The sequence below is a fragment of the Oncorhynchus mykiss genome, chromosome 16 (genome assembly GCF_057628025.1).
Source record: "Oncorhynchus mykiss isolate SJ-2025 chromosome 16, ASM5762802v1, whole genome shotgun sequence".
NCBI classification, from domain to species: Eukaryota; Metazoa; Chordata; class Actinopteri; order Salmoniformes; family Salmonidae; genus Oncorhynchus; species Oncorhynchus mykiss.
This window is the reverse complement of record NC_143037.1, coordinates 13,524,621-13,584,341: the sequence shown is the minus strand read 5'-3', so window position 1 is coordinate 13,584,341 and position 59,721 is coordinate 13,524,621. Positions and strand designations below refer to the sequence as shown.

Sequence of the window (59,721 nt, the reverse complement as noted above, 5' to 3'; positions counted from 1 at the left end):
GTTTCAGCTGAATACTGTATAAAAATCTGTTAAAGGGAAATCTCAAAATCTCCAGCACCACCCCAACATCAACACACGTGAAAATGTTTCATGTCGGTGCGTTGTTTGTGTTTCGTGTTTATTTATTAAAACACTCACTCCCTGTACTTGCTTCCTGACTCTCAGTGTACATCGTTACAGTAACTCCCCACCTAAGGAAAGCATCAGGGAGTGTTTTTTGTTTTTTTGTGTCACTTTAAATGAGGTCGGGTCCGGGAGCCGCTACAGGCTCTCATGCCTCAGCCGGATCGCCAGGCTCTCCTGCCTCAGCCGGCTCATCGGGCTTTCATGCCTCAGCCGGATCGCCAGGCTCCCCTGCCTCAGCCAGCTCGTCGGGCTTTCATGCCTCTGCCGGATCGCCAGGCTCCCCTGCATCGGGGAGGGGGTACTGTCACGTATACTCCCTCTCTGGCCTCTAGGTCATCAGGCTGTTAATTATCCCGCACACCTGTCACCATCGTCAAGCGCCTCATGACACTCACCTGGACTCCATCACCTCCTTGATTATCTTCCCTATATCTGTCACCCTCCTTGGTTCTTTCCTCGGGTGTTGTTGACTCTGCTTCATGCCGGTGCATTGTTTGTGTTTGGTGTTTGTTTTGTTTATACAGTTGAAGTCGGAAGTTTACATACACTTAGGTTGGAGTCATTAAAACTTGTTTTTCAACCAATCCACACATTTTTGACAAGTCGGTTAGGACATCTACTTTGTGCATGACAAATGTAATTTGTCCCCAAATTGTTGACAGACAGATTATTTCACTTATAATTCACTGTATCACAATTCCAGTGAGTCAGAAGTTCACATACACTAAGTTGACTGTGCCTTTAAACAGCTTGCAAAATTCCAGAAAATTATGTCATGGCTTTCGTAGGCTAATTGACATCATTTGAGTCAATTGGAGGTGTACCTGTGGATGCAATTTACAAATGCCTGAAGGTACCACGTTCATCTGTACAAACAATAGTAAGCAAGTATAAACACCATGGGACCACGCAGCCGTCATACCGCTCAGGAAGGAGACACATTCTGTCTCCTAGAGATGAAAGTACTTTTGTGCGAAAAGTGCAAATCACTCCCAGAACAACAGCAAAGGACCTTGTGAAGATGCTGGAGGAAACAGGTACAAAAGTATCTATATCCACAGTAAAACGAGTCTTATATCAACATAACCTGAAAGGCCGCTCAGCAGTGAAGAAGCCACTGCTTCAAAAGCCAGACTACTTTTTTGCAACTGCACATGGTGACAAAGATTGTACTTTTTGGAGAAATGTCCTCTGGTCAAGCCACACAAATGAAACTATTTGGCCATAATGACCATTGTTATGTTTGGAGGAAAAAGCAGAAGAACACCATCCCAACCGTGAAGCACAGGGGTGGCAGCATTTTGTTGTGGGTGCTTTGCTGAACGAGGGACTGGTGCACTTCACAAAATAGATGGCATCATGAGGGAGAGAAATTATGGAAGATCACGTGACCGTCCCTCTGCTCTCGTGCTCTCGTGGATCCCGAGTTGGGAAGTACCGGCCACCGCTGAGCTGGTGCCCTCCTTGACCGCAATAGAGACAGAGCCCTAGCTGTCTCCATATGCGTCTCTCTGCCGCGGGCAGGCGTGTGACCCCTACCTCCATGGGTTCAGGCTCTGATCCAAAGTGTTCACTGAGGGAGGGAGAGAAGCGATGAGAGTGCCGACGCTCCCGAAGAAGGTTATCCAGATGGAGTGCGTCCAAGGAGAGGTTGTCGTCTCGACAGGCCAGTTCTGTATGAACCTCCTTGCGCAGTCCTCTTCTGAATAGTGTACTAAGCGCCAAATCATTCCATCTGATGCTGTAACTGTCCGGAAGGTGAGCGCATACTAGGCAGCCGTCTGGTCCTCCTGCCATAGTTGGAGTAGGCACTCACCCCCCTCTCTGCTCTCCGGTGGGTGATCGAAGATACCTCTGAACCGAGCCATGAACCTTTCATACGAATCCAGCTCCTCCTCTTTCCCAGGCGGCCGTGGCCAATTCCAACACCCGGAGTTGACGTGACAGTAGGTAAGATGGGTTGGACATTAGATGACAGAAGGCTGTTCAATACTGAGCCATGCTGATTGACAAGTGGTGTGGAATGGTACAGGGCAATTACACGGTAACAAATTGATGCTGATGCTCAGATTTTTTACGTTAAAATGTATGTCAAACAAACCAATGATTACAAATTGTTAAAAGTAGTCCTTGTGCATATAGTTGTATGTTTTGTTTCACTTTGAAGTCATTGGTTTTTGTTTGACATACATTTTAAAGTATCACTTTCTCAGCATCACTCTGTGACCGTGGAATTGCCCTACAGCTCGACTCAGTCCAGTCTCATATTGCGTGTATTAACTTTTTTGGCTAAATGATTATCCATAGTTGCCTCTCTTGATACAGCCACAGCAGTCTTAAAATGGACTGCAACATGAAGATGTTAAAACAATTGAACTCTGTCTGTGACATTAACTGACTATCTTATTTCCCTCTCTCTCTCACTCCAGTTGTTCTCAGAAGACAGGTCAGTGTGTGTAGAGAGAACACATTTGACCAGGTAGTCAGGCTTCTACTTCATCGGCCTGGACCAGTACACCAAAGAGGCAGAGGACGCCAAGTTTGGACCAGTGAGTCACCAACTCATCTTATGCCTTACACAACTCAGCGCATATGTATCGCTCCACCTTCCTCAAACTCCAGCGTCATACTTTTGTTGACCTTTTTTCCTTTTTATTGTACAAGGATTTTAAGTTGGGACTTTGACTCCATACTAAATCTAATTCCATCTCCTGTATTGTTCTGCCCCCTCTATAGATTATGCTGATACCCCACTGTAAGAACCTGGAGATCTTTACTGGTTCTGAGGGAGGTGACGTGGCCACAAAATGTGCCTGAGACACCTTCTGGCGCCCGGGTCACCTACCGTCACCGAGGACACCTTCCGGCACCCAGGACAACTTCCAGCAACTGGGACACCTTCCAGTGCTACTGTTGACTAGAGCTAGGGGTTCCCAAACTTTGTCACTTGGGGCCCCCTTCCAGCATTGGGGAACATCCCGTGGCGCGCGCACACGCCACGTCTATTTCTATCGGCACAAGCACTGTTCATGACACTTGGCACAAAAACTGTTCACACCCTGCTTGTTGTTGGAGATAATTTTGCTGGTTTCATGCTTATTTTCTTGCAATTCTATTATACATTTTGCCATTTATGTGATATTTGAATGACTATGATATTACAATGATATCTATGGGCTAAAAAAACTAAATTGTTTGGGAACCACTGGTCTAGAGAACAGCCAGAGGGTGGTCAAGACATCTGCTGCAACTTCATCTTTAGTGTGTCAGCTCTGTTGCACCTGGGAGCTAAAGGTATGGCACCACACTCCCAACAGTCATGTATACTTAAACATACTTGTATGCTCATTCATGTATTTATTAAAGTGGCAATAGACAGTTGAAAAAATAACAAAGCGTACTCTGCCCGTTTTGGTAAAAAGCTGAGGGATGTGTCTGGAGAAATGTAATCACTCTCAAAATCATAGACCAAGCTATGGTGTCACACCCTGATCTGTCACCTGTCTTTGTGCTTGTCTCCACCCCTCTCCAGGTGTCGTCCATCTTACTTATTATCCCCTTGGTATTTATACCTGTGTTCTCTGTTTGTCTGTTGCCAGTTCGTTTTGTTTGTGAAACCTACCAGCGTACGTTCCCCTGCTCATGTCAGTTTCTTGCTCCTGTTTTCTAATCCTTCCCGGTTTTGACCATTCTGCCTGCCTTGAGCCTGCCTGCTGTTCTATACCGTGCCACACCTCGCTGGATTATTGACCCCTGCCTGCCCTGAACTTGAGGCTGCCTGCCGTTCTGGACACTTTGCACCCTCTCTGGATAAGGGTGCAAAGTGCTCCTGTATTAGAAATAAACTTTTGTTTCTTTGACACTGTTTGCATCTGGGTCATACCTGAAACGTGGTATATGGATGCAAGGACTGACCATCGCTCCTCCTTAAACCCCATTGGAGGAGACGACCCAAGGTTCCTCGCCTCAGACCTCCTCCAATGGGTTTTGAGAAGGATGTGTGAATTTAAGTATGCTCCCTCTAATTCTCTCTCTATTTTTCTCTCTTTCTTTTTTTCTTTCTCTCAGAGGACCTGAGCCCTAGGGCCATGCCTCAGGACTACCTGGCCTGATGACTCCTTGCTGTCCCCAGCCTACCTGGTCATGCTGCTGCTCCAGTTTCAACTGCGGCTATGGAACCCTGGTTCTGTGTGGGGAACGCGGGTTCTGTGTGGGGAACGACCAATAGGTGTTTGTCTTTATTAACAATGGCAACTCTAGCTATTCTCTCTCATCCTATTAAATGTTCCAGCAAGAAACCATGTTGATATAGCAATGCTTCAAGAAACACAACTGCTCCAAAAGGACTCACATAGAATAGAGAACAATTTGTACAAACTGACTGCTTTTTCATCAGTCCCAAACAAAACTAAAGGTGTAATTATAATGATATATAATAAACTCAATATTACCATCATGAGTAAAGGCAAAGACCAAGAAGGCAATTTAATTAATTGTATCCATAAAGGAAAGAAAATTGCCTTTATTAATGTGTACGCTCCAAATTCATATGATCCTACGTTTTTTGATTCTCTGAACAGCATATTGTTAGAATGACCTGAATTCCATCTGGTTATTGGGACAGACATGAATGCCATTTTGGACATGGGGGAGAAATCTAATAAGAGCAACAACAATCCAACCAAGGCTCTCCAGCATAATATACTCTCTGACTACAACCTCATCCTTGCAAGCACATAATCCTAAAGCAAAAGAGTACACTTTCAGAAATAGACTATTTACATAAGTAATCAGACCCTTTGCTATGAGACTTGAAATTGAGCTCAGGTGCATCCTGTTTCCATTGATCATCCTTGAGATATTTCTACAACTTGAATTGGTCAATTCAATGGATTGGACATGATCTAGAAAGGCACACACCTGTCTGTATAAGGTCAGAGCAAAAACCAACCAACCTTGGTCAAGGAGGTAAACAAGAACCCAATGATCACTCTGACAGAGCTGCAGAGTTCCTCTATGGGGATAGAAGTAACTTCCAGAAGGACAGCCATCTCTGCAGCACTCCACCAATCAGGCCTTTATGGTAGTGTGGCCAGACTGATCCCATTCCTCAGTAAAAGCACATGACAGATTCTCTGATCTGATGAAACCAAGATTGAACTCTTTGGCCTGAATGCCAAGCATCATGTCTGGAGGAAACCTGGCAGCATCCCTACGGTGAAGCATGGTGGTGGCAGCATCATGCTGTGGAGATGTTTTTCAGCAGCAGGAACTGGGAGACTAGTCGGGATCGAGGGAATGATGAACGAAGCAAAGTACAGAGATCCTTGATGAAAACCTGCTCCAGAGCGCTCAGGACCTCAGATTGGGGCAAAACACACAGCCAAGACAATGCAGGAGTGGCTTCGGGATAAGTCTCTGAATCTCAGTGAGTGGCCCAGCCAGAGCCCAGACTTGAACTCGAAAATCTCTGGAGAGGCATGAAAATAGCTGTGCAGCGACGCTCCCCATCCAACCTGACAGAGCTTGAGCGGATCTGCAGAGAAGAATGGTAAAAACTACCAAAATACAAGTGTGCCAAGCTTGTAGCGTCATATCCAAGAAGACTCAAGGCTGTAATCACTGCCAAAGATGCTTCAACATAGTAATGAGTAAAGGGTCTGAATACTTATGTTAATGTGATATTTCTCAAAACCTGTTTTTGCTTTGCCATTATCGGGTATTGTGTGTAGATTGATGAGGGGGAAAAAACGATTTCATCAGTTTTAGAATAAGGCTGTAATGTAACAAAATGTGGAAAATGTCAAGGGGTCTGAATACTTTCCGAATGCACTGTAAATTGTTCTCACAAATCGATTTCATACTATAATCTACAACTCTATTTTCTTAAATCAAGAAAATAGAAATTCGGCATATGAGCCTGTCTGACCACCATGCTTTCTACTGCCAACTTAACATTTCTGAATTTCCCAAAAGGGCCACAAGATGGCATTTCATTCTACATTCTGTGATCAATTTGAATCTTAACTAAATTCATAATGATCGATAACAATTCAGTCGATCACCCCCGGATTCTATGGCATGCCACCAAAGGTTTTATTAAAAACAATGCAACTGCATTTGCATCTGGGTTGAATAAGTCACCATTAAAGAAGCTATCAGATTTGGAAATGGTCTTAGCTGTGTTAAGCATTCTCAACAAACACTATTTTCAGACCAGGTAGCTATTTCTATTTCCAATGTCAAGACAGCACTTAATTCATTGATAAGACAGAGAGCAGAATTTGCCATCCATCTAGTTAAACTCAACCACTACTTCTATGGTAATCGTCCCAGTCGTTTACTGGACAGTAAGCTACGCATTAAGGATCAATTAGCTGATATAGCAACTATTGAATCTGAAACCTCTGATTGTAAATCCACACCAAACCAGACTAAGTCCTTTCTAAAATAATAAAGAACTCTCAACTCTCCTCTCTCAACATAAATGAAGGCAAATCACCAATGCTATTCTTATTATCCATTGAATCCCTGGACCAGGCAATTTGTCAATCAAAGGAAATAACACCCATTTCCCTCAAATCTGCAGATCACTTAATCTCATTATATGCAGATTATATTTTACTACGTCCAGACAATGTATCTCAATCGCTCACAAACGCATTGAAGATCATAGATAAAATCAGCTTCATCTCAAGTTATAAAATGTAACCAAATCAGCCCTATTCTCGCTCAAGACCCCGATAGAGGACTCCACTACTTATGGAATCCTAATCATTCCTCACTTTAAATATTTAGGAGTAGATATATTTCCTTCCTTAGATAAAACCATTTCTAGAAACATTTATGGAACGCTCAAATCAATTCAATCCAACCTCAGTAGATGGAATAATATCCCAGTTGCTTTAACTGGCAGAATATCTACTGTCAAAATAAATACTGTATAGTGCCACAGCTGAATTTCTGTAGTTCAACGCTTCCTTCCCATGGCTCCCCCTTCTGGCTATTGGGGGGAAAAAATCATAATATGGTTTCAAAAAGTATATGGTAAGGTAAAATGTATGCACTCACTACTGTAAGTCACTCTGGATAAGAACGTCTGTTAAATGTAAAAATGTAAACTATCCCAGATAAAATTAACAAATTTACAAAGAGGGAAAAACGTAGGAGGACTCTCTGTACCAAACTTCAAATTGTATTTCCAGGCACTAGCATTTCGCCCCATCCTAAATTTGTTTAGACGTGATTATTTTGCCCCCTGGCCGAGTGTAAAGAGAAATATGGTGTCTCCTATTCCCTGGAAGAGGTGGTCTTCACTTAAACAACGTAAACTATTATTGCTGACACAATTTATATTTGGGACAAAATTGAAAAACAATGTAAATGGGAATCAAAATGGCCGAACCACGCAATGGATTTATACAGAAATGATCTGGGCCCCCAAAAGGACTGATCTCTATAATATAGAAACAACTTTTAGAAAGCTGATATTCTGAGGTAGCCATTAAAAAAAGTATAGTCCACACAGATCTAATTGAATCTGAACAACCCTTTAAGCGGAAAATAATCTGGAAAATTTTGACCTTAGCATCCCATAATCCGAACCATCAATTTATACATTTTAAGTTTGTTCATAGACTCTATTTAACAAAGAGGAAATGTTTTATGATGAAATTGTCCCCAACTGTTTACTGTGTCCCCTAAATCAGGTAGGCACATTCCTTCATACGATGTGGGAGGGCCCTGCAGTTAAATGCTTCTGGGGCAACGTTTCAAAATCATTTTCAAAGTGCATGAATTTAAATATTCAATACTTTGTATCTATTATGTTACTTAACGATGATAGCACCTAGAATCTCTCAATCAGAGAAGATTTTTGCTGGCAGGCAAAAAAAATTGCTCTAAGTTGGCAACCACCTCACCCTCTCCCATTTAACCAGTGGATACAGTTACTATTATAAGTTAGAGCATTAGGGGCAGATCGAAAGTTACTGGGTGGGAGGGGTGGTCCAAAATAGTGGAGGGTTTGAAATTTGATTTGATTCTGTTGTCAAACTTTTTTATTTTTGCTTTGGGGAGGGTTGTGTGTTTTTTTTATTGGTCACAGGAAAGGTAACAGATCGAACTTTACTGGGTGGGAAGAGTGGTCCAAAACAGTGGAGGATTGTCAAACTTTTTTTTTGCTTTAGGGAGGATTTTTTATTTAAAAAAAATGTTAACTATGCAAGACAGTTATGAACAAATTCTTATTTACAATGACGGCCTGCCGGGGAACTCTGGGTTAACTTCCTTGTTCAGGGGCAGAACGACAGGTTTTTAACTCGTCAGCTCTGGGATTTTTTATACATTTTTATTTTGTTTATCCTTTATTTAACTAGTTAAGTCAGTGAAGAACAAATTCTTATTTACAATGACGGCCTACCAAAACGCAAAAGGCCTCCTGCGGGGACGGGGGCCTGGGAAGAAAAAATAATAATAAATACAATATAAATATAGGAAGAGAACACTCATCACAACAAAAGAGACAACACAACACTACATATAGGGAAACCTAAGACAACATCTTAGCAAGGCAGCAACACATGGCAACACAGCATGGTAGCAACACAACATGGTAACAGCACAACAAGGTAGCAGCACAAAACATGGTACAAACATTATTGGGCACAGACAACAGCAGAAAGGGCAAGAAGGTAGAGACAACAATACGTCACTTAAAAGCAGCCACAACTGTCAGTAAGAGTGTCCATGATTGAGTCTTTGAATGAAGAGATTGAGATAAAACTGTCCAGTTTGAGTGTTTGTTGCAGCTCGTTCCAGTCGCTAGCTGCAGCGAACTGAAAAGAGGAACGACCCAGGGATGTGTGTGCTTTGGGGACCTTTAACAGAATGTGACTGGGAGAATGGGTGTTTTATGTGGAGGATGAGGGCTCCAGTAGATATCTTAGATAGGGGGGAGTGAGGCCTAAGAGGATTTTATAAATAAGCATCAACCAGTGGGTCTTGCTACGGGTATACAGAGATGACCCGTTTACACAGGAGTATAGAGTGCAGTGATGTGTCCTATAAGGAGCATGGTAAAGAACATCTAGCCGCTCGAGAGCACCCTTACCTGCCGATCTATAAATTATGTCTCCGTAATCTAGCATGAGTAGGGTGGTCATCTGAATCAGGAATAGTTTGGCAGCTGGGGGGAAAGAGGAGCGATTGCGATAGAGGAAACCAAGTCTAGATTTAACTTTAGACTGCAGCTTTGATATGTGCTGAGAGAAGGACAGTGTACCGTCTAGCCATACTCCCAAGTACTTGTATGAGGTGACTACCGCAAGCTCTAAACCCTCAGAGGTAATAATCACACCTGTGGGGAGAGGGGCATTCTTCTTACCAAACCATATGACCTTTGTTTTGGAGGTGTTCAGAACAAGGTTAAGGGTAGAGAAAGCTTGTTGGACGTTAAGAAAGCTTTGCTGTAGAGCATTTAACCAAAATCTGAGGGGCCAGCTGAGTATAAGACTTCATCACCTGCATATAAGTTGATGAGAGAACTTCCTACTGCCTGAGCTATGTTGTTGATGTAAATTGAGAAGAACATGGGGCCTAGGATCGAGCCTTGGAGTACTCCCTTGGTGACAGGCAGTGGCTGAAACAGCAGATTGTCTGACTTTATACACTGCACTCTTTGAGAGAGGTAGTTAGCAAACCAGGCCAAAGACCCCTCAGAGACACCAATACTCCTTAGCCGGCCCAAAATAATGGAATGGTCTACGATATCAAAAGCTTTGGCCTGGTCAACAAAAGATATCAGCACAATATTACTTAGAATCAAGGGTAATAGGGACATCATTGAGGGCCTTTAAGGTTTCAGTGACACATCCATAACCTGAGCAGAAATCAGAATGCATACCCTAGAGAATACTATAGACAACAAGAAAGCCAGTCAGTTGATTGATTGATTGATGATTTGATCCAGCAACCTTTCGGTTACTGGCCCAACGGTCTAACCACTAGGTTACTTGCCGCCCCAGATTGTGTTTTTTTATTGGGTACAGGGAAATGTAGTGTGTTTCCTCCCTCGTTTACATTCACTCTTTTGCAGGTTTTACTATATCATTTCTTCCATCCTAGCCACATTTCCTTATCTGCTTGCATGCAGTGTTTTAGTACTTCCCTTGTGCACTATGCTTTTCTGTGTACAGATTTTTACTATACCCCAGGTCAAAATAGTCTAAGTATAACTGTCTATCCTGCCCTCTATCCACCCTTCATAGCAACAATAGTGGTAAGTGGAATGTTTGTCCAGATCTGCAATAAACTAGCAATCATACATAAAAGCCTTCAAAATGGTAACAATTTTCAATATGAATCCACAAAAACAAATAGGAATAGCTGATAGGCAGCACAGAGGCCAGGTGCATCATTGCGCATTTAAGAACAGTGAAGACATGAGACACACAGCTTAAAAAGCTCCCTTTTTGATCTTGTTTAGGGACAATACAATTATCCTACCTAGACTAGCCTACAACACCACAATGCAATGAATAATTTGAATAATGGCACAAAAGTCCTGTGATTTGAATTTTTCATTCCGTTTGGATCAGTTATGGGTCTACACTCTGCAGTTTATAAGGTCTAGAAAGGCACAGTAGCAGGCCAGTCTGGCTGGATATTTACTTCTGATACTGAATGCGCTGTCTGTTGCAGATCATCTTTCTCCCAAGTCCTCCAATAATAATGTAGCCAAATATCCTCTAGCAGGCCCACTTATTCAGGAAAGTTTAACATGTGCTCTGCCTCCTCTCCAATCCGGGCGACTGTTCCTCGTGCACCTAGAAACCTAACGCTTCAATATAACTGAAATATTAATAATTTTACTTTTAAAATGTATTACATTTTAAATGTGGCATAAACACAACCAGTCACAATGTTTTAATCTGATTAGGCCACTTTAAAAGTCTCCTGTAGGCATGTGCACGTTCATCCAAAATATAATTCCAGCATCCTCAAAATGGCTTGACATTAACCACGTTTCTATCCAACTTTTTTATGTGAGTAAAGTAGCCTACATGTCAAATAAAACACTTCAGGACATAATGGAAAAGCATGTAGTTTATTAGGCTACAGATGAAAAAAGTTACGATGAATTTCACAGGGTGGTGAAAGTGCACAGTGACATGATGATCGATGCTTGGCTGCCATTTGACAAGTAAAATAATCTCACACTTTTGTCCATAATAATCTTATCATGTAGTAGGCTATATCCGCACTGTATCTGTGAGCTGTATGCTGGAGTGCATGTCCCAAGACCGGAGTTGGCACATTCGCAATACCTACAGTACACAACATTTTTTTTGTGACGAAACCATCAGTAGGAGTTGAAATACAATGGAAACCCATTTATCTTGTATTTTGTTATTGGGTACATGGAAATTTAAACGCAAAAGTAATTTTGATGTATTTTAGCATGTAAATATTGGTGGGGCAAAAAAAAAAAGAATGTGGGATGCATGCCAGCAAAGCCACTACACAACACAACACTAAACAATACATTAATTGCACTATACCACTGCTACACCTGAATATCAGCAGAGCCTTGTCTGGCAGCAAAACAGTTTATTCAGCCTCATTTACTGCCTTTTAAAAAAAATAGCTGATTTGGCTGACTTGCTTAAAAATGTGGTTTCTACTGACAATTGAGATGTACAAACTATGGCATAAGGGGACGACAAGCGGATAAGAGGCTATCCGTAATTTCAATTAAGACATTAATGAGCGAGCTAGGACGGACGTAGTCAATATAACTATTATTTCCACACTTTTGAAATGTATAGCGACAGAATTCGGAACATGGGCCGTTCTTACAGTGTTCTCCTTGTACAACAAGTCAGAATCGTAGGATAAATAAAGGGGGCATATGAGCAGACAATGAAAGCTCTTACAATATTCTATGATTACATTTCTCAAAAACAGGTTGTAGGCTACATGTGCACCACCAAGTCAGAACAGTAGGCGAAATTAAGAGGTGAAAATAGACCAAATGATTACGGTGAGGCACATGGGCTACTAACAGCTTACTACACAACATACACTAATTATTACCTTCTTAGCTACAGTATGCATACTCCCTGGCATAGTACATCATTTATGCAGCAGCATACAAGACATTTTTGGACTCACCTTGTTGTCCTGTGCTCACTTAAACAGGAAGGTGGCGCAGCGATCCTTTGTGGGCAAAGTCTGGCATTCTCTGGACTTATTGCTTTCAAGACAACTGGGAACTCAAAAAAAATGTTTTGAATCATGATGACGTAAGTGATATTCAGGTCGTAGCTTTATAAAGAGGCCCAAGTTTCCGATTTACAATTCTGAGTGGGAAGAAAGCTTAAAAAGTATTTTCCTAGTCGTAGCTCATTTTTCCAGAATCCCCAGTTGTCTTGAACTCACTAATGTCAGATTTTGCAGTTCCGAGTTAGCAGTTGATTTGAGCGCGGCACAAATCATGCTTCATTGACAGCATGGCCAATATTGAATGTTGATAATTTTAAACTAGGAAAAGAGACCAGAGACCCTTAATCTTAGATTTGGGCCCACACAGTCACTCCACTGAATAGCAGGCTAATGATTGCTTTGCAATGCTTGCAGTTAGCCACTGATTCCATCCAAACCACTCATTGTTGAATTTGCGATTTCCAACTTGTTGTGTAATGTTTATGTCTAATGGCCGATGAGCACCAATACGTTTTATCTATAATTTCTCTTCATTATTTATCTTCATATAACAAGAAAAAGGATATGCCAGTTGATTGTCGACTTGATTCACGATGATGATGGCTAGCTAAGATTTTGAAAGTCCAATCAAAGCTACTGTAGATATAACGGGATTTGATGTCATTTTATCTTTTGCCAATGACCTTGAGCCTTCTTGGATGGGCACTTCTAATGTAACTCTATGGCAGCACCCAAGGGGCTTGAATTTTCGAGATCTACCCTTAGACTTGGTGGTGGCGTAGTGTCGCTATGGGTGACAGAACACTGAGCCAATCACGCGCAACGCTCCATATTTTCTGCTGGCTTGCCCCACCACCACAGAAAGTACTGAGCTAGGCTGAAACACCTGCATTTTGGAGGTGCCTTACTCAAGAAAACAAAAAAGAGACCATGTTTGTATGCGGCTTTATTAACTCAATGATATTGTCCCGCCCTGACCGTAGAGAGCTTTTTATGTCTCTATTTTGGTTTGGTCAGGGTGTGATTTGGGTGGGCATTCTATGTCCTTTTTCTATGTTTTGTGTTTCTTTGTTTTGGCCGGGTATGGTTCTCAATCAGAGACAGCTGTCTATCGTTGTCTCTGATTGGGAACCATACTTAGGTAGCTTTTTCCCATATGGGTTTTGTGGGTGGTTATTTTCTGTTTAGTGTTTGCACCTGGGACTGTTTCGGTTTAATTTATTCTCTGGTTATTTTGTATTAGTGTTCAGTTCGATAAACAAACATGAACACTTACCACGCTGTGCTTTGGTCCGACTACTCTTCCTCATCCGACGACGAAAGCCGTTACAGATACACATATATTTTTGACATTGTTTGCAGACTGATATGAGAAACGTGTTAATGCCAAAATAACATGCAAAACAGGCAGGACCCAAAAAATGTGCATCTCAAAATAGAATGACTGGTCGCCACTGAGCACTATGTATTTTATCTGCAACTATCAATATGATGGAAACAGAACTCTGATGGGAAAATGCACCAGGGTTTCCGTTAGCTGTTAATTGCAGGCTTTTGGCTGCTAAAAAAAAGTATGGATAAAATGGTAGAGGGCAAAATTGTCCAGGAGAGGCTGTCTATCATAGCCTACACCCCGAATTTGTGCTTCAGCACCAAATCAAATTTGACATGCGCCGAATACAACAGGTAGACCTTACCGTGAAATGCTTACTTACAATCCCTTACGATTTCTATTTTATTTAACTAGGCAAGTCAGTTAAGAACAAATTCTTATTTACAATGACGGCCTAGGAACAGTGTGTTAACTGCCTTGTTCAGTGGCAAAATGACAGAATTTGACCTTGTCAGCTCGGGGATTCGATCTAGCAACCATTCGGTGACTGGCCCAACGCTCTAACAACTAGGCTACCTGCCACTCCCAACAATGCCAAATATGCAGTTCAAGAAAAAAGTTTTGAAAAAGAAAGTACTTTTTTTTTATATATATAATCTAAAAGTAACACAAAAAAATTACATAACAATAATGAGGCTATATACAGGGGGTACCGGTACCGAGTCAATGTGCGGGGGTACAGGTTAGTCAACGAGGTCATTTGTAAAGTGACTATGTATAGATAATAAACAGCGAGTACCAGCAATGTAAAAACAAAGGGGGTGGATGAATGTAAATAGTCCGGATGGCCATTTGATTAATTGTTCAGCAGTCTTATGGCTTGGGGGTAGAAGCTGTTAAGGAGCCTTTTGGTCCTTGACTTGGCACTCCAGTACTGAATGCCGTGCGGTAGCAGAGAGAACAGTCTATGACTTGGGTGATTGGAGTCTTTGACCATTTTTTGGGCTTCCTCTGACACCACCTAGTACTGTATATAGGTCCTGGATGTCAGGAAGCTTTGCCCCAGTGATGTACTGGGCCAAACGCACTACCCTCTGTAGCGCCTTATGGTCAGATGCCGAGCAGTTGCCATACCAGGCGGTGATGCAATCAGTCAGGAAGCTCTTGATGGTGCAACAGTATAACTTTTTGAGGATCTGGGGACCCATGGCAAATATTTTCAGTCTCCGGAGGGGGAAAAGTGATTTGGGGCCTCTTCACAACTTTCTTGGTGTGTTTGGGTCATGCTAGTTCATTGGTGATGTAGACACCAAGGAACTTGAAACTCTCGACCTGCACCACTTCAGCCTTGTCAATGTTAATGGGGCTCTCACTCCTTGCATGCACCTGCCCACCTGCACCTGCTTCTGAGGAGAGAGAGAGGGGCCTAGGCTACTGTTGATTGCAAAAATGGAGGCCTTTTTCATTGAAACAAATAACACAGCTAAATGATTCTGTGAGCACTAAATCCCAGGCCCCTTTTTAGTGGTGACATAGATACCATTTGACATTTTATTAAATGTCTGTACTACACCAACATTTTATTTTATTTCTAGTAGGTATAATGCATAGATAATAGAATATACAAATATGCCTGGATATACTGTAACCTATGCAATAGTAAAATTGTGTTTTTCTGGTATAGCCTACATTACATGATGTCATGATGAATGTGGCATCTGATAGAGAGAGAGAGAGAGAGGCCTAGGCTAGTGTTGATTACAAAAATGGAGGCCTTTTTCATTGAAGTAAAATTATTGTAGTGAACTAAGATGTGAAGAATGTTGGCGTGGCCAAGTGCAGGCTACTTTGTAACCCGCTATTCAGGTAGGATGCAATTTTGGAACTTAAAGTTGCAATATGTACCTTTTTGGGCGACCTGACCAAATTCACATAGATATGTGAGTTCTAGAGCTGTCGTTATCATTGAAAGCAAGTCTAAGAAGCTGTAGATCTGTTCTATGTAAGCTATTTATATGCTTCCCGTTCTTAAATTTAGTTTTTGCTTCTTTTACTTTTGGTTTTGTACACCAGCTTTAATCAGCTGAAAATGCTATGTTTTTTGTTATGGAAAATATATTTCCCAGCTGTTTAGATGGTACAATAATTCTCTACACTATACTTGCTTGTTTCACGTAAACTGAAATTAGGCAAACTATTAGAATTTTAGCAACCAGGAAATGGTGGAGCGATTTGTGCATAGTGTATCTTTTAAGTGTATTTATTTCATATTTATAATAATATGTTTTATCATTTATGGTATATCATTGTTATTATTGTTAGCCAATTTACTAATCAAAGCCAGTTCTTTAAATATGCAAAACCTGTTTTGTTTAATTCTGTTGAGACATTTTCATTGGCTAAATTAAGTTGGATCTGTCTTCTTAATTTTGTGCTCCATATTTAGTTTAAGTAGGTGTAACGTGTGCGCAGGGAGTCGGTTCTTGTGGTCGGTCCACACGATGAACGGATATTCCGGCCCCTCCAGCCAGTGCCTCCATTCCTCCACCAAGAAGGACGGATGAAATCTGCAGCTAGGAAGTCCACAATGTAGGTTTCCATTGCCTTGGTCCCGATAAAGAGTACAGTCGTCCCCTGGGCGGAGTAGTGCAAGGGAGAAGGTCAATCCTGCAGTCATATGGTCAGTGCGGCAGAAGCGAAGTGTCCCGAGCCTTGTTGAACACCTCCCGGAGATCCTGGTACTTTGCGGGAATGGCAAAGTGGTCCGGGGTAACTTCCGAGCCCCCAGGAAGACGTCCAGGGGCAGGTTGTGCTGACTTCAGGCAATGGGCGTGGCAGAACGGGCTCCAGCCCATGATGGCACCAGTAGATCAGTTAATGGGGGATTGTGTCGCTGGAGCCAGGAGAATCCCAATACCCAATCTAAGGATGGGAATCTAAGGAGTCTTAAGGAGCAGCAACTGGATAGCCTCGCTGTGGTTCCCTGACACACTTAGGATGAGAGGAGTGGTGTTGTGGGTGACCTGGCCTATAGAGTGCCCATCCAGCGCTCTAACGTCCATGGGAATGGAGAGGGGCTGAGTGGGGATATCCAGCTCGGAAGCCAAGGTAGAGTCCAAAAAGCTCTCATTGGCCCCAGAGTTAATGAGGACCAGGAGAGATTGACTGTTTTCCCCACAGCAGAATGGCATGAAACGGAGTGCGAGTAAGGGAAGCAGAAAAGTTCTCCATATGGCCCACCAGAGTACTCGCTCCTATCGGTGAGCCTGGTCTTTTAACGGACAAGAGGACACAAAATGACCATGAGTCCTGCAATACAGGCAACTCTGTATAGCCGTTCCACTGGAGACAACCCAGCTATGCCTAGTTGCATAGGCTTGGGAAACGGTGACTCGGCCGTCGTTGGCGACTCTCGGGGAACCTCGGGTTCTCTCTGCAATGGGGACGTCGGGGACTTCCGAGATGCCTCGGAGGCAAGGTGAAATCCTTGGACGAGCGAGCGAAAACGAATCTCCTCTCCCGTAGTCGCTCCCGTAGTCGCCCATCAATCGTGATGGTCAAGGTGATGAAGGAATCGAGATCCATCGGTAATTCCCGGGCTGCAAGCTCGTCCTTGACCTCATCCGAGACTCCGTGTAGGAACATGTCGAACAGCTCTTCCTGGTTCCAGACACTCTCAGCTGCCAACGTGTGGAAATCCACCGCATGGTCTGCCACACTGTGGGAGTCCTGCCGAAGCTTCCGAGTAGCTTCTGGGCAGCCTCTCTTCTGGAGAATAGGGCATCAAACACCTTCTTGACCTCTCCCATGAACTCCTTCAGACTGACGCATATGGCCGGCTGTTGCTCCCATACAGCTGTAGCCCAGGCGAGCGCCATCCCGGACATCAGCGTGATAAAGTACGCTATCTTAGAGCAGTCTGAGGGAAAGGGGGAGGGCTGAAGCTTGAAGATGAGGGCACACTGAGCTAGAAATGCCCGACAGGTGCCCGGCTCTCCATTGAAGCATTCTGGGGGAGGTAAGCGTGGCTCCCGGGAAGGCAGAGTGACCGGTGAGGCGGCGCTGCCAACAGCCGAGTTACTGAGGAGCTGTGAGGTTACCGTCGTAGTAGGCTGCCCCCCAGCAAACCCGCGGAATTGCTCAAGCAAGATGTCCAATGCCCGGTCATTGCATTCGGCCAAGGTGTGGACCCCTCCATAAAGCCATGCAGCAATTCCTTGTGCCTACCAATGGTGGCTCCTTAGGAGGAGATGGCGTTACGCAGCTGGTCCGTGTTTGCTGGGTCAATCAGGGCAAGTTTGGACTATCACGTTTCAGGTAAGACACAGATGCAGACATCGTCGAAGTAACAACAGTTTATTAATCGAACAGGGGCAGGAAAAAAAATTGGGTCAAGGGCAGGCAGTGGTCGGTAATCCAGATAGGTTAGGGCAAAGGTACTAATGGCAGGCAGGCTCAGAGTCAGGGCAGGCAAAGGTCAGTCATCCAGAAAGGTGGGGCAAATGTACAGGAAGGCATGTCAGGGCAGGCAGAGTGGTCAACACAGGGAAAACTAGGAAACAGGAACAATCGAGAGACAGGAGCAGAGGGAAAAATGCTGGTAGGTTTCACGAAACAAAACGAACTGGCAACAGACAAACAGAGAACACAGGTATAAATATACAGGGGATAATGGGGAAGATGGGAAACACCTGTAGGGGGTGGAGACAATCACAAAGACAGGTGAAACAGATCAGGGTGTAACACTCTAGGCCTAAGCTTCTCTTCATTTATATATATATATACAGTGCCTTGCGAAAGTATTCGGCCCCCTTGAACTTTGCGACCTTTTGCCACATTTCAGGCTTCAAACATAAAGATATAAAACTGTATTTTTTTGTGAAGAATCAACAACAAGTGGGACACAATCATGAAGTGGAACGACATTTATTGGATATTTCAAACTTTTTTAACAAATCAAAAACTGAAAAATTGGGCGTGCAAAATTATTCAGCCCCTTTACTTTCAGTGCAGCAAACTCTCTCCAGAAGTTCAGTGCGGATCTCTGAATGATCCAATGTTGACCTAAATGACTAATGATGATAAATACAATCCACCTGTGTGTAATCAAGTCTCCGTATAAATGCACCTGCACTGTGATAGTCTCAGAGGTCCGTTAAAAGCGCAGAGAGCATCATGAAGAACAAGGAACACACCAGGCAGGTCCGAGATACTGTTGTGAAGAAGTTTAAAGCCGGATTTGGATACAAAAAGATTTCCCAAGCTTTAAACATCCCAAGGAGCACTGTGCAAGCGATAATATTGAAATGGAAGGAGTATCAGACCAGTGCAAATCTACCAAGACCTGGCCGTCCCTCTAAACTTTCAGCTCAAACAAGGAGAAGACTGATCAGAGATGCAGCCAAGAGGCCCATGATCACTCTGGATGAACTGCAGAGATCTACAGCTGAGGTGGGAGACTCTGTCCATAGGACAACAATCAGTCCAAATCTGGCCTTTATGGAAGAGTGGCAAGAAGAAAGCTATTTCTTAAAGATATCCATAAAAAGTGTCGTTTAAAGTTTGCCACAAGCCACCTGGGAGACACACCAAACATGTGGAAGAAGGTGCTCTGGTCAGATGAAACCAAAATTGAACTTTTTGGCAACAATGCAAAACGTTATGTTTGGCGTAAAAGCAACACAGCTGAACACACCATCCCCACTGTCAAACATGGTGGTGGCAGCATCATGGTTTGGGCCTGCTTTTCTTCAGCAGGGACAGGGAAGATGGTTAAAATTGATGGGAAGATGGGATGGAGCCAAATACAGGACCATTCTGGAAGAAAACCTGATGGAGTCTGCAAAAGACCTGAGACTGGGAAGGAGATTTGTCTTCCAACAAGACAATGATCCAAAACATAAAGCAAAATCTACAATGGAATGGTTCAAAAATAAACATATCCAGGTGTTAGAATGGCCAAGTCAAAGTCCAGACCTGAATCCAATCGAGAATCTGTGGAAAGAACGGGAAACTGCTGTTCACAAATGCTCTCCATCCAACCTCACTGAGCTCGAGCTGTTTTGCAAGGAGGAATGGGAAAAAATGTCAGTCTCTCGATGTGCAAAACAGATAGAGACATACCCCAAGCGACTTACAGCTGTAATCGCAGCAAAAGGTGGCGCTACAAAGTATTAACTTAAGGGGGCTGAATAATTTTGCACGCCCAATTTTTCAGTTTTTGATTTGTTAAAAAAGTTTGAAATATTCAATAAATGTCGTTCCACTTCATGATTGTGTCCCACTTGTTGTTGATTCTTCACAAAAAAATACAGTTTTATATCTTTATGTTTGAAGCCTGAAATGTGGCAAAAGGTCGCAAAGTTCAAGGGGGCCGAATACTTTCGCAAGGCACTGTATATTAATATCATACAGTGGACGCCTAAGCCTATAGGCCTATGCATGTAATGCCCTGATGCATTTAGTGCTGAAATCTCTTACAGCTGAACCGTGAGATGGACAGCTATTGTTTAAGGAATGTAAAAACCAATAACAAAATAGGCTATAAAGTTATACATATGTTAGACATCAAACCACAAGGAACAGTGTTTCTGTAATTGGTTAAAGGCTGTTTTTAGGGACATGTAAATGTGACTCCTTTGGCCAATATCCCTTGTTTATTGAGGTCGGATCTGAATGTACAGCTGAAGTCGGACATGTACATACACCCTAGCAAAATACGTTTAAACTCAGTTTTGCACAATTCCTGACATTTAATCCTATAAAAAAAATCCTGTCTTAGGTCAGTTAGGATCACCACTTCATTCTAAGAATGTGAAATGTCAGAATAATAGTAGAGAGAATGATTTATTTCAGCTTTATTTCTTTCATCACATTCCCAGTGGGTCAGAAGTTTACATACACTCAATTAGTATTTGGTAGCATTGCCTTTAAATTGTTTAACTTGGGTCAAACGTTTCAGGTAGCCTTCCACAAGCTTCCCACAATAAGTTGGGTACATTTTGGCCCATTCCTCCTGACAGAGATGGTGTAACTGAGTCAGGTTTGTAGGCCTATTTGCTCGCACACACTTTTTCAGTTCTGCCCACAACTTATCTATGGGATTGAGATCAGGACTTTGTGATGGCCACTCCAATACATTGACTTTGTTGTCCTTAAGCCATTTTGCCACAACTTTGGAAGTATGCTTGAGGTCATTGTCCATTTGGAAGACCCATTTGGGACCAAGCTTTAACTTTCTGACTGATGTCTTGAGTTGCTTCAATATATCCAGATAATTTTCCTACCTAATGATGCCATCTATTTTGTGACGTGCACTAGTCCCTCTTGCAGCAAAGCACCTCCACAGAACCTCCACAACATGCTGCCACCCCCGTGCTTCACGGTTGGGATGGTGTTCTTCGGCTTGCAGGCTTTTCCTCCAAACATAACGATGATGATCTTTGTCTCCATGTGCAGCTGCAAACCATAGTCTGGCTTATCTATGGCGGTTTTGGAGTAGTGTCTTCTTCCTTGCTGAACGGCCTTTCAGGTAATGTCGATATAGGACTCGTTTTACTGTGGATCTAGATAATTTTGTACCTGTTTCCTCCAGCATCTTCACAAGGTCCATTGCTGTTGTTCTGGGATTGATTTGCACTTTTCGCACCAAAGTCCATTCATCTCTAGGAGACAGAACGCGTCTCCTTCCTGAGCGGTATGATGGCTGCGTTGTCCCATGGTGTTTATACTTGCATACTATTGTTTGTACAGATGAATGTGGTACCTTCGGGCTTTGGGAAATTGCTCCCAAGGATGAACCAGACTTGTGGAGGTCTACAATGTTTTTTCTGAGGTCTTGGCTGATTTCTTTTGATTTTCCCATTATGTCAAGCAAAGAGACACTGAGTTTGAAGGTAGGCCTTGAAATACATCCACAAGCACACCGCCAATTGACTCAAATTATGTCAATTAGCCTATCAGAAGCTTTGAAAGCCATGACATAATTTTCTGGAATTTTCCAATCTGTTTAAAGGCACAGTCACCTTAGTGTATGTAAAGTTCTGACCCGCTAGAATTGTGATTCAGTGAATTATAACAATTGTCTGTAAACAATTGATGGAAAAATTACTTGTCATGCACAAAGTAGGTGTCCTGACCTACTTGGCAAAACTATAGTTTGTTAACAATAAATTTTTGGAGTGGTTGAGAAATAGGTTTTAATGACTCCAACCTAAGTGTACGTAAACTTCCGACTTCAACTGTAGATGGATGTCCAGTAAATTTCTCAAAAATCTTTCAATTAAAATCTTCCCGGCCACGTTGTCCGGCAACAGAAACTCTGAAATGCACATATTGTTTTTATGCAGACTTTAGAATATTTGCATATAAATCTGTAGCCAATTGGAAGGAAACCTAGCTGTAGACACCTAAAGACTCTGGCAGGTGCGCTAGTCCAGTGTCACTTTGATTATGCCTGCACATCATGGTTCACCAGCAGCCCCAAACATCTAAATAATAAGCTACAGGCCACCCAAACAAGCTTGTAAAAATTGTACTTAAAAAATTGTACTTAAACTCCCCTCCTCATACTCATCTGGATGTCAAGCATTTTTTTTGTTTGTATCTCTGTAATGTGTCTGTATCTATGTAATTACATATGTCGATATCCATGATTATAAAGTCGATATCCATGTTTATTAACACAGGGTCTCTACAGTTATTGTTATTTATGGTCGTAAACATTCTTTTGAGTTAATTCTATGAGGGGGCGGGTGTGCAAAGGGAGGGTTTTGTGAAAATATGTTTTATTTTGGGAGGGGGGTAGATGGGGAGTGATGGGGGGAATGGGTTGGGGTTATCTTTATATGCCTTTCTATGATTGCTTTTGTACCTCCAACGCTGGTAAAAAAAAAATTCAACTAAAAGCTGGTTACAAAACAAAGATTCCAACTTGAAATTGGATAGAGGACTGCTATAACACAACACCTGTCTCACATCCACGCTCTGTTTAGAAGTTTGAGAATCAATCGCCTATTCCGTCACAGTCTGGTGGTTATTAGTTTCTCAGAACCATAAACACTTCTCAATTGTCCAGCTCCCACACAATATTACAGTTCATATGTTCTATCACTAATTACCCATTGAAGAGAAGGGGTGCTGTATCGTGGGGCCTTTGCAGTATTTACTGTTGAACAGCACAGAGAGTTTTGGAGGTCGCTAATGATGAAACAATTTGGCCTCAATATAGGCTACACATATTCTCACTGGACTTGACCTCCCCTGTTCTCTCTGTGTGGGCATGGACAGAGACGCACAAGTTGGATTTACAAGATTACACAGGTCATGGGAAAATTTTATGGAAGTGAGACTTCATAAAGAAAGAGAAACAGAATGACCTAACATTTAAATCATTCCTCAGATCACATCTAGGAAAAAGGCAAGAATCTTTTCTCAGAAGCCAGTGTAATAGTAACGTGTTGTGTATGATTAATAGAGATCTAACTATGAAGGGTTCTGATCTTGAAGAATAGGACTACACTGTACAGACAGTTGAGTGTGATTTGTAACCATGGGGCCTCGCTTCAGATTCCACAGATGAAATATACCATTGATGACAGAAGGACATGCTACACATGACAACCTATCTAGGCAACAGAGATAGTCATGGTCAGACGAAGCAAAGATTGCATTCTTATCTCATATTTCTAACTGGCTGTGTGCATACTCATTGGTGATGTCTCAGGTCATGTAGTATGCTGTATGTTTGTCGAAGTCCTCCTGTAGAATTGCAAATGTCCTAACCTTTGGCTGGCAAGCCTGAAACTCCAATCTGTAGTCACAAAAAGACAATTGTTCAATGCTAGTGCTATGATCACTGACAGAAGTGGGCTTGGGTCTTTCACCCTGAGGCAATAATTGAATAATATCACAGAGCCTCTCTCAGAGATATAATTGCCGCATGTTTTGGTATAGTATCACCCACTGCTGTGGATAGAATGAAGATTACTCATACAAATAAGCACAGTTTTTCAGTACCTACGCCACAGCATGTTAAAGCTGCAATATGTAACTTTTTGGGTGACCTGACCAAATTCACTTACAATGTGAGTTATGGATCTGTCATTCTCATTGAAAGCAAGTCTAAGAAGCTTTAGATCTGTTCTATGTGTGCTATTTCCATGGTTCCCGTTCTTTAGTTTCCTTTTTGCATCTTTTACTTTCAGTTTTGTATACCAGCTTCAAACAAATGAAAATACAATACACTATACTTGCTTGTTTTGTCATATAAACTGAAATTAAGCTAACTATTAGAATTTTAGCAACCCAATGAAATAGTGGAGTGATTTCTGCATAGAGCAGCTTTAAGTGAAATGTAGTAAGCTTAGTGGCACTGAACATATTTTTTAAGAATTAGTCCCAGACAGACAAGTTGAAGAAACATTGGGAAACAGCACAATAAATTGGGTGAATTTTGGCCCATTCCTCCTGACAGAGCTGGTGTAACTGAGTCAGGTTTGTAGGCCTCCTTGCTCGCACACGCTTTTTCAGTTCTGCCCACAAATTTTCTATAGGAATGAGGTCAGGGCTTTGTGATGGCCACTCCAATACCTTGACTTTGTTGTCCTTAAGCCATTTTGCCACAACTTTGGAAGTATGCTTGGGGTCATTGTCCATTTGATTTTCACATGATGATTGATGTCAAGCAAAGAGGAACTGAGTTTGAAAGTAGGCCTTGAAATACAGGTACACCTCCAATTGACTCAAATGATGTCAATTAGCCTATCAGAAGGTTCTAAAGCCATGACATCATTTTCTGGAATTTTCCAAGCTGTTTAAAGGCACAGTCAACTTAGCGTATGTAAACTTCTGACCCACTGGAAATGTGATACAGCGAATTATATGTGAAATGATCTGTCTGTAAACAATTGTTGAAAAATTACTTGTGTCATGCACAAAGTGGATGTCCAAACAGACTTGCCAAAACTATAGTTTGTTAACAAGAAATGTGTGGAGTGTTTGAAATACGAGTTTTAATGACTCCAACCTAAGTGTATGTAAACTTCCGACTTCAACTGTATATCATAAGACCTTTCTTTGAGGACCTAGTTACACCCTAACACAGTAATCTGAAATTCCTGGTTTACAGGCCACATCGAGCCTGCAAGTCACATATTGCTGGCTTGCAAAGTGATGAGGAATTCCAAACAATCAACCTGCAATAGAGCATGCTGGGAAATGATAATGATGGGAGTGGTTTTGAGCAAACATGAATTTGTAATTCAAACAGAACAATCTTGAGCAAATTAAAATATAGTGTTGAGCAAACTAGAAATTGTATTGCAGATGGTTGCCTTGATATTTTAAGATGAATTGACTATAATGCTATTTTGAAGTCCATTCAATTTACAGAATAACGCTGATTAAACTATTAGCTCCATTTTTCTTTTTTTTACATTGTCCATAGTGTGTGTCTGTATGCAAGCACAACGCCAGCAGTAAATGTGACCTGTTTAATGTGAAAACATAGGGGGACATGGCATTGTCATGTAAATGTTTGCAGCTGAGTAAATACTCCTCCAACTATAGCCAATCAGCAGAGGAGCCAGTTACTTGCAGAGGGAGAAAAAAAGTGGGAAAAAATGATCTTAAATTTAAACCCAGCTGGTGCTTTGATGCTACTCTCAGCACAGATAAGAATGCCGCAGCTAGCAGAACCTAAGCTGGGTTACAGCAGTTCTCTATTGTCTCCAAGGAGAATACACTTAACTCAGGTCAGCCATGTTTTGTTTTCCAGGCCCCACAATCATGGCCATTTAGTTATGGAAGTCTTCTGACAGAGAAGAAAGAATGGGGGCCTGTGGAAAATGTGACCGTTTGGCTGAGGGACTGAATGGAAATCCAGAGACAATATTTTGGGCCAATTCAAGGAAAGCAACCGGATCAGGATTCAGACAGTGTTGACCACTCTCAGGGGATCATTCAAATGTGTGTGTGTGTGTGGACATATTTAACTATACTTGTATGGACCAGAAGTCCCGCCAAGAATAGTAAACTAACAAAAAAATGCACAAACTAGGGACATTTTGTCAGTCCCTGCAAGGAGAGGATTTAGGGATAAGGTTCAAATTAGTGTCAGGGTTAAAATTTGGGTTAGGTTTGGGGGTTAAAGCTTAGGTTCAGGGTTCTTCAAGCAAATAAAAAAGCTGGCCTGGACAGCTGTGGTTGTGGACAGTAAATACCCCACTCTAAAACAGCATTGGCACTTCTTCAGCACATTCTTAATGGGTTTTCTCTTGCCAAAAGCCAAGGCAGAAGTATTCAAGATGTTGATTGGTTTTAATATAGGAGAAACCTTATCCTTGGCAGATAAAGCACTGATGAAATCATGTTGAAAGTATGAGAGCCTGTCTGAAGGCTTCCTCATACAGGGTAGAGCACTGAGGAGACCATGCTTGTCCATGAGAGGCAGAGGGTTTAGGTCACACTTTGTCAGGTTTAAAGATAGCTCTGAAAGGAACTGGGACACCGTTTGGGGTCCTTGTATTCGGGAGTGAATCAGAAAGATCAACTATACCTCTATACGAAAGAAAGAGATTTAGAGGGAGTCAATGACAATCACAAAATGCAGACCATTCCTATTCTTAAGAACAGAAGTCTTGAAACAAAATCTTTGAAACTCCAAAACATTATTTTTTTTGGACAGATAATAAGTAACTTGTCAATGATGAGTGGTGCAGCGGTCTAAGGCACTGCATCTCAGTACTAGAGGTGTCATTACAGACCCTGGTTCGATTCCAGGCTGTTTCACAACCGGCTGTGATTGGGGGTCCCATAGGGCAGCGCACAATTGGCCCAGCATCATTCAGGTTTGGCCGGGGTAGGCCACCATTGTCAATAAGAATTTGTTCTTAATTGACTTGCCTAGTTAAATAAATGTTAAATAAAAAATAAATACAAATAAAATGATGAAATGACACCAAGTTAATTCAATGAGTTCTGTATTTTGGTATTTTTGTCATCATGTCACATATAGAGCAGCTCTTGCATATGTACAGTTCTAATCTCTCTAGGAATGCTTATCAGGCACATTGACATTGAAAAATAGAATAGATTATTCTAAGCAGCATTTTAAGTTTGTTAAATATACAACATACAATTTCATTTTTAAAGAAAATATCTACAAGTTCTTCTTGTTACAAAAATACATATTGTTCATTGCAGCACAGGGACATTTCAAGAATTATTCAGTCTAAACGTTTACTTTGCTGACTTTTAAAACCACTACAGGTGGGTTTTTAGGGAAAATAAGAGATACCATTTCAAACAGGAAAAAGCATGTGTGAAACAGGAAAGTACACAAGAATGCTAGGCACACTCTTAGAAAAAAAGGTGCTATCGAGAACCTAAAAGGGTTCTTCGGCTGTCCACATAAGAGAACCCTTTGAAGAACCCTTTTTGATTCCAGGTAGAATCCTTTTGGTTCCAGGTAGAACCCTTTTGGGTTCCATGATGAACTCATTCCACAGAGGGTTCTACCTGGAACCAAAAAGGGTTCTCCTATGGCAACAGCCAAAGAACCCTTTTGGAGCCCTATTTTCTAAGTGTGTAGGCTTCAACTACAACTTTTACTTGTGGAAATTTGTAAAGACTTTTAGGGGCTGCCAGAAATGTGTCCAATCTGTCCATTGAGTGGTTCTCCCACATAACTGCAAATGAACATAAACATATTATTGTCAGAGATCTACTGTATGCAAAGACCCAATACATTGGAAAATTGCACTCCACATTTTGTTTCCTACCAAGATGACTTCAGTACCCTCAACATTTGTCTATGTACATCTCGGTTTAATGCATTCAGTTGTCCCCCCCCCCAAAAAAATTAGTCTACGTTAGGATTATAATATCTCTGTCAAACTTGAACAGATAGAATACAACCACTGCTATGTCTGCTTTTATTCTTTGGTGTTGAGGAGAGTGAGAAAAAGATAAATGGTATGTGAAGGGGAAAAAGCCTTTAAAACGTTTGTCTAATGATCCATCAGAAAGAAATGGTGAGGGTTATGGCGGGACCCTTTCACGCCAGCCAGGACAGTTTTTATAGGGCAGTGATAATACATGAATGTTAAGCCATCCAGTAGGACTTCCAGTATAGTAGTAAACAGTCTAAACAAATCTCCACTATGTACAAGTGAACCATAATGCCCAATACGTTTTACATAGTGCACAAACAGACAGCTACACATTTCAGACAGTGTTGGCAATACTCCGATTTTTCTAACCTTCTTCCAGCAAATCTTACAGTACTCATATTGCATTATATGTGGTAATAACATCAAAATGGAATTGAAAGGAAGAATATAACTCATTTTTAGATAGGGATATGGTAGGCAGCCATAGCTTCCTTGTCCTTGTATATGGGCGATTCTACAGAAGTGGTGCAAATTGAAGTCCCATCCCCCAAAATATATTTTTTAAACAGTTAGGTGTCCAAACCTAGGACATTTATTTACATCATGATATGTTCTAATTCAATCCAAGGCAAAACAATTTAGTACAGTCATTGTTTAACCAGCTATTTCTATTGAGATGTGTTGTCCCAAACCCTGACTCCTCAACTCCATCTTTGAAAATAAAGCACATTTTTTATGCTACAATTTGAATAGAACATCGAGTTATTATATTATTACATTGAAAGATACTGATCTAATTAGTAGTTTTGTTTAATTTAACATTTCTTGTTCAAATAAATGCTGTCCCTCCTGTTGATGGCACTACTGAAACACACACATTTAAAGACTGTAGAATGAATGTGCCTTAAACCACACCCCCACAAATATCACCAGGTGATGGGATTATTTTTACATTTGTAATTTCATTTTTTTTTTAGCTTTATTTAACTAGGCAAGTCAGTTAAGAACAAGTTATTATTTACAATGATGGCCTACACCGGCCAAACCCTGACGACGCTGGGCCAATTGTGCACCGCCCTACGGGATTCCCAATTACGGCCGGATGTGATGCAGCCTGGATTCGAACCAGCTACTGCAGTGATGCCTCTTGCATTGAAATGCAGTGTCTTAGCCCACCCCTCTCCAGCATGACCACATGGTGAGTAGTCTGTCCGCACACATTTTAGAGAAAACGAGTGAGCAAGTAAGTCTTCATGTATTTTTAAGCAGTGTCACTGCCGAACATCTAGTGTAATCAATTAATATGTAACGCACGGTTCTGCGATGTACATCTGCCCAAATGAAAGATAGCCAGCTATATGTTAGCTATGGCGATTCTTTAAAGTCCAAAATGTGTCAAAATTGTCCAAACCAAAACGGTTACGACCGAAATAATTGACACCATAAAGATATATAGAGTTATCATCTTTGTATCTGTGCCATTATGGTATCTGTGACAGCCTCACTGGTGCTATCTCCATGTAAAGGTTTTATGCGTCATGTTCTACCAACTGAGGAAGAGAGGACCACCATGTGGGTAGTGGACAAGTGCACACTTCAGGAAAAAGTGTCAAGTATTAAGATGCATAGCCAGGAGGGGGGCTCCAACCCCCCAAGAGCCAAAACACTGACATTTGGCCAAAACATAGACACCTTTAATGTGCTATACTGTATCCTACTATATTGTGTTATACTATAATGTACTGTGCTCTACTATACTGTACTCAAATTCATCCTACTTGAGTTTATTACAATTTATTAAAGGGCTCATGAACTCAAAACCACATAAATTCAGGGTTATAGCCACCTAGTGTGTTCGCTCCATAGATCTCTATGATTGACACTTGACACAGAAACACCTGGTCTTTTGCCAAAATAAAGATAGGTAAAGTGATCATTTAAACAACTAAAAACACAATTAAATTAGATGCAGGAAGTAATTCAATCAATCAACATTTCACAGAGAACAAACAAGATTATATTTATGTTTTTACTATTTTGTTATGCAAATGTAATCTGTAGTACGTTAATCAAAATGATCACTACTGTGCCACGGTTCTCCCTTTACCGCAACGTGTTCACTAGGTTTCCATAGTTACATATTTAGTAGGGTGGTAAGGAAAACAGGTCAAATATGCAATACAAAGTGTGCAAGTAGCATATACAGTATGTCTACCTGACATATGTTGGAAGACAAGTTTGGGGAAAAAAATAGGATACAAATTCTTACAAAAATTCAGCCCCCGATTTGCACATTTTCTGTAGAATGACCCATATAAGTTATAACATGGTGCTTTTGACTCCGCTACGCTGAATGGGGCGGCAAAGTAGCCAAGTGGTTAGAGCGTTGTACTAGTAACCGGAAGGTTGCAAGTTCAAACCCCCGAGCTGACAAGGTACAAATCTGTCGTTCTGCCCCTGAACAGGCAGTTAACCCACTGTTCCTATTTGTTCTTAACTGACTTGCCTAGTTAAATAAAAAGGTTAAATATAATGAAGAGCAGTTCGGATTTTGCACTCCACTGAAAGAGAGACATGTGGGGAAAGGCACTACCATAGTTAAAGCAGCAATCATTAGTAGACAGTAACAATAACAAAGCCTATTCCCAGTGTCCATATTTCAGTAAAAGCTAAGGATGGGGCTAGAGAAATGCAACCACTCTCAAATTTATAGACAGAGCTATGGATGCAAGAACTGACCTTCCATGATATTACAATTATAGTTTTAACCATGTTTTGAGGATATATACGGTTTGTTTACATTTACATTGGAGTAAAACAAGCTTATATTTTGGGTTCAGATTGGGTACGACAGTTGAACTAAGCTCGTGAGGCATTTATAAGTTATATTCTTCAAGAATCAAATGGGTATAGATGGTTAATTTATATGGCCAAAAATGGACGTTGCAACTGCTGATTGCCCCTTTAATGATTAAAAACAGAAGTAAGGGGAGAGGTCATGTAAGACACTAAATCCAGCATAGATAGAGGGAAATATTATGGGCCGTTTGCCAGTGTACAACTTTGTCTTGGAATATCTTTGTGTTGCGTGAAACTAGTCATTTCACTTTGTATTATTCTGAACACTTTTGAGTGATGTGGACCAACAGGTCTTCACCCTTCAGTCAATTACATTTTGGTACTTTTCCAAGCATTAATACGCCATGATAGGCATGCATGTTCTTAAACCCTTCTTGCGCTTTAGAAAGATATCTGTGAAACTGGAAGATAACATACAAGAACAGAATGAGATTAGAGGCAATAACGGACTACTGCATGCAGATGATAGGAAGACGTGGTCCTTGTCTCTTGTGCCAGGCACATCCATTCATTGTGTAGTCTGTCAATGGGCTGTTAGTGCAGGAGTAGTCCCACGTCTCTCTCCGTCAACCAAAGTCTATCCGTGGCCGATATTCTAGTACCATTGGGTAGGCCTGGAAGAGAGAGATGACATTGGTCACCCTTGGACAGAATCCACTACAATGGAGACAATCAGAGAGTAAGTAACGTAGACCTTCTAACATTGTAACAGCGGTGGGAAAAGTACCCAATTGTCATACTTGAGTAAAAACATTTTTTTTTTTTACAAATGAAGCATTGTGTTTAGTCAGTCCGCCAGATATGATGCAGTAGGGATGACCAGAGATTTTCCCTTTAAGAGCGTGAATTGGACAATTTTCTTGTCCAACCAGGCATTCAAAATGTAACAAGTACTTCTGGGTATCAGGGAAAATGTATGGAGTAAAGTACATTCATGTCTTTAGGAATGTAGTGAAGTAAAATTTCTCATATATAAATAGTAAAGTACAGATACCCCAAAAAACGACTTAAGTAGTACTTTAAAGTATTTTTACTTACAGTGCCTTGCGAAAGTATTTGGCCCCCTTGAACTTTGCGACCTTTTGCCACATTTCAGGCTTCAAACATAAAGATATAAAACTGTATTTTTTTGTGAAGAATCAACAACAAGTGGGACACAATCATGAAGTGGAACGACATTTATTGGATATTTCAAACTTTTTTAACAAATCAAAAACTGAAAAATTGGGCGTGGAAAATTATTCAGCCCCCTTAAGTTAATACTTTGTAGCGCCACCTTTTGCTGCGATTACAGCTGTAAGTCGCTCGGGGTGTCTCTATCAGTTTTGCACATCGAGAGACTGACATTTTTTCCCATTCCTCCTTGCAAAACAGCTCGAGCTCAGTGAGGTTGGATGGAGAGCATTTGTGAACAGCAGTTTTCAGTTCTTTCCACAGATTCTCAATTGGATTCAGGTCTGGACTTTGACTTGGCCATTCTAACACCTGGATATGTTTATTTTTGAACCATTCCATTGTAGATTTTGCTTTATGTTTTGGATCATTGTCTTGTTGGAAGACAAATCTCCGTCCCAGTCTCAGGTCTTTTACAGACTCCATCAGGTTCTTCCAGAATGGTCCTGTATTTGGCTCCATCCATCTTCACTGTCCCTGCTAAAGAAAAGCAGGCCCAAACCATGATGCTGCCACCACCATGTTTGACAGTGGGGATGGTGTGGTCAGGGGGATGAGCTGTGTTGCTTTTACGCCAAACAGAACGTTTTGCATTGTTGCCAAAAAGTTCAAGTTTCATCTGACCAGAGCACCTTCTTCCACATGTTTGGTGTGTCTCCCAGGTGGCTTGTGGCAAACTTTAAATTACACTTTTTATGGATATCTTTAAGAAATGGCTTTCTTCTTGCCACTCTTCCATAAAGGCCAGATGTGCAATATACGACTGATTGTTGTCCTATGGACAGAGTCTCCCACCTCAGCTGTAGATCTCTGCAGTTCATCCAGAGTGATCATGGGCCTCTTGGCTGCATCTCTGATCAGTCTTCTCCTTGTATGAGCTGAAAGTTTAGAGGGACGGCCAGGTCTTGGTAGATTTGCAGTGGTCTGATACTCCTTCCATTTCAATATTATCGCTTGCACAGTGCTCCTTGGGATGTTTAAAGCTTGGGAAATCTTTTTGTATCCAAATCCGGCTTTAAACTTCTTCACAACAGTATCTCGGACCTGCCTGGTGTGTTCCTTGTTCTTCATGATGCTCTCTGCGCTTTTGACGGACCTCTGAGACTATCACAGTGCAGGTGCATTCATACTGAGACTTGATTACACACAGGTGGATTGTATTTATCATCATTAGTCATTTAGGTCAACATTGGATCATTCAGAGATCCTCACTGAACTTTTGGAGAGAGTTTGCTGCACTGAAAGTAAAGGGGCTGAATAAGTTTGCACACCCAATTTTTCAGTTTTTGATTTGTTAAAAAAGTTTGAAATATCCAATAAATGTCGTTCCACTTCATGATTGTGTCCCACTTGTTGTTGATTCTTCACAAAAAAAATACAGTTTTATATCTTTATGTTTGAAGCCTGAAATGTGGCAAAAGGTCGCAAAGTTCAAGGGGGCCGAATACTTTCGCAAGGCACTGTAAGTACTTTACACCACTGCATTGTAAGAATAGCATATGAACAGTAGGCTTGCAGGGGGCCTTTCTACCTAGAACACAAAAACAACACAATCTGACGTGCTGCTTCATCTATATGGATTGTAGCTTCGTAGCCAGGATATGCTGCAGTGGAAGGAAAGGTATGAGAGCAGAGCAGAGGGAGCGTGATAAGGAGAGAAAAGTCTGATGCCAAAACAGGTGAAAGAGAAAGACACTCCACAGACACATCATATCAAGCCGGTCTATTTTTAGACAGGCCGGTAGACATGCAGCAGCGGTAGGCAGGAGACACCTACGTACAATCACTAAGAGAAGGGAAATTAGACAGCCCACACTGACCCACTTTCTGGTCATTTGGTCCAGCGGAGGACAGGGATTCATTCTAGGCACAGAACTATCACCTATTCTGCACAGTGGGACAATCTGCCCCAGATGCCAAATTTGGTCATGTGAGGTCAGTAATACTGTCATCTGATTTTTTTTTTTGGGGGGGGGGGGTCAACGTTGATCACTACATTAAATATTGTTCTTATAAGCTAGAGGACTTTACTGCTGCCTTCCTTGGATTCTGTTCTTGGAATCAGAACATTCTGCGTAAGGACTGAGGAGTGAAGACGAGGGTATTTTAAGCTTGCCAGAACCTGTCTTTAACACAAGCCTAAATTAGCAGAGTATCATTCAAAACAGGGAAATCAATTGAATGATTAAAACTGTACAGTTTACTTGGCCTTAGGGGTGTTGTATGTTGTAACTAAACCAGGGCTTAGTGCTGAATGATTAACCAAAATGTTGCTATTTTTTTTTAAACAGATTGTCCCACTTTGACGGTTCATTTATTTTAATTTCACTTCGTTCTACTTTTTCATGTGAGCTCAATGCACAGTTTCTCTAGAGAGAAATCAGATCAAGCCCAAACTGTGCAATGTTGTAGGGAGTTGTAGTTTCCAACAGGCCAATATTCTACATAGTTTTGCGCAGAAAACATGGTAATTAACTACAATGACCATGATCCATTGCGTGCCTACTTGTCCGGTCTGTGTATGGCAGACAGAGCGGGAGAGAGAAGAGGCGGAAGAAGAACGTGCGATGGAGAGGATAGAGAGCAGTTGTTTCGGGAAGTATCTCTACCTGAAAATACATGATCTTGGTGATTGATAGTAGGTATTCAGCAGTCATAAAAGTATGCCTTATTTACTACTAAAATATTGATTTTGTCAGACAGCATAGGCAGCAGCTCTATAGAGATGATCAATTGGAATGAAATAATGTCATCAAATAAAACCAATGTAAAATACACAACTAAAATATTTAATTGAAGTAATGTGAATAAATTATGGCTAATAATTACTACCATCATGGAACTTTTATTAATAGTTTTATTTTGTGTAGTTAGAGCATTCAACCCACATAATGCATAGTGCATTTCTTGTTTAAAATGATAGAATCCGAAAATCGGTGAATATTTTTTTAGAATTGAACTGAAACCGAACTGACCTCAAAAAGCACTAATCGCTCAGCACTATTAAAAGACCCCTCTATTGAGCCAGTGGTGATAAACTGGCTGTGGAAGGGTAGAGTGTCAGGCGATGAGCCCAGGAACAGGCACCCTGCTGGGGCAGCTGTCAGGGGCCTTCACTGCTTTCCTCACCTGTCTTCTTGGACGAATAGAGCGATTCATGACCTAACCCTGTGCTGCCGGAGCCCAGACCTGCCTATCTAAAAGTGACAATCATGAGCAATGGAATGAGCAGCCAAGGCACCCGGCTAGCAGAAGTGCTTATGAGGTCAAGCTGAAGTGTGTTAGTTAGTGTGTTAGTTAGTTAGCCTAGCACACATTGCAGAAGACTTGGGGGCGCTTGGTTAAGTTTAAGCATGGTTGACTGAAGTTCAAGTGAGGATATAGAGACCACAACCCCTGCCTATCTTTTCTATCACTAGAGACCCCTGCCTATCTTTTGTGTGGTGAACAAGAGGAAAGTGGATTAATTGAGGAAGAGAAGCAGCTATATTTCAACTGCATTTTACCATGACCTAGCAATACCTTACTAGCCTTGCAAATGTCTCCAATAGTGTATAGTACCATTTCGACGCACTGTGAAACAACAACTTAATTCACCATTCCACTTTGCAGCCTTCTTTATTTCACGGAAGAGGCATCCAAACATGCTTTGATGTGAACCTATAGTACCAGACACATCTTACTGCTTGCCTGTAATAAGCTCTGCTAACCATGCCACTACTATTTCCTGCTTGATGTATCAGTTCACACAGTTGAGCGATGGTGGCATTTTAGACGGCTAACCAGCTAATCGGCTTAAAGCCAAGCACCGACTCTCATGGAGACTAGTATGACTACAGCACCGTCATTCAGCGGCCACAGCTTATCCCCTGGCGAGAACGGTATGGGGTTTAGCATCTTTAGAAACGAGGGAAATGGAGGCGGGGGCATTGATATCATTGGGGGCTTACTTACGGTTTCACCGCGAAGTCTCCACCGCGTCATGTAGATGAACTCCATGGTGTGGTCTTTTCCCATGATCTCCCCGTTGCATAGGACGTCTAGCTGCAAGGGGACACGGAGGCTGGTGACTAAGAATTAGACTACTATGGGATGACAGTCAGCACAGGCTGCTAGAGAAGAGGACTAGAGTTATACATATCTCCCTTTCTCATACTGTTCAAACAAAAGAACAAGGACTCAAATATCTCAATGGAGAGAATGTGACAGACATTGTACATAGAGAAAGCTGGGTAACATTTTATAATAGCTTTCATTATTTATCCATTAGAAATGTGTATGAATGCTTTTAAATGCCTACAAATGTTTATAAATGTTAGAAGGCAAATGTAGCAATGGTACAGTCACTACTTCTAAATAGTTAGTGAAAGTGTTACTGTGTGTATGGCATCTATGCAATCTTAGTGCTCTGGAACCCACACTCTTAGAAAACAAAAGGGTTCCAAAAGGGGTTTTCCCCCATAGGAGAACCCTTTTTGGTTCCATGTAGAACCCTTTTTGGAAAAGGTTCTACATGGAACTCAAGAGTTCTACCTGGATCCAAAAATGTTCTACCTGAATCCCAAAATGTTCTACCTGGTTCCAAAAATGTTCTACCTGGATCCAAAAAGGGTTCTTCAAAAGGTTATCCTATGGGACAGCCGAATAAGCCTTTTAGGTTTTAGAGTGCAGGTCTTTCCCAAAGAGCGCAGGTCTTTCCCAAAGAGCGCAGGTCTTTCCCAAAGAGCGCAGGTCTTTCCCAAAGAGCGCAGGTCTTTTTCTAAGAGTTTAGCGAGAGTACGTACAGCTTGCCTGCGAACAAGGCCAGCCCTTTCCCCCTCAACACTAAAGACACAGGAGAGGCTGCTGGAGACTGCTTTATGTGAGGCCCACACAAAACGAATATTCAATAGCATGAGCTTAATATCGGTCATACAGTAGATACATACAAAAGGGAATAGAGCACGTACAAAAGCTTCGTTTGTTACCTCATAAGAACTTGGAAGCTTTAACTTCAAGCTGAGAAACTTCTTGATTGTTCCGACTGTCACTCGAGTCGAGCACCGTATAAATTTCTTCATTAAACCCTAGAGTGGAGGTTCAGAAGATGAATTCAATGATTCAGGCACATTTATTCAGAATTATGTGAAGAGCATGCAAAGCCATACGTTTCAAAGAGCCATTTTCTGGTTAATTTATTTTTTATATTTATGAATGCATAATTAAGTTCAGTTAGTGCATTTAATACTAATAGCATCCCTTTGGCACAGAGAATCATTCTATATTATACCTCAATATGAAACCATTATGATCCTGCCTGCTCTCTCCCCCCTCCTCTCCAAACCACATATTTGCCTACCAGCTTTCAATGACAGCCCAGGAAATAAAGGATAACCACACAAAAAAAAAATCACGTGAAAGAAACATGTGGTTTTCAGACACGTGAACAAATCAGAATTATATATATATATATATATATATATATATATATATATATATATATATATATATATATATATATATTGCTATGTTGCTGGAATGAATGTGCCAAAACTTGCAACTGGAAAAAAAGACAGCGAAAGCAAAGGCCAGGGTAACATAACCAAAGATAGGGAACATTTCTGGGAAAAGGGAGACATTTTATTTAATCACATTGTCAGTTATTTAATTTTTTTATCACTGAAAAACATTTTTTTGCATCAATTTACAATTAATTTTGTTCTTGCATTTCAAAATGATTTCCTTGCAATATTTAGTTTTGCTGTCAACTTTGGGTTCCTGTTTTTCTTTAGATGTCATTATTTTTTGTTTGAAATCCTAAGAATTTTTGTTCTGGACTTCAGTACTTTTCCTTGATCTTATTGGCACAAAAGTAACTCACTCACTAGAGGATTGCACCATATAATAACACTATTACCCCCTGCCACAGTTTCAGTAAAAACCTGAGGGATGGGGCTGGAGAAATGAGACCACTCAAATCCATTGACTGCGCTATGGATGCAAGGACTGACCATCCGTGATATCAACATTATAGTTATAACCAGGTTTTTAGCCTATACAGCAGTTGTTTACATTTACTTTGTTTACAAACAATGGAGTAAAACAAGTGTATATTTTGGGTTCTGGTGGGTACGACAGTTGAACTAAGCTCATGAGGCATTTATACATTTTATATTTAAGAATCAAATGGGTTCGTATCATTAACTTAGAAGTCCAAAAATGTATGTGGCAACTAAGGATTGCCCCTTTAGCAAGCAGTGACCTTCATACAGCAGAACTATGTCTCCGTTTCAACGTGATCCATTAACCTGCCTACAAAACATTTATTCTGTCCACTGTTCTGTCAATGTCTTGCAAAATCATTCCCTTGTCCCGCATTTGGGCTGTTTAGATGTGGTCACCTGTTCCAGATTCAGGGTTTTCCTTTCATATTTCAAGGTAGCACGTTAGTAGGTGGGGTGCACCGATCGGTATCACCTCATTAGTAAGTACGTGTTACACCAGTGCTGGTTTGCCCATCTCGTTAGTCAGAAGGTGCTAGCCCAGGTGGTATTTAAGAGTGGCTGGGCCAGTGCTCCGGTGGTCCTTGAGAGAGTGGGAATGAGAGATGTTGGAAGTGCTTGAACGCGGAATAGCACTTCCTCTTTGAGTGTGATAAAAACAAAGCCTTTTATCATGTGTTCTCCCCTTTGGTTTGCTTAACTTGCCTTTAGCTCCATATTATAACTTGGTGTGGGTTTTTATTTTGGTTAGCCTTTTCTTGGACAAATTTAGTGGGCATAGTCAACGTTGCTAGTCAACATTCAGTGGACAACCCCCGTGAGATTCTTTGAGAACCCCTACTAAAACCCAACTGTATCCGTTTTTTGTTTTGGTTGTCAGTGATTTGCTTTGTTAATTCCCTTTGTTGTGAGCGACATGGAGTTTGTAAGGAGAATAACATTATTTCAACCCCACATGTGAAAGTGAGTTTTTCACCAGCATTTTACATGTGAAACTGCAAATGTGATTTTCATGTGAATGTTTTTCAGATGTAAAACTGCATATCCAATTTTCTTATGAGGTGAAAACATGTTATTCTCCTCACACGTGAAAAAGGTGGCGTTAACATGTGAAATCTAAATTGAATACAGTAAATACGGTTTCACGTGAGAAATTTAAGCTCAATGTGAAAAACAGCTATTTCACATGTTAAACTACACATTTAACATGTGCTTTCTTTGTTGTTGTAAGGGCACAGCATCATTGTCTATCGATATTATATTCAACTCACATTCTGAGATGTTAGACAGTTAGAAGGACATAGTTAAAAGGACATCAACCTAAAAAAAGTGGGAGGAATAATGTTAGGGAGACAGGGAAGAGGGAACAGAAGAAAAAAAGAACAGAGCAGCAGGGAAGCGATACCTCTCCACCATGACTTACCTTAACAACGTTCTCTCCCACCAGGCTGCTGTTGCGTAGACAGTCAAGACAGATGGCTATCTGTGGGTCACTCCTGTGGTAGTCTCCATCCCCACCACCATCATCCTCGTCATCCAGCCTGGATCTCTTCGATCGGGGGCCGTCTTCTATGACAAAATAAATGGATAAGTATGTTACGTGTGAGCAAGAGAATATACAAGTTGAGCTTGTTTTCCTAGAATTCATATAAAACTGTGAAAAGACCATTCACAATAGGGCGGTTTTGATTGATACCGATGTCTTTTGCTTTTCACCTAGAAATGCAATATCATAAAAGGCCTTTGAGACAAACTGTCGATCGTCATATTGCCATGGGGATGGCATTTGTGTCTGGTGGACCGAATCCATCCATCTTTTTAGTCATTCTGTTGTTTCCATGTGATTTGTACATCATAAACAGGGGGATCTCATCAATGCCTTGTAGAGAGTGCTGTTAAAACGTCCCCCTTCCTCCTCCCCTTCTCTCCCTCTCTCAGCCACCTACAGTCACCGCAACAATGCAACCTGAGTCACAACTCCTCTCTGTCTTTGTCTGCTCACTGATCTCTCCCCACATAGAGCCTCCTTACCCATCGCCTCAATAACCAATCACAGCCCACCTCTGCCCACCCGAGTGGGTTCATTCTGGTCCCTCCTGAGGAGGGTCTTGGTCTTCATGGATACACTAACACAGATCATTTACCTTCTCCATTCTCCTTCCACTTTCGACTCCTCCAGAACTCGATCTCCTGCTGTTGTTCTTCTAGTCAATAAACAAAAAGAGAATATATGAATACACAGGGTAGGGGTTATATCATTCAGGTCAAGTAGAAAACAGCTTGGCCTACGATCAAATGCAAGATTTATATCTGATGTTGGTGGATACTAAAATGACATCACTCACTTTCTCTCAGCCCAGGAACGAGTTTGAAAATGATTTCCTCTAAAGTGTTGTCCAACCTGGTGATAGAATGAGATGTAAAGGAAGAATACAAGTACACACACACTTATTCCCAGACATTGCATCTGTGGGCTGGGCACTGGGTGAGGTCTTCAGCTGTAACCTTGGCTCCAGAATGGTGTCCAGCTGTTGCCTGGATCTCACTCAATCGTCCCCCAGCCCAGCCCACACCAGTCTTACCATCTCACTAGTCGGGTGGACAACTAAAGGGTGTAAACTCAGATCTGCCAAATTCCGGCGCCAGTTCAGTAGTGCAAAGGCCAGCATGTTTTTACTTTACTGATGGTAATCTATTCAGTAGCATTCATTATCATCCTGTGATTCTCAATAGGGAAAATATAAATGCAGATGAGATTCTGTTAGATGTAAAATTGGGTGTATTACCTTAACATCTCCCGAGGGTTGGTTTCATGGACTTGGATGCCACATTTGGGGCAGTCGTTGCTGTCTTCAAAGTGTTGGACAATACAACTTTTACAAACTGTTGACAGATGAAAGGAGAGAGAGACAAAGAATGGTTGATTTTCTCCAAATACAGACCTAAAGTAAATATGGATTTTTATCACACCATTCAGGTGGCAAAGAAATGCCAAGATGACTGCAGTTTCTCTTTTCACATCCATTTCTCTCAGATAACCTTCACAATAAAAGGATTATGTGTTGAAAACCAGAAGGAATAGCATTATAATATCTAATTTCTAAAGTTTGAACTTAATACGCATCAGAGTATCTGTTGAGCCTCGAAGCATGACTAAAAACTCAGTCCTGCAGTTGAAATTGAAACTGTTGACTAGCAGGGAGATAAGGAAGTAGTGGGCATAGCCTGGCCGGTTCTAGATGCATCCATCACACTGTAGCCAATACGACAGAACACACAGACACACAGCAACAGCGGTCAATACCACAACACACACACTATAATGTATAGCTTTATCTTTCTTTGAAGAACACCTAATCCGATTCCATGCAATACTGAGCGGAGGATTAGGCCTATATCCTATGATGTGACGTCACCAAACATCAGAAAAAATTAATTCTAAAAAAATCAGATCAGCAAGATCTGTCACAAGAGCAGAAATATAGGTCAGTCTGCACTCTAGCAATTTCCATGTAAACAGTATATGCTTATTCACTATGCACTGGCCTATAGCCTAGATCAACGTATAGTATTATACAGAGCCATGATTACGTTCCATCTCAAAAAACAGATAAAGCAACACTCCCCCATGTGACCTACTTGTTGTGTGTATATACTGACATGTATGTGTAACTGATAGATGCGCACACACACACACACACACGTTACATGTTAATGTTTTTAAATGTACGTACAGTGACTATTTAGAGCCATTGACTTTTTTCCACATTTAGTTACATTACAGTCTTATTATTTTTACCCCTTTTCTCCCAAATTTCATGATATCCAAATTGGTAGTTAGTCTTGTCGAGAGCTTAATCCAGAAGCCAGCCTGTGTCGGAGGAAACCCCATACACCTGGCGACCGTGTCAGCGTGCATTGCACCCGGGGTCGCTAGTTCACGATATGACAAGAACATAGAGCTGGCCGCCTGGCCAAACTGAGCAATCAGGGGAGAAGGGCCTTGGTCAGGGAGGTGACCAAGAACCCGATGGTCACTCCGATAGAGGTCTAGAGCTTGTCTGTGGGGATGAGAGAACCTTCCAGAAGGACAATGATCTCTGCAGCACTCCACCAATCAGGCCAGACGGAAGCCACTCCTCAGTAAAAAGGTACATAACAGCCTGCTTGGAGTTTGCCTAAAGTCACCTAAAGACTTTCAGACCATGAGAAACAAGATTCTCTGGTTTGATGAAACCAAGATTGAACTCTCTGGCCTGAATGCCAGGAAACCTTCCCTACGGTGAAGCATGGTGGTGGTAGCAGCATCATGCTGGGGGATGTTTTTCAGCGGCAGGGACTGGGAGACTAGACAGCAGCGAGGTAAAGATGAATGGAGAAAAGTACAGAGAGATCCTTGATGAAAACCTGCTCCAGAGTGCTCAGGAACTCAGACTGGGGCGAAGGTTCACCTTCCAACAGGACAACAACCCTAAGCACACAGCAAAGACAACGCAGATGTGGCTTCAGGACAAGTCTCTGAATGTCCTTGAGTGGCCCAGCCAGAGCCAGGACTTGAACCCGATCGAACATTTCTGGAGAGAACAGAAAATAGCTGTGCAGCGATGCTCGCCATCCACCCTGACAGAGCTTGAGAGGATCTGCAGAGATGAATGGGAGAAACTGTCGCCATTGGCGTCAGCTAATGGGCATCCTAATAAAGTCAACAACAACAAATAAACAATCCTCACATACATCCATCTGCTGTCTTAATCAACCAATAGTATGTCAGAACAACATGTCACATGTTCTTTCAATAGCCAGCACACCGCCGCACACACCTTTGTTTCCATTAAAGTCCATTTAGGGACGAGTGTTGAAAATGTATGTGAGCTACAAACACTATAGTGGAATGCATTGGACGATTGTTTGTTAAATGTGTCAAAGTGGTTATACTTGTTCCATATAAACTAAACTAATGTAAAGCTGTTTAATTGCATTCTGACTACTGTATTTTTTTATTTATTTAAAATTGAACCTTTATTTTTTTTAACTAGGCAAGTCAGTTAAGAACAAATTCTTATTTACAATGACAGCCTGCACCGGCCAAACCCTAACCCGGATGACACTGGGCCAATTGTGTGCCGCCCTATGGGACTCCCAATCACGTCCGGTTGTGATACAGCCTGGAATCGATTCTGGCTATGTAGTGACGCCTCTAGCACTGGGGTACAGTGCCTTAGACCACTGCGCCACTCTGGAGGTTACAATGAAATAGCGTAGACGAATATCAAAGACATGTTTTGCTGGGGATCTCCGAAATATACTGACATACACAGGGAAAGCAATCATAAAACAGCCAAACCATGCTGTACTAAGCAGCTGCTGATATTTTTCATTAGGGCTAGGGTTCAATCTGACTTCTATGACAGTAAAGAAGTGACTTTGGCTTCAAACAAACTGGACCCAAACTGCTCATCCTGTGTGGAGGATATTTGTTGTCATGGTGACTGAACCCACTGATCACTTGAGATGTGTCATTCCTGGAAGTGAGCTTTTGCATCTGCCGTTCTCTTCCAATAAAACATTCAGTTCAGATGGAGAGGGCAGAAATGGAGAAGGAGACCATGTAATATGATATGTAAATCATGCAGGATGACACAGAGGAGATGGACAGAGCGCGCTCTTGACATTCATAGCACTGTGACTGTGCAAGGCCATTGTATAAAACAACAAATAACACAGCCAACTGATTCTGCGAGCTCTAAATCCCAGCCACTTTTTAGTGGTGCCATAGATGCCATTTGACATTTTATTAAATGTCCGTACTAGACCAAAATAAACAAGAATTTCTAGTAGGGGATGTTCGGTGTAATGTATATCTAATAGAATACACAAATATGCCTGGATATACTGTAACCTATGCAATAGTGAAATTGTGTTTTTCTGGTATAGCCTACATTACATGATGCCATGATGATTGTGGCACCTGAGAGAGCGAAAGAGAGAAGGGGGGGGGGGTGGTCTTACAGGTGTGCAGGCACTCTGTCACCGTGGTGGGCTTGATCAGGTATCCTTTGCACACGTAGCATGTGATAAAGTGGTTGAAATCCTTGACCAGGTGCTTTCTCGGTGAGGTCATCTTGGACCAGAGCAGGAGTGGTGATGAATGGGAGTGTTGTGTATTTGGAGGAAAGGAATGATGGGAGGATGGGGGCTGGAGGTCAGTGTTCACAGGACTTTCTGCAATGCTCCACACTGTTGGGTTTTCCCCTTCAGTCGCTTCATCTTAATTCAGGTTTCCCCTCCAGGGAGATATCAAGTGTGCTGCATTTTCATCTCTGTGGTGCTGTGGGTGTCTGTGAATTAAAGTAGAAAGCAGTGTTATTTGGGTATATCCCATGCTACACGTATGACATGGTTATGTCAGAAATATATCAACTTGATTGCAAAGTTGCATTAGTTTAATGAAATTGAATAAACATGTACCAAGACATCACTTCATCTTCTACATATTTGACCAAAACAAATGGATACAGGTGCATACGTGCGTTTCACCTTTATGCCCCGCCCCCTCGATGCTTTCTTAGCATCGAAAGCAACTTCAGTTCCTTCCAAAGATTGTTATGATGTAAGTGTTTAATCCCCCAATAGTAACAGTAATATAATGGAAATAGTATTTTGGAATCCAACGTTTGGAGACTACTTTAGTTAGCCTATTCAAGCGGAATGACACAATGTATCGAGAACAATATGTACCCATTGGACTTGCAAGATATTTTCGCTGCAGGATCATTATGCTTAGTTGCATGATCCCAACGTTGTTTACAATAACAGTTTAGAGTTCAGGCATTGACTAGCTTGGGTAGGCTATGACTAGAATATTCTGAGAGGAAATGTCATATGATAGAATTGTCACAGATTTGATAGCAAAAAATCGTCAACACGCAGCAAGGAAATACATCGAGGATGGTCCCCTTTATAGTGACACAATTGTGTCTTATGTCCCTCTCATCATCACCAGGAAATCATACGCGTCATTCTTTGCGTCACCCACGATATTGCGCGAACAACATTATGGATGGTGAGTTTGACATAGTAGGCTACATACCCTGAAAAACTGATTTAAGATTTAAGTTGCTGCCATTTAAGTCGTGTAGGCAAATTGTTGGGACCGTACACCGTTACGTCGATCACTAAGATATAAAATAAACTAACGCCACGGCACACACTTGACTAAGATCAAAAAGCACATGTCCATAACTTGATAGCCCATATGACACATGATCGCATTCCCAACCCACCCAAACTTTACTATCACAGCACCTACCGGAAAAGGATACGAACAAGCATCGCTTGCTCGGCTTCTGAGTATCGAGTAGTAAACGCATTGCTTACCTTCCAGTTCAAGGCTCCATGGTCGAGATGGTGTGATCTTATCCGATAATTATACAACCTACACGCTGTATGGTGTGCGCACCGACGTTACATTAAAGTAGCGCTGAATACGGAACTGGTTTCAGAATATAGGCTAGATGATAGGAGAGAGCGGCGGAGGAGGATCCAGCGCTTGTTTACGCATTGCTGCTTTATTTTCATTCCACGACAGATACATTCTGATTGGACACAAACTAGGACGCAGCCTTCAATTAACAACTTCTGTAGTCCAGTAAAATGTTGTCTATAATATGATTAACACAACCCACTGGGCACACAACTTCAATTCAACGCGGAAATGTTGGTAATATTAGGTTGAGAAGTTGATCAATGAGATTTCCGCCTTTATTCACGACTCAACAACAGCCAGGAGTTTGTTGTATTCCCAATGTGTTATCACTATGCTTTCAAGAATCTAAAAGCACAACCAAATTCCAAACAATGTCTGATTTTTGGTTTAGTTGTCATATAAATGTGTTAGCACTGCGCTTTCAACCTGTTAAACGAACAAGAAAGTCCTAATCGGAATTAAATGTCAGATATTTTGTATTTATACTAAAACTCAATGAGTTGTTACAGTGTTTCATATAATAGAACAACCAACCAAATGGCCTGGATTGCAGTGAGATTACATTAAAAGTACACAGTGCAAGTGTGCGACCTTTGCAGGTCATCTGGAATATGCAAGCGTTCTATGATGACATAAGAAGACATTTATAGTTAAGGTAACCTCAAAATGTGGCCATGGATATGTTACTCATTTAAAGGTTGAATAAATACTGTTACGTTAGTTTGTAAGATAGCCTTAACTTTAGGCTATTTATTGTATTACAAAAGTAATATTGAATTGTGTTTGGTTGTCAACGCAACCAGATATCAATATTTGAAGGACATGTATCTTTTGTGCCACTGACAAAGTCTGGCTTTAATTCCATCTAGAAATTAGTAATTGATATGTTGGATTCATGTCTCCATTGCAACAAAAAATCTAAGTAATTTAAAGTTTTGTTTGATTTAGTCGTATTCTTTCATTTAGATTTTTGGTTGAGAATCCAACATAGAAATTTTAAATTTGTAGGCAAATTGGAATTAAAGCCAGACTTAAGTCAGTGGCACAAAATATACATCTCCTTCAAATGTTGATATCTGGTTGCGTTGACAACCAACACAACTCAACATCCAGTTTGTCTACAAATTAACAATTGATGTTGGATTCACGTATCCATCTCAACCATAAATCTATGCAGAAATCACTCCGCCATTTCCTGGTTGCATAAATTCTAATAGTTTGCCTAATTTCAGGTTTTGTGACAACAAGCATGTACAGTGTAGAGAATCATTGTACCATTTAACCACTGTGGAATATATTTTCAATAACCAACAATATTGTAATTTCAGCTGTTTGAAGCTGGTGTACAAAAGTAAAAGATGCAAGAACTAAACTTAACGGGGAGCATAGAAATAGTGCACATAGAACAGATGTACCGCTTCTTAGACTTGCTTTCAATGAGAATGACAGATCTATAACACACATCTCTATGGGAATTTGGCCAGGTTGCCCAAAAAGTTACATACAGTATTGTGGCTTTTAATAGGACTAAATCAAATCAACTTAGGTTTTTGGTTGAGATGGAGACGTGAATTCAACATATGAATTATTAACTTGATGATTACATTTGAAATCAACCAAACCTTGAAACCATAGGCCTATATGTTTTGTATATTTTTGTTGAACCCTGGGTTGAATAGAAACAATAGATATTGATGACTTCACAAAATGATGCTACAGTATATAGGCCTAAATAGTCTCATTGATGATATATTATAAGTATGGTCCCATTTCATTTGCTCTGTTTAACCTACCCTTTGGAATGACTTCGATAGCAACAGTGAGTCTATTTAGTTATTAAGAGATGCCTCAATAATCATTCTCACAATAGCAAATTGGTAGTAGTCAATGACTAATATCAAAGCAGGGCTTGGTTAAAACCCTGGATGGGAGACCAAAGGGATAGCTGTAGATAGATCAACTCTCCAGTAGGAGGTGCTGTCCAGCCTATTGTATTTTTTTCTGATAGTGGATATAACGTTGAAGATCCTAAGTTGTTTCAAAGGTACAAATTCCACATATTTTATACAAGGTTTGTCTATGTTGAAAATTGGTTACCATGATGACATAATACATTTTACCCTGAAAACAACCGTTTTGTTGGTTACTTTTTGCAAATCCAATGTATTTTTCACAGTATGTTGACAAATTATGTTTAAACAACGTTAATTCAACCAGTTTCAGCCTTGGGTTCATCAACCGAGCATCAACCGAGAAATACTTCCGGCACCGACAGAGATGGCCGCCTCGCTTCGCGTTCCTAGGAAACTATGCAGTATTTTTTATTTTTTTTTACGTGTTATTTCTTACATTGGTACCCCAGGTAATCTTAGGTTTCATTACATACAGTCGGGAGGAACTACTGAATATAAGAGCAACGTCAACTCACCCTCATTACGACCAGGAATATGAGGATACTACTAGGATACTACTCTTCAATGCCCAGTCTCTTGACAACAAGGTTGATGAAATCCGAGCAAGGGTAGCATTCCAGAGAGACATCAGAGACTGTAACGTTCTTTGCTTCACAGAAACATGTCTCACTCGAGAGACGCTATCGGAGTTGGTGCAGCCAGCTGGTTTCTTCACGCATCGCGCCGACAGAAACAAGCATCTTTCTCGTAAGAAGAGGGGCGGGGGGGTATGCCTTATGATTAACGAGATGTGGTGTGATCACAACAACATACAGGAACTCAAGTTCTTCTGTTCACCTGACTTAGAATTCATCACAATCAAATGTCGACCGCATTATCTACCAAGGGAATTCTCTTCGATTATAATCACAGCCGTATATATTTCCCCCCAAGCAGACACATCGATGGCCCTGAACGAACTTTATTTGACTCTATGTAAACTGGAAACCACATATCCTGAGGCTGCATTCATTGTAGCTGGGGATTTGAACAAGGCTAATCTGAAAACAAGACCCCCTAAATTCTATCAGCATATCGATTGTGCAACCAGGGCTGGTAAAACCCTGGATCATTGTTATTCTAACTTCCACGACGCACATAAGGCCCTCCCCCGCCCTCCTTTCAGAAAAGCTGACCACGACTCCATTTTGTTGCTTCCAACCTACAGACAGAAACTAAAACAAGAAGCTCCCGTGCTCAGGTCTGTTCAACGCTGGTCCGACCATTCTGATTCCACGCTTCAAGACTGCTTCGATCACGTGGATTGGGATATGTTCCGCATTGCGTCCAACAACAACATTTACGAATACGCTGATTCGGTGAGCGAGTTCATTAGAAAGTGCATCGGCGATGTCGTACCCACAGCAACTATTAAAACATTCCCAAGCCAGAAACCATAGATTGATGGCAGCATTCGCGCAAAACTGAAAGAGCGAACCACTGCTTTTAACCTGGGCAAGGTGACCGGAAACATGATCGAATACAACAGTGTAGCTATTCCCTCCGCAAGGCAATCAAACAAGCTAAGCGTCAGTATAGAGACAAAGTAGAGTTGCAATTCAACGGCTCAGACACAAGAGGTATGTGGCAGGGTCTACAGTAAATCACGTATTACAAAAAGAAAACCAGCCCCGTCGCGGACAAGGATGTCTTGCTCCCAGACAGACTAAATAACTTCTTTGCTCGCTTTGAGGTCAATACAGTGCCACTGACATGGCCCGCTACCAAAACCTGCGGACTCTCCTTTACTGCAGCCGACGTGTGTAAAACATTTAAACGTGTTAACCCTCGCAAGGCTGCAGGCCCAGACGGCATCCCCAGCCGCATCCTCAGAGCATGCGCAGACCAGCTGGCTGGTGTGTTTACGGACATATTCAATCAATCAAACCTTATCCCAGTCTGCTGTTCCCACATGCTTCAAGAGGGTCACCATTGTTCCTGTTCCAAGAAAGCTAAGGTAACTGAGCTAAACGACTACCGCCCCATAGCACTCAATTCTGTCATCATGAAGTGCTTTGAGAGACTAGTCAAGGACCATATCACCTCCACCCTACCTGACACCCTAGACCCACTCCAATTTTCTTACCGCCCCAATAGGTCCACAGACGACGCAATCGCAACCACACTGCACACTGCCCTAACCCATCTGGACAAGAGGAATACCTATGTGAGAATGCTGTTCATCGACTACAGCTCAGCGTTTAACACCATAGTACCCTCCAAACTCGTCATCAAGCTCGAGACCCTGTGTCTCGTCCCCGCCCTGTGCAACTGGGTACTCGACTTCCTGACGGGCCGCCCCCAGGTGGTGAGAGTAGGTAACAACATCTCCACCTCGCTGATCCTCAACACTGGGGCCCCACAAGGGTGCGTTCTGAGCCCTCTCCTGTACTCCCTCTTCACCCACAACTGCTTGTCCATGCACGCCTCCAACTCAATCATCAAGTTTGCGGACGACACTACAGTGGTAGGCTTGATTACCAACAACGATGAGACAGCCTACAGGGATGAGGTGAGGTCCCTCGGAGTGTGGTGTCAGCAAAATAACCACACACTCAACTTCAACAAAACAAAGGAGATGATCGTGGACTTCAGGAAACAGCAGAGGGAGCACCCCCCTATCCACATCGACTGGACAGTAGTGGAGAGGGTAGTATGTTTTAAGTTCCTCCGCGTACACATCACGGTCAAACTGAATTGGTCCACCCACACAGACAGAGTTGTGAAGAAGGCGCAACAGTGCCTCTTCAACCTCAGGAGGCTGAAGAAATTCAGCTTGTCACCAAAAGCACTCACACATTTCTACAGATGCACAATCAAGAGCATCCTGTCGGGCTGTATCATCACCTGGTACGGCAACTGCTCCGCCCACAACCGTAAGGCTCTCCAGAGGGTAGTGAGGTCTGCATAACGCATCACCGGGGATAAGCTACCTTCCCTCCAGGACACCTACACCACCCGATGTCACAGGAAGGCCATAAAGATCATCAACGACAACAACCACCCGAGCCACTGCCTGTTCACCCTGCTATCATCCAGAAGGCGAGGTCAGTACAGGTGCATCAAAGCAGGGACCGAGAGACTGTAAAACAGCTTCTATCTGAAGGCCAGCAGACTTTTAAACAGCCACCACTAACATTGAGTGGCTGCTGCCAACATACTGACTCAACTCCAGCTCACTTTAATAATGGAAATTGATGGAAATTGATGGAAAAAATGTATCACTAGCCACTTTAAACAATGCCACTTAATGTAATGTTTACATACCCTACATTACTCATCTCATATGTATATGTATATACTGAACTCTATATCATCTACTGCATCTTGCCATCTTTATGTAATACATGTATCACTAGCCACTTTAAACTATGCCACTTTTATCTTTACACACCCTACATTACTCATCTCATATGTATATACTGTACTCGATACCATCCTCTGCATCTTGCCTATGCCGTTCTGTACCATCACTCATTCATATATATTTATGTACTTATTCTTTATCCCTTTACACTTGTGTGTATAAGGTAGTAGTTGTGGAATTGTTAGGTTAGATTACTCGTTGGTTATTACTGCATTGTCGGAACTAGAAGCACAAGCATTTCGCTACACTCACATTAACATCTGCTAACCATGTGTATGTGACAAATAAAATTTGATTTGATACTGATTTGATTTGGTATGGTATTGGTTGAGGGATCTGCGGACCTATGGATCTGAAGTAGCCTAGAGTGGCTACTTCAGAGTGGTGCAGCGGTCTAAGGCACTGCATCTCAGTGCATGAGGCGTCACTGGTTCAAATCCAGGCAGTATCACATCCGGCTGCGATTGGGAGTCCCATAGAGCGGCGCACAATTGGCCCAGCGTCGTCCGGTTTTGGCCGGTGTAGGCCGTCATTGCAAATAAGAATTTGTCCTTAACTGACTTGCCTAGTTAAATAAAGGTAAAAAAAATATATATATATTAAAATAAAAGCCTATGCCCTCAGCTACCTAGCCCATAAAAATAATTTGCTATATTTCAGGAGTAACTCTTATTCCTATGGAATGTATTATTGTATGTATCAATCAATAACTTTATGTATCAGCCACCTTTCAGCCCGTTTACGTCAGTCTTAGACAGGAAATGCCCTCAATTCTGTCCAGGGCTGTGTTAAATCAAATCAAACGTTATTTGTCACATGCTTTGTACACAACAGGTGTAGACTAAGAGTGAAATGCTTACTTATAGGCCCTTCCCAACAATGCAGAGAGAAATACAACAGTGAAATAATAGAAAAGTAAAACACCTTTAATAATAAAAGTAATTATAAATACACATGAGTAACAACAACTTGGCTATGTACGCGGGGGTACCAGTACCGAGTCGATGTGCAGAGGTATGAGGTTATTGAGGTAGATATGTACATACAGTATAATTAAGAGTGAAGTGACATATAGTAAACAGTAGCAGCAGCGTATGTGATGAGTCAAAAAAAGTGTGTGCAAAAAGGTCAATGCGGGTAGCTATTTGGTTAACTATTTAACTAACCATTGAGCCGTCTTATGGCTTGGGGGTAGAACCTGTTCAGGGTCCTGTTGGTTTCAGACTTGGAGCATCGGTACCGCTTGCCGTGCGGTAGCAGAGACAACAGTCTATGACTTGGGTGGATGGAGTCTTTGACAATGTTTAGAGCCTTCCTCTAGAGGTCCTGGATGGCAAGGTGCTCGGCCACAGTGATCTACTGGGCTGTACGTACTACCCTCTAAAGTGGGTAGTGCGGTCGGATGCCAAACCTTTGCCATACTAAGCGGAGATGCAGCACATCAAGATGCTCTCAATGGTGCAGCTATATAATTTTTTGAGGATCTGAGGGTCCATGCCAAATCTCTTCAGCCTTCACGACTGTGTGTGTGTTTGTGTGAACCATGTAATTCCTTAGAGATGTGAACACTGAGGAACTTGAAGCTCTCGACCCACTCCACTACAGCCCCATCAATGTAAATAGGGGCTCTCCTTTTCCTGTAGTCCACAATCAGTGGACTTTTGTCTTACTGATGTTGAGAGAGAGGTAGTTGTCCTGGCACCACACTGCCAGGTCTCTGACCTCCCTATAGGCTGTCTCATCGTCGTCGTGTTGTGTCATCTGCAAACTTTATTGACATGTTAGTCTACCAGGGGTGGACTGGATATCTGGCATGTTGGACAAATGCCAGATGGGCTGGTCCATGATTAAAACAACAATGATACATATGTACTTGGGAATTCAAAAATGGATTTAAATACATTACACAACACTATTCAGTGTACTTGATGCTGTATTGATCAAACAGATGGATCAGTGACTTCACTTGGACTCTGAGCCACTTGGTATTGACAGGTCCCAAGACTGATTAGGGCTGCAGCAAGTTCAAGTCACCACTGTAGCTCATTTGAAGGAGAGAAAAAGGCCTGAGCCTTACAATCAATGGGTGGGAGTGAATCTGACACAAATATATTCCTTATACATTCGCCTGGTGCCCTGAAGATGTCTAGTGCTGTCCTCTGTGGGTAACGACCACTAACGGAGGTGCATTATACTCAGAGGAACCTTCAATTGTCATTATCCAAGGAAGTGAAGCGAAGTTGTTTGTGATAGGAATGTAGGAGTTTATTTGGTGCAAAAAGGAAAATAAATTGAGAATGTAAATACAGTTGAAGTCAGAAGTTTACATACACTTAGGTTGGAGTCATTAAAACTTGTTTTTCAACCACTCCACAAATTTCTTGTGAACAAACTATAGTTTTGGCATGTCAGTGAGGACATCTACTAGTGCATGACACAAGTCATTTTTCCAACAATTGTTTACAAACAGAGTATTTCACTTATAATTCACTGAATCCCAATTCCAGTGGGTCAGAAGTTTACATACACTAAGTTGACTGTGCCTTTAAACAGCTTGGAAAATTCCAGAAAAATATGTCATGACTTTAGAAGCTTCTGATAGGCTAATTGACATAATTTGAGTCAATTGGAGGTGTACCTGTGGATGTATTTCAAAGCCTACCTTCAAACTCAGTGCCTCTTTACTTGACATCATGGGAAAATCAAAAGAAATCAGCCAAGACCTCAGAAAATAAATTGTAGACCTCCACAAGTCTGGTTCAGCCTGAAGGTACCACGTTCATCTGTACAAACAATAGTACGCAAGTATAAACACCATGGGACCACGTAGCTGTCATACCGCTCAGAAAGGAGACGCGTTCTGTCTCCTAGAAATGAACGTACTTTGGTGCGAAAAATGCAAATCAATCCAGAACAACAGCAATGGACCTTGTGAAGATGCTGGAGGAAACAGATACAAACGTATCTATATACACAGTAAAACGAGTCCTATATCGACATAACCTGAAAGTCCAATCAGCAAGGAAGAAGCCACTGCTCCAAAACCGCCATAAAAAAAGCCAGACTACGGTTTGCAGCTGCACATGGTGACAAAGATCATACTTTTTGGAGAAATATCCTCTGGTCTGATGAAACAAAAATAGAACTGTTTGGCCATAATGACCATCGTTATGTTTGGAGGAAAAAGGGGGAGGCATGCAAGCCGAAGAACCGCGAAGCACGGGGGTGGCAGCATCATGTTGTGGGGGTGATTTGCTGCATGAGGGACTGGTGCACTTCACATAATAGATGGCATCACGAGGGAAGAAAATGATATGGATATATTGAAGCAACATCTCAAGACATCAGTCAGGAAGTTAAAGCTTGCTTGCAAATGGGTCTTCCTAATAGACAATGACCCCAAGCATACTTCCAAAGTTGTGGCAAAATAGCTTAAGGACAACAAAGTCAAGGTATTGGAGTGGCCATCACAAAGCCCTGGCCTCAAACCTATAGAACATTTGTGGACAGAACTGAAAAAGCGTGTGCGAGCAAGGCCTACAAACCTGACTCAGTTACACCAGCTCTGTCAGGAGGAATGGGCCAAAATTCACCCAACTTATTGTGGGAAGCTTGTTGAAGGCTACCCGAAACGTTTGACCCAAGTTAAACAATTTAAAGGCTTTGCTACCAAATACTAATTGAGTGTATGTAAACTTCTGACCCACTGGGAATGTGATGAAAGAAATACAAGCTGAAATAAATCATTCTCTCTACTATTTTTCTGACATTTCACTGTCTTAAAATAAAGTGGTGGGTTAGACAGTGGATTTTTACTAGGATTAAATGTCAGGAATTGTGAAAAACTGAGTTTACATGTATTTGGCTAAGGGGTATGTAAACTTCCGACTTCCAGTGGCGGTTCTAGACCATTTCAATTGGGGGGGGGGGGGGCAAGCTGGGGCCAGTTGTACTGTTAGAGGGGCCAGTTACATTAGATGTCATTGTTGTCATCGTTTTCTTCACTGCATTGCAGGCATTAGCAGGCAAAAGACCATGTTCATAATCATCATCGTTGCCACTGTCTAATAACCGATGTAAAAAAAGAATGATAGCAAAAATGTGTTATGTAAAAATGATTTCATACTCCACATTTAGGGGGGCCACAAGGGGGTCCAAAATTGTTGTCACAGGGGCACTGCCCCCTGGTTGTGCTTTTGGATGGTTGAAAGCATAGTGATAACACAATGGGAATTCAACAAACTTCTGCCTGTCTTTTTGAGTGGGTGAATAAAGGTTGAAAACTCATTGATTAACGTCTCAACCAAATATTACCCACTTTTCCACGTTGGAATGACGTGGTATGCCCAGTAGATTGCATCGCATTCCTGTCCATTGCACATTCAGCACATCTAGCCTGCTTGTTTAGTTACCATGTCATGTAAGAGGACACACATAAACATCTCCATTCTGTTAGGGTATATTATGAAAGCTTCACATAGGAAGATAGTCCATGATCATTAGATAGTATGCAACACCACGTTGACCAAAGAGAGATCAATCACACTTGTGAGGCTTTGCATTTTTGCAAGGTAATTGGCTGGCTGCATTGACAATGTTCCTGTTTCCCATTGTTTTTTTCCCCACCAACCAAATACCAAATGGCCACCTGGAAAATGTCTCCCTCCCAGGATTCCTAACAATAATCTTAATTTTAACGAGTTATGTGTCCTTTTATCTAGGATCCGACATTTCTGTGATTAAGCTGCCTGCCCTCTGGGACACCCTGTCCCTGTTTGATGATGAGGAGGAAGAGTTTGAGGAGGCGAATGGTGTTTTTATGGTAAGAACATGTCAAACAGTAAATGACATAATATGCACATTTGTTATTTTCTTTAAATTACTGAGTGACAATTAGTTGTGGCTGGTCCTGTATTAATTTATATCACCAAACAATCTCATGTGACTATACCTCTGTTTTTGACACATCTATAACTGTCCACACTTACCCTATAACCCCATCCCCATGTGATGTATCAATATTTGACATGAGGCGAGTCTTTCCATCACATTTGACAGGCATCACCTGCTGCTTCTACAGTATTGCATGCATAACCCTCTATTTCACACACACACACACACACACACACACACACACACACACACACACACACACAGGGTGTTCTGCATATTTCCTCTGTGTGTTGCTGTCTTTACACAGCGCAGCAGCAGTCTAGGGTCACACGATTCTCACCCACTCTCTTTGAGAGTGTGTGTTTAGACCATGATAGTTCGTTGGTGATATGGACACCAAGGAACTTGAAATTCTCGACCCGTTCCACTACAGCCCCGCTGATGTTAATGGGGGTCTGTTCGGCCCACCTTTTCCTGTAGTCCATGATCATCTCCTTTGTCTTGCTCACATTGAGGGAGAGGCTGTTGTCCTGGCACCACACTGCCAGTTCTCTGACCTCCTCCCTATTTGTCGGTGTTCAGGTCTACCACGGTTGTGTTGTCAGCAAACTTAATGATGGTGTTGGAGTCGTGCTTGGCCCCGCAGTCGTGGGTGAACAGGGAGTACAGAAGGGAACTAAGTACACACCCCTGAGGGGCCCCAGTGTTGAGGATCAGCATGGCAGACGTGTTGCTACCTACCCTCACCACCTGGTGGCGGCCCATCAGGAAGTCCAGGATCCAGTTTGCAGAGGTAGGTGTTTTGTCCCAGGGTCCTTAGCTTAGCTTCGTGAGCACTATGAGCTTCGTGAGCACTATGGTGTTGGACGCTACCGCCATGAGTGCTACGGGTCTGTAATCATTTAGGCAGGTTACCTTCGCTTCCTTGGGCACAGGGACTATGGTGGTCTGATTGAAACATGTAGGTATTACAGACTCAGTCAGGGAGAGATTGAAAATGTCAGTGAAGACACATGCCAGTTGGTCTGCACATGCTTTGAGTACACATCCTGGTAATCCATGTGTACTCAAATCCCTGCGGCTTTGTGAATGTTGACCTGTTTAAAGGTCTTGCTCACATCGGCTACTGAGAGCGTTATCACACAGTCCTTCAGAACAGCTGGTGCTCTCGTGTATGCTTCAGTGTTGCTTGCCTCGAAGCGAGTATAAAAGGCATTTAGCTCATCTGGTAGGCTCGCGTCACTGGGCAGCTCACGTCTGGGTATCCGTTTGTAGTCTGTAATAGTTATCAACCCTGCCACATCCGACGAGCTTCAGAGCCGGTGTAGTAGTATTCAATCTAAATCTTGTATTGATGCTTTGCTTGTTTGATGGTTCGTCCCAGGGCACAGTGGGATTTCTTATAGGCCGGATTAGTGTCCCGCTCCTTGAAAGCAGCAGCTCTAGCCTTTATCTCAATGCGGATGTACTTAAGCTCACTGTGGGGACGACGTCGTCAATGCACTTATTGATGAAGCCGATGACTGAGGTGGTATACTCCTCAATGCCATTGGATGAATCCCGGAACATATTCCAGTCTGCTCGCAAACAGTCCTTTAGCGTAGCATCCGTGTCATCTGACCACTTCCGTATTGAACGAGTCACTGGTACTTCCTGCTTTAGTTTTTGCTTGTAAGCAGGAATCAGGAGGATATAATTATGGTCAGATTTGCTAAATGGAGGGCGGGGGAGAGCTTTGTATGCATCTCTGTGTTGAGTTTGCCTGCATTCATGTCCCCGACCACTAGGAGCACCGCTTCTGGGTCAGTATTTTCATGTTTTCTTATGGCCTTATAGAGTTGAGTGCAGTTTTAGTTCCAGAATCGGTAAGTGGTGGTAAATAGACGGCTACAAATAATATAGATGAGAACTCTCTGGGTAGATAGTGTGGTGTACAGCTTATCATATCGATGTCTAATATTACATCGCGCACCAGCTGTTATTGACAAAAAGACACACACCCCCACCCCTCGTCTTACCAGACGTAGATTCTCTGTTCTGCCTGTGCATTGAAAATCCCTCCAGCTCTATATTATCTGTGTCGTCGTTCAGCCACGACTCGGTGAAACATAAGATATTACAGTTCTTAATGTCCCTTTGGTAGGATAATCGTAATCGTAGGTCATCAGTTTTATTTTCCAATGATTGCATCTTAGCAAGTAGAATTGATGGCAATGGGAGTTTACTTGCTCACCTACGGATTCTCAAAGGCAGCCCGATCCGTGTCCTCTTTTACTCTGTATTTTCTTCACGCAAATGACGTGGATCTGGGCCTGTTCCCGGTGAGAGCAGTATATCTTTCTCGTCGGACTCTTAAAGGAAAAAGCTTCTTCCAGTGCGTGGTGAGTAATCCTAGTTCTGATGTCCATAAGTTATGTTCAGTCATAAGAGACGGTAGCAGCAACATTATGTACAAAATAAATAAATAAGTTACAAACAACGCAAAAAAACACACAAAATAGCACATTTTGTTACGGACATGTAAAACGGTCATGTAAAAGGTCAGCAATCCTCTTCGGCGTCATCTTTTTTTTTTCATTTTACCCCTTTTTCTCCCCAATTTCGTGATATCCAATTGTTGTAGTAGCTACTATCTTGTCTCATTGCTACAACTCCCGTACGGGTTCGGGAGAGACGAAGGCTGAATGTCATGCGTCCTCCGATACACAACCCAACCAGCCGTACTGCTTCTTAACACAGCGCGCATCCAACCCGGAAGCCAGCCGCACCAATGTGTCGGAGGCTACACCGTGCCGCTGGCAACCTTGGCTAGCGCGCACTGCGCCCGGCCCGCCACAGGAGTCGCTGGTGCGCAATGAGACAAGGAGATCCCTACCGACCAATCCCTCCCTAACCCGGACGACGCTAGGCCAATTGTGCGTCGCCCCACGGACCTCCCGGTCGCGGCCGGTTACGACAGAGCCTGGGCGCGAACCCAGGGACTCTGATGGCACAGCTGGCGCTGCAGTACAGCGCCCTTAACCACTTAACCCGGGAGGCCCTTCGGCCTTAGTGTTCTTGGGCACAGGGACAATGGTGGTCTGCTTGAAATATGTTGGTATTACAGACTCAGACAGGGAGAGGCTGAAAATGTCAGTGAAGACACTTTCCAGTTGGTCAGCGCATGCTTGGAGTACACATCCTGGTAATCTGTCTGGTCCTGCGGCCTTGTCAATGTCGACCTGTTTAAAGGTCTTACTCACATCGGCTGCGGAGAGCATGATCACACAGTCGTCCAGACAGCTGATGCTCTCATGCATGTTTCAGTGTTACTTGCCTCGAAGCAAGCATAGAAGTTATTTAGCTCGTGTAGTAGGCTCGTGTCACTGTGTATGGAGTAAAGGTGGTCTACCGTTTTTTTCCTTCTGGTTGCACATTTAACATGCTGGTAGAAATGAGGTCAAATTGATTTAAGTTTCCCTGCATTAAAGTCCCCGGCCACTAGGAGCGCCGCCTCTGAATGAGCGTTTTCCTGTTTGCTTATGTTGGTATACAGCTCATTGAGTGCCGTCTTAGTGCCAGCATCGGTCTGTGGTGGTATGTAGACAACTACAAAAAATACAGATGAAAACTCTCTAGGTAGATAGTGTGGTCTACAGTTTATCATGAGATACTCTACCTCAGGCGAGCAAAACTTTGAGACTTCCTTAGATATCGTGCACCTATTAGCATCGTTTGCTGCGATTACAGCTGTAAGTCGCTTGGGGTATGTCTCTATCAGTTTTGCACATCGAGAGACTGACATTTTTTCCCATTCCTCCTTGCAAAACAGCTCGAGCTCAGTGAGGTTGGATGGAGAGCATTTGTGAACAGCAGTTTTCAGTTCTTTCCACAGATTCTCGATTGGATTCAGGTCTGGACTTTGACTTGGCCATTCTAACACCTGGATATGTTTATTTTTGAACCATTCCATTGTAGATTTAGCTTTATGTTTTGGATCATTGTCTTGTTGGAAGACAAATCTCCGTCCCAGTCTCAGGTCTTTTGCAGACTCCATCAGGTTTTCTTCCAGAATGGTCCTGTATTTGGCTCCATCCATCTTCCCATCAATTTTAACCATCTTCCCTGTCCCTGCTGAAGAAAAGCAGGCCCAAACCATGATGCTGCCACCACCATGTTTGACAGTGGGGATGGTGTGTTCAGCTGTGTTGCTTTTACGCCAAACATAACGTTTTGCATTGTTGCCAAAAAGTTCAATTTTGGTTTCATCTGACCAGAGCACCTTCTTCCACATGTTTGGTGTGTCTCCCAGGTGGCTTGTGGCAAACTTTAAACGACACTTTTTATGGATATCTTTAAGAAATGGCTTTCTTCTTGCCACTCTTCCATAAAGGCCAGATTTGTGCAATATATGACTGATTGTTGTCCTATGGACAGAGTCTCCCACCTCAGCTG

General features: G+C 42.1%; 1 protein-coding gene across 4 annotated transcripts; it reads right to left on the bottom strand.

Moving 5' to 3' along the window:
• Positions 1–26,647: 26,647 nt before the first annotated feature.
• On the bottom strand, positions 26,648–45,386 carry LOC110491399 (polycomb group RING finger protein 5-A). 4 transcript variants are annotated; one of them, XM_021564811.3, is made up of 9 exons: positions 44,967–45,386; positions 43,599–43,927; positions 40,376–40,472; positions 39,935–39,990; positions 39,734–39,793; positions 39,013–39,158; positions 36,576–36,674; positions 35,563–35,652; positions 26,648–31,049 (listed from the first exon to the last, which is right to left on the bottom strand). In XM_021564811.3, exons 2-9 carry the CDS (start codon positions 43,708–43,710, stop codon positions 31,002–31,004), a joined length of 708 nt encoding a protein of 235 aa, XP_021420486.1. In that variant the 5' UTR covers positions 43,711–43,927; positions 44,967–45,386; the 3' UTR covers positions 26,648–31,001. The 4 variants fall into 4 exon arrangements, with proteins under 4 accessions (XP_021420486.1, XP_021420487.1, XP_021420488.1 ...); XM_021564812.3 differs by having other exon boundaries at positions 39,013–39,155; positions 44,967–45,317; XM_021564813.3 differs by having other exon boundaries at positions 39,734–39,790; positions 44,967–45,317.
• Positions 45,387–59,721: the final 14,335 nt, after the last annotated feature.

Bases quoted from the DNA above. Each gene is read 5' to 3' on its own strand.
- LOC110491399 (XM_021564811.3), bottom strand. From the start codon at position 43,710: ATGACCTCACCGAGAAAGCACCTGGTCAAGGATTTCAACCACTTTATC. The intron at 36,675-39,012 runs GTAAGTCATGGT...CCTCCACTCTAG, and splicing joins TGGGAGAGAACGTTGTTAAG to GGTTTAATGAAGAAATTTAT. The intron at 35,653-36,575 runs GTAACAAACGAA...GTCCCCTTGCAG, and splicing joins AGCTTCCAAGTTCTTATGAG to CTAGACGTCCTATGCAACGG.